Raw genomic sequence first — 72,089 nt, forward strand, 5'->3', positions numbered from 1 at the left:
AAAGGAGAAGCTGAAGTTCGATCGCATGTTAGAGGATCACAAAAAAGGGTTATACCCCAATTGCGAAGATGGCAACACAAAGCTCGGTACCGTACTGGAATTGCTGCAGTGGAAGGCAGAGAATGCTGTGGCTGACAAAGGATTTGAGAAGCTACTGAAAATATTGAAGAAGAAGCTTCCAAAGATAACGAATTGCCCGACAGTACATACGCAGCAAAGAAGGTCGTATGCCCTCTAGGATTGGAGGTGGAGAAGATACATGCATGCCCTAATGACTGCATCCTCTACCGCGGTGCATACAAGGATCTGAACGCATGCCCGGTATGCGGTGCGTTGCGGTATAAGATCAGACGAGATGACCCTGGTGATGTTGACGGCGAGCCCCTCAGGAAGAGGGTTCCTGCGAAGGTGATGTGGTATGCTCCTATAATACCACGGTTGAAACGTCTGTTCAGAAACGAAGAGCATGCCAAGTTGATGCGATGGCACAGTGAGAACCGAAAGAAAGATGGGAAGTTGAGAGCACCCGCTGACGGGTCGCAGTGGAGAAAAATCGAGAGAAAGTACTGGGATGAGTTTGCAAAGGACCCAAGGAATGTATGGTTTGCTTTAAGCGCGGATGGCATTAATCCTTTCGGGGAGCAGAGCAGCAATCACAGCACCTGGCCCGTGACTCTATGTATGTATAACCTTCCTCCTTGGATGTGCATGAAGCGGAAGTTCATTATGATGCCAGTTCTCATCCAAGGCCCTAAGCAACCCGGCAACGAAATTGATGTGTACCTAAGGCCATTAGTTGAAGAACTTTTACAGCTGTGGAATGGAAACGGTGTACGTACGTGGGATGAGCACAGACAGGAGGAATTTAACCTTAAGGCGTTGCTGTTCGTGACCATCAACGATTGGCCCGCTCTCAGTAACCTTTCAGGACAGACAAACAAAGGATACCACGCATGCACGCACTGTTTAGATGACACTGAAAGTATATACCTGGACAAATGCAGGAAGAATGTGTACCTGGGCCATCGTCGATTTCTTCCGACCAACCATCAATGTCGAAAGAAAGGCAAGCATTTCAAAGGCGAGGCAGATCACCGGAAGAAGCCCGCCATGCGCACCGGTGATCACGTGCTTGCTATGGTCAATGATTTACACTACGTAATCTTTGGAAAGGGTCCCGGTGGACTAGCTGTTCCGAATGACGCTGAGGGACACGCACCCATGTGGAAGAAGAAATCTATATTTTGGGACCTACCCTACTGGAAAGACCTAGAGGTCCGCTCCTCAATCGACGTGATGCACGTGACGAAGAACCTTTGCGTGAACCTGCTAGGCTTCTTGGGCATGTATGGGAAGACAAAAGATACACTTGAGGCACGGGAGGACCTGCAACGTTTGCACGAAAAAAACGACATGCCTTCGAAGCAGTATAAAGGTCCTGCCAGCTACACTCTTACGAAAGAAGAGAAAGAAAATCTTCTTTGAATGCCTGCTCAGTATGAAGGTCATGACTGGCTTCTCGTCGAATATAAAGGGAATAATAAATATGCCAGAGAAAAAGTTTCAGAACCTAAAGTCTCATGACTGCCACGTGATTATGAACAACTGCTTCCGGTTGCATTGAGGGGGCTTCTACCGGAAAACGTCCGATTAGCCATTGTGAAGCTATGTGCATTCCTCAATGCAATCTCTCAGAAGGTGATCGATCCAGAAATCGTACAAGGCTAAGGAGTGATGTGGCGCAATGTCTTGTCAGTTTCGAGCTGGTGTTCCCACCATCCTTCTTCAATATCATGACGCACGTCCTAGTTCATCTAGTCGACGAGATTGTCATCCTGGGGCCCGTATTTCTACACAATATGTTCCCCTTTGAGAGGTTCATGGGAGTCCTAAAGAAATATGTCCGTAACCGCGCTAGGCCAGAAGGAAGCATCTCCATGGGCCATCAAACAGAGGATGTTATCGGGTTTTGTGTTGACTTCATTCCTGGCCTTAACAAGATAGGTCTCCCTAAATCGCGGTATGAGGGGAGACTGACTGGAAAAGGCACTCTTTGGAAAGAGACTCAATAATATGCAGGGACGGATATTCTTGGTCTCAAGCACACTACACAGTTCTACAGAACTCTACCTTGGTGACCCCGTATGTCGATGAACACAAGAACAGTCTGCGCTCCAAACACCCGGAGCAGTGCGACGACTGGATTACATGTGAACACATCAGGACTTTCAGCAGTTGGTTGGAAACACGTCTCAGAGGTGACAACACTGTTTGTGATGAGTTGTACTTGTTGTCCAGGGGACCATCTTTGACTGTATTGACTTACAAAGGATACGAGATAAATGGGAATACATTTTACACGATCGCCCAAGATCAAAAGAGCACCAACCAAAACAGCGGTGTCCGCTTTGATGCAGCAACCGAGAGCGGAAAGGACACATATTATGGTTACATAGTGGACATATGGGAACTTGACTACGGACCTGATTTTAAGGTCCCTTTGTTTAAGTGCAAATGGGTCAATCTGTTAGGCGGCGGGGTACAGGTAGACCCACAGTATGGAATGACAACAGTGGATCTGAAAAATCTTGGGTACACTGACGAACCGTTCGTCCTAGCCAATGATGTGGCACAGGTTATCTATGTGAAGGACATGTCTACCAAACCGAGAAAAAGAAAAGATAAGGAAGCGAATACATCATACGATGAGCCAAAGCGCCACATAGTTCTTTCAGGAAAAAGGGACATCCTGGGAGTGGACGGCAAGACAGACATGTCTGAAGATTATGAAAAGTTTCATGAAATTCCTCCCTTCAATGTCAAGGCTGACCCAAGCATCCTGATAAACAATGAAGATTATCCATGGTTACGGCGCAATAAGCAAATGACACAAGCGAAGAAAAAGTGAAGACTTTCTCCCGCAATAAGCAAATGCTATGTGGGTGAAATTATGATACCATCCCAACTTTCAACTTTTTCAGAGTTCATTTGAAATGCTTTCATGTCTTATGGTTCGAAACTTTGATACTTCGAAAGTGATTGTCCATTTTGTACACGAAGTGCATCAAGTTTTTGTCGTAACCCTCTCTACTTTTTGGAACATGCTATGTGGGTGAAATGATGAGACCATGCCAACTTTCAACCTTTTCAGAGTTCATTTTGAAATGCTTTCCAATTTCAGAGTCATTTAGCTCAAAGAATGAATTAATAGCAAACAGAATGAACTACAAAACTTTTATGAAAATAAAAACAATCAATTAAAATATTATGTTATGATCAACTAAAATAAAACTATAATATTCTTCAATAGCAAAAAGAATATAATTTGTGTGACCTAAAATCAAACTATAATTTGTGTATAAATAAAAAATAAATAGCAAAGAAGAAAAAAATTCTAATTTTATAGTAAAGTTATTCATAAACTAGTGATTCACACAAATTTTTAAAAATTCAAATTTAAACTATTTAAAATTTAAAACTAATGGCACTAACAGAAAAGTTTATAATTTTTGTGACCTAAAAGCAAAAAGAAATCACTAAAAAACTGTAAGTATTTAGTTTTAAGTAGAAATAAAAAATAAATAACAAAAAATTTAAAACTAATGGCACTAACAGAAAGTTTATAATTTTTGTGACCTAAAAGCAAAAAGAATCATTAAAACTTAATATAAAAAACCAAAAAAATGTAGAAATAAAAAAGAAAAAACCAAAAAAATGCCACCTACTGGGCCTCCACGGCCTGAATACGACTAGAAACCCTACATGGGCCAGGATTCAGGCCCGCAGAAGGCCCAATAGGCCCACAGGCAAAGCAGTGTCAAATTAGGCCCATAGGCCTGAAGTTCAGAGGAGTTCGAGAGGGAGGAGGCAGCAGAGCTTATCAACTGGTGTTGGGCGCTGTCAACTAGCGATGTGGGACAAAACTTTTGGGCGCGGGGCGCACAAGGGCATTGGTCCCGGTTGGTGGCACCAACCGTGACCATTGCCCTTTAGTCCCGGTTGGTGCCACCAACCGGGACCAATGGGCTTCGCTTCCCGCCCTTTGGGCTGCCGAAAAGAGGCCATTGGTCTCGGTTCGTGGCACCAACCGGGACTAATGCCCACCTTTAGTCCCGGTTGCTGCCACGAACCGAGACTAAAGCCTCTTCTATATAAGGCCACACTTTGGAATTTTTCATTCTCATCTTGCAGTTGCCGCCCCTGACGCCGCCAGGCTGCCCCGACGCCGCCCGCCCCCATCGTCGCCGTCGCCCGCGCCCATCGTCGCCGTCGCCCGCGACGCGCGCCGCCCCGGCCCGCCCCCGTCGCCGTCGCCCTCGTCCCTGCCCCGACGCGCACCGCCCCGTCCCGCCCTCGCCGTCGCCCGCGCCGGCCCCTTGCCCGACGCCCGCCGCCCCGGCTACCGTCCCCGTCACCGCGTCCCCGAGCCCGCCGTCCTCGTCGCCGACTCCAGCCGTCGCCGCCCCCCTCAAAGTGAGCCCCCCTCTCGAGTGCCACTCTTGCGCCCGAGCACCCTTGCTCCGCCCCTGCTCCATGGTCGCCGCCGCCCGAGCACCCCGGCTCCACCCCTGCGCCCTTGCTCCGCCCCTGCTCCGCCGGCCCCGAGCGCCTGAGGAGAAGTAGAGGAGAGGAGAAGTGGAGCAGCAGCAATGCGCTGTCCACTTTTCTGAATTTTTTGGAACAGGAGGAATTTTTTTGTCCATATAGAAGGTGTTTGATGAAATACTAGATGGCTTTGGGCATTTTTGGAATTTTTAAAAAAAATTGTGGTGAGGTACTGATGCAAGACAAAGGCGATGGCAAAATTTCAGAATTTTTGGAGAGGTTTAGAATAGGTTTTCAACAAGTTATTTGAATCCGATTCAAATTTCATTTGAATGAAATTTGAAAATTTTGAACTATGGATCAGAATATGCTAAATATGTCAAAAATGTTTTTTTATATGATGTTTTTTTTCATATATGTATTCATTTTTTTTATTTAGGTTGTTAATTAGTAGATATCGATTTTAGGTTAGTGTAGAGGAAAAAGTAAAATAAGGAAAAGGAAGAAAAGAGGAAGAAGGAAGAAGAAGAAGAAGAAAAGGAAGGAGTGGAAAAAGGAAAATAAGAAGAGGAAGGCTTCTTTTTTTTCTTCGATCTTCTCCTCTATTTTGTTCATGGATATATGCTAAAGAAAACGAGGGGGTGATAGATGATGATGAGGGGTCGAGAGTGGGACGGGAGGTCGAGAGGTGTCGAGGGGAGAAAAAAATATGTTATCAGGGAGAGGGATGAGGGGTCGAGAGAACTAAATAAGAAGAAGAAGAGGAGAGGAAGAAGAGGAGAAATAAATAAGAAGAAGAAAAAAGAAGGGGAAGAAGAGGAGAAGAAGAGGAGAGGAAGAAGAGGAAGTCTTCTCCTCTATTACTTTCTTTTCTTCTTTTTTCTTCTTCTTCTTCTCTTATTTTATCGGGAACGAGGGTCGTCGAGAGGTCGAGGAGCGGTAGAGGAGAAACCCTAAATAGAAAGTATCGTCGGTGTGAGATACATGTACCGTCGGTGTCGGACACTACCCACATCCCACAAGTGGCGGCGGGCTTCGACGCCACGTCACTTGTGGGACGTGGATGTAGTGTCCGACACCGAAGGCCACATGTATCTCACACCCACGATACTTGCTAGCTATTTAGGGTTTCCTCTACCGAAAAGAAGAGGAGAAATAAATAAGAAGAAGAAAAAAGAAGAAAAAGAAGAGGAGAAGAAGAAAGGAATAGTGGGAAAGAAGAGAAAATAGAATATATTCTATTTTCTCTTTTCTCCACTATTCCTTTCTTCTTCTCCTATTTTTTTCTTCTTTTCTTCTTCTTCTTCTTCTTCTTCTTCTTCTTCTTCTTCTTATTCTTCTTCTTATTAGCCAGAAGTAGAGAGATGTTCCTAGTGTCAAAGTATTGAAGAAATCCATGCCTTCATCATTAGCCGGAAGTAACCAGGGCATGTTGGTACGAAGTTCTGCAAAGTTGTTTTGGAATGGAGTCCCGGATAGAATAATCCGCCTTTTGGTACGAATTCAGCAAAGGCCTTCCAAATAGCGATATCCGGAAGGCTCTTGCTGAACTTTGTACCAAAAGCGGATTATCCTATCTGGGAGTCCGTTCCAGAACAACTTTGAAGAGCTTCGTACCATCATGCACATGTTACTTTCGCCTAATGATGAAGACATGGTTTTGTTGAATCCTTTGACACTAGGCAACCTCCCGACCCCTCGGCGATCCTATCGAACATGAGAGAAGAAGAGGATCGTCGAGGGGTCGAGGGTTCCAGGGTCGTCGAGGGTCGAGGATCGCCGAGGGGTCGAGAGAGGTTTCCTAGTGTCAAAGTATTGAAGAAATCCATGCCTTCATCATTAGCCGGAAGTAACCAGGGCATGTTGGTACGAAGTTCTGCAAAGTTGTTTTGGAATGGAGTCCCGGATAGAATAATCCGCCTTTTGGTACCAATTCAGCAAAGGCCTTCCAAATAGCGATATTCGGAAGGCTCTTGCTAAACTATGCAGACATGACTCAAATACTCGAGAAGTAAGTTAAATCGATCATTATCCACCATATCAGCAACTTTGTTCATTTTCTGATATATCAAGTAATTGTTTTCTTTGTCCGGCAGGGTTTGGAGAAAATTCACCAGAAAAACTCTGGGACTGCCGAAGGAGCTGCAATTTAGACACCTGAAAGTAAGTACTAGCTATAGTAGCATTTTAAGCGCATCTACTAGTCATTCAAGCGCTAGTTTCATCAATACCATTTGGCATTCTTGCTTATCAGTTTGATTAACCTCTATTTCTTGTAAAGTGGTTGTGGCAGGAACAAGGGAATGATTCCTGTGGATACTATGTTTGCGAGTCCATCCGCCACACGACCTGTGAGCGGGGCTACACTGACGAACAATATGAAGTACGTAAATAACAACATTCACAATTTTATTTTATTACCATCATTTGTGTTGAGTTTCATTCATTCATATATATATATGTATTGACCCCCTTCTTTAAATTAGATGTTTCGGAAGCGGGATGAACTCCTAGCACCAGCTCGCATGCGAGGAATTCAAGAGGAATTGGTGGCATTCTTTCTTGACCACGTGATCCCTGAAGACGGAGAATTCTATGTGGACCCTGAGTCCGTATGATTATATTTGTAAGAGATAATTATTGTATATATGTAGCCGGTAGTGTCAGATAGATATACGAGAACTTGTTGTTCGACCAATCTCTCGGAGAAGGAGAGGTGGTCGATATCACTTCTCTCTGTATATATGCATATATGTTCATGACGATCTTTCTGTTTCCTTCATTTGCTTAATTACTAGCTAGCTAGCGTGTCTAGTCCTCTCTATATACGTATGTATAGTACGTAGCGTTGACCAAGCACGGACATAACAGAGGACACTTCTCTCTATTAATTATAACTAGCTAACACAATATATGAAACACCTAAATTAAGCCCCCAAAACCCCCAACCCCCCCCTTTCAAAAAAAAAACAAAAACCCCAGTCACAGAAGTGCTGACGCGTGGATGCCTATTGGTCCCGGTTGGTGCCACCAACCGGGACCAAAGGGTCTCCTGGCTGGGCTCTGCGCACTGCCCACGTGGAGGGCCTTTAGTCCCGGTTCTGGATTGAACCGGGACTAAAGGGGGGAGGTATTAGTACCGACACTTAAGTCCCGGTTCCTGAACCGGGACTAAAGGCCCTTACGAACCGGGACTATAGGCCCTTTTTCTACCAGTGAAGGTAAGTTCTTGATGACGTCTGTTCTGAGCATGTGTTTGTTTCATCACTATATGGAATGCAGCAAAACTGGGGCCTAAATTTTGATGGTGAATACAGGTTTTCTGGCCCAAAGATGATGATTGGTACAAGGGTTCCATCACGGCCTACACGGAACTAACCAAGAATTCTGTATGCTTTCTATATACCTGGTTCTTATTATTCTTATTCATGAAAAATTGGTGTGGCTGAGAGGATTGTCCTCAGTTAGATTTTAAATGTTTTTTCTGCATTTTCCTTACTAAAAGGCATGTTATCTACCACTCTGTTTTCCATGTAATGTCTGCACTATGAAGAGTGGCATGTAAAATGTCGTGTAGTTGATATCTAAAGCTAAATGAACTACAGGTGAAGTATGAAGACCTTACCCTAGATAATGAAATGATAAATTTTTCATTTCATCTGAGGAAATGAAGTGCCTGAACCTGAAATTTGGATCATCTAACCTGGATATAAGAAGGGATACGATGAGCTACTTGCACTTGCTGTCAGCTTTCATGACTACCAAGGTCTTGATCTAGATAATATAGCGTGGGCTAAAATAACAGGTACTCCTATGTCTTTTCCTTATGAGTGCCGATGCTTCTAGCTGTTAACTGCGATTAGATGCCAATGGTCCTTTCCATTTATTCTTTCTGCCATCACAAGTTTTATTGCATTGTTTGTAGTCATTGTCCATATTACTTTGAACTTTTACAGTGTGATACTTTATTTATTCTAGTGTTTATGGTAGTTTTGCATCAACTTACAACTTTATTAGATTTCTCATGCACATCACATGTGTTAGATGGTTAACTGCCTCTTTTTACAGAAAATGCTTTCCAATGTTAAGCCCAGTATTGATTTATTATTTGAAATTTTCGTATTCATCTCCTCAATTACCCGACATTAACTTGTTATTTTATCATTTAGTCCTATTTTCCTCCACATTCCTACATTCCTAAAGTAAACAAGTGACATGGATTTCCCTTTCTGTTAAATTGTTTCATTTAGTTATGTGGTTGATTTGCCATATTTCAATGCACCCTTTTACCCGTAGGCTTCTCACTTTTCTCAGTGACTTGGAATTTGCTCTCATATAAAGAGCCTTGTGTGCCTCAACAGGTCATGCAATGTGGCCAGTTGTTATAGTGGACGAGGCTTCTCACTTTTCTCAGTGACTTGGAATTTGTTCTCATATAAAGAGCCTTGTGTGCCTCAACAGGTCATGCAATGTGGCCAGTTGTTATAGTGGACGAGTCAAATGTTCATGCTAGCCGGGCCCTGAAGTCAATTCGGTTTGATCAATCAATACTTGTTCAATTCTTTGGCACCCATGATTTTGCAAGGTTTGGTTTTGTGAAAAGATAATAGCGTATATTTTTCTTTTTCTTTCGAAGCAGTACACTAAAGTTGTGTTTATACCTCAGGATTAAGTAGAAGCAGGCGGTGCCCTTTCTGAATGGCCTTCTTTCTTCCTTGCATCTCAAATGCAAGCAAACACGCTTCTCCCGAGGCTTAGAAAAAGCCAAGGAGTATGAGTTGAGAACCTCTTATATATTTTTAAGCAATAATTGTTTTTCTCCTGAATACACATCAGACTTGAGAGATTTTCTGTTATCTTGCATGATGCCCTATTGGTATGATACTAAAAAAATATCGATTGTATAGGTTTCTCCTCACACAAAAGCTTCCAGAAAATATGTTGCAACTTCGGAAATCCATTGAAAATGATGGTTCTGATGATAATGGCCAAGATGACGCGATAGGCTCTTGTGATAATTTATCAGAAGAAAATGGAGAGGATGCTAAAATGACTCAGATAGAACTAGGAAATCTTCGTGTGAGCAACCTAGGTATGTTTGAGCAAATAGCACAGTAGCTCCCCCCTCTAAATAGAGTAACCAGCGTTTAAAGATGCAAAAAATGCTCTGGAAGCATGTCGACCCTACCCATTTCAAGGATGCCCTGTTTCTCACTTGAATCTTGGACTTCCCTTTTGAGCTACAATGCTGCCGCTTTATGCAAGTTTTCCTTGTGGGAGACACAAGCAGACTTGGCACTTCTGGATAGTGGAGTTATATCTGTTCTAGAGGTATGGACATATGTTATATGTTCAATTATGATGCAGTTCATATTGCACTAGCGCCAATAATCCAAAGAAATGATCTGTTTTAGTTTGTTCTTCCTACCCATAACCCTTTACAAGAAATAATTGATTTCCATTTACTCCCTCCATTCCAATTTATGTTGTGTCTTCATATTTTGTCATTTAACTTTATGTGCTATAAAATTATACCATTGAAACTCCATTTTGATTGTGTTTAATCTAGGCATAGAAGGTTTCCATCAGAGAAATCATTCTGAACATTACTTAAGATGACAGTCTATGCCTTAGAGCATATATGGAGCTCTTATTTGGAACATACATCTTCTGTTCATGTTGTTGTATATCTTCTGCTGACCCCTTTTCTTGGTGCTGGCTGAGCGTTGCATGTTTATGTTTATATATGCATCTGCATTTCCTCCTTTGTTCGTTCTTCTTAGTGTATAACAAACCTGATTGTGTGAGTTTCTTTCCTGGCAGGATGGTATCTGATTTAGACAATTTCCATAACAAAATGCACATACGGCCTGAAGGGTATACTGTTGGAAATATGCCCTAGAGGCAATAATAAAATGGTTATTATTGTATTTCCTTGTTCATGATAATTGTCTATTATTCATGCTATAATTTTATTAACCGGAAACCGTAATACATGTGTGAATACATAGACCACAACATGTCCCTAGTAAGCCTCTTGTTGACTAGCTCGTTGATCAATAGATGGTCATGGTTTCCTGACCATGGACATTGGATGTCATTGATAACGGGATCACATCATTAGGAGAATGATGTGATGGACAAGACCCAATCCTAAGCCTAGCACAAGATCGTATAGTTCGTCTGCTAAAGCTTTTCTAATGTATCATTTCCTTAGACCATGAGATTGTGCAACTCCCGGATACCGTAGGAATGCTTTGGGTGTACCAAACGCCACAACGTAACTGGGTGGCTATAAAGGTGCACTACGGGTATCTCCGAAAGTTTCTGTCGGGTTGGCACGAATCGAGACTGGGATTTGTCACTCCGTGTAAACAGAGAGGTATCTCTGGGCCCACTCGGTAGGACATCATCATAATGTGCACAATGTGACCAAGGAGTTGATCACGGGATGATGTGTTACGGAACGAGTAAAGAGACTTGCCGGTAACGAGATTGAACAAGGTATCGGGATACCGACGATCGAATCTCAGGCGAGTACTATACCGGTAGACAAAGGGAATTGTATACGGGATTGACTGAATCCTTGCCATCGTGGTTCATCCGATGAGATCATCGTGGAACATGTGGGAGCCAACATGGGTATCCAGATCCCGCTGTTGGTTATTGACCAGAGAGATGTCTCCGTCATGTCTGCATTATTCCCGAGCCCGTAGGGTCTACACACTTAAGGTTCGATGACGCTAGGGTTATAGGGAAAGTATGTACGCGGTTACCGTATGTTGTCCGAAGTCCCGGATGATATCCCAGACGTCACGAGGAGTTCCGGAATGGTCCGGAGGTGAAGATTGATATATTGGACGAAGGGTTTTGGAGTCCGGAAGTGTTCCGGAGGTACCGGGTGTGACCAGCATGACCGAAAGGTGTTTTGGGAGCCCCGACAAGTGTTGGGGGGCTTCATGGGCCAAGGGAAGGGGGAAGACCAGCCCACTAAGGGGCTGTGCGCCCCCCTCACCTATTCCCACGTGACCAGGGGGTTTGGGGCGCCCCATCGAGGGTTCCCACCTCCTGGCTTGGGGGTCAAGTCACCCAAGGGGGAGATCCCATCTGCCCTGGCCGCCCCCCCTCCTAGGGGAAACCCTAGGGCGCCTCCCCTTTCCCTTGCCCCTATATATGGTGGAGGTTTTGAGGCTGCAAAACACACGAGTCTCTCTCCCAAGGCACAACCCTACCTCTCTCCCTCCTCGTCTCTCGTAGTGCTTGGCGAAGCCCTACAGGAGTACCGCGCTCCTCCACCACCACCACGCCGTCGTGCTGCTGCTGGACGGTGTCTTCCCCAACCTCTTCCACTCTCCTTGCTGGATCAAGGCATGGGAGACGTCACCGGGCTGCACGTGTGTTGAACGCGGAGGCGCCGTTGTTCGGCGCTTAGATCAGAATTGACCGCGATCTGAATCGCTACGAGTACGACTACCTCATCCGCGTTCTAGTAACGCTTCCGCTTAGCGATCTACAAGGGTATGTATATGCACTCCCCTTCCCCTCGTTGCTAGATTACTCCATAGATTGATCTTGGTGATGCGTAGAAAATTTTAAATTTCTGCTATGATCCCCTGAAGTGGCATCATGAGCTAGGTCTATGCGTAGATTCTATACACGAGTAGAACACAAAGTAGTTGTGGGCGATGATTTGTTCAATTTGCTTGCCGTTACTAGTCTTATCTTGATTCGGTGGCATTGTGGGATGAAGCGGCCCGGACCGACCTTACACGTACACTTACGTGAGACAGGTTCCACCGACTGACATGCACTTGATGCATAAGGTGGCTGGCGGGTGTCTGTCTCTCCCACTTTAGTCGGATCGGATTCGATGAAAAGGGTCCTTATGAAGGGTAAATAGCAATTGGCATATCACCGTTGTGGTTTTGCGTAGGTAAGAAACGTTCTTGCTAGAAACCCATAGCAGCCACGTAAAACATGCAACAACAATTAGAGGACGTCTAACTTGTTTTTGCAGGCTATGCTATGTGATGTGATATGGCCAAAAGGATGTGATGAATGATATATGTGATGTATGAGATTGATCATGTTCTTGTAATAGGAATCACGACTTTCATGTCGATGAGTATGACAACCGGGAGGAGCCATAGGAGTTGTCTTAATTTATTTATGACCTACGTGTCAATGAAAACGCCATGTAATTACTTTACTTTATTGCTAACCATTAGGCATAGTAGTAGAAGTAATAGTTGGCGAGGCAACTTCATGAAGACACGATGATGGAGATCATGGTGTCATGGCTCGGTGACGATGGTGTTCATGCCGCGCCTCGAAGATGGAGATCAAAGGCGCAAGATGATATTGGCCATATCATGTCACTTTATGATTTGCATGTGATGTTTGTCATGTTTACATCTTATTTGCTTAGAACGACGGTAGCATAAATAAGATGATCCCTCGCAATAATTTCAAGAAAGTGTTCCCCCTAATTGTGCACCGTTGCTAAGGTCCGTTGTTCCGAAGCACCACATGATCATCGGGTGTGATAGGTTCTAACGTTCGCATACAACGGGTGTAAGCCAGATTTACACACGCAATACACTTAGGTTAACTTGACAAGCCTAGCATGTACAGATATGGCCTCGGAACACGGAAGACCGAAAGGTCAAACATGAGTCGTATAGTGGATACGATCAACATGAAGATGTTCACCGATGATGACTAGTCCGTCTCACGTGATGATCGGACACGGCCTAGTTGACTCAGATCATGTATCACTTAGATGACTAGAGGGATGTCTATCTAAGTGGGAGTTCATTGAATAAGTTGATTAGATGAACTTAATTATCATGAACATAGTCAAAAGGTCTTTGCAAATTATGTCGTAGCTCACGCTTTGGTTCTACTGTTTTAGATATGTTCCTAGAGAAAATTTAGCTGAGAGTTGACAGTAGCAATTATGCGGACTGGGTCCGCGAACTGAGGATTGTCCTCATTGCTGCACAGAAGGGTTATGTCCTTAATGCACCGCTCAGTGTCTTGAACCTCGAGCATCGTCTGTAGATGTTGGGAAACATCTAACATACACGTTTTGATGACTACGTAATAGTCCAGTAAGTAATACTAACGGTTTAGAATTGTGGCACCAAAGACGTTTTTGAAACGTCGCAGAACATATGAGATGTTCCAAAGACTGAAATTGGAATTTCAGACTAGTGCCCACGTCAAGAGGTATGAGACCTCTGACAAGTTTCTTAAGCCTGCAAACTAAGGGAGAAAAACTCAATCGTTGAGCATGTGCTCAGATTGTCCGAGTACTGCAATCGCTTGAATCGAGTGGGAGTTAATCTTCCAGATGAGATAGTGATGGTTCTCCATAGTCACTGTCACCAAGCTATTGGAGCTTCGTGATGAACTATAACATATCAGGGATAGACATGATGATCCTTGAGCAACTCGCAATGTTTGACACCGCAAAAGTAGAAATCAAGTAGGAGCATCAATTGTTGATGGTTAAACCACTAGTTTCAAGAAGGGCAAGGGAAAGAAGGGATACTTCATGAAACGACAAATCAGTTGCTGCTCTAGTGAAGAAACCCAAGGTTGAACCAAACCCGAGACTAAGTGCTTCTATAATGAGGGGAACGGTCACTGAAGCAGAACTACCCTAGATACTTGGTAGATGAGAAGGCTGGCAAGGTCGACAGAAGTATTTTGGATATACGTCATATTATTGTGTACTTTACTAGTACTCCTAGTAGCACCAGGGTAATAAATACCAGTTCGGTTGCTAAGCGTTAGTAACTCGAAATAAAAGGCTGCGGAGACTAGCTAAAGGTGAGATGACGATATGTGTTGGAAGTGTTTCCAAGGTTGATGTGATCAAACATCGCACGCTCCCTCTACCATCGGGATTGATGTTAAACCGAAATAATTGTTATTTGGTGTTTGCGTTGAGCATAGACATGATTGGATTATGTTTATCGCCACACGGTTATTCATTTAAGGAGAATAATGGTTACTCTATTTATTTGAATAATACCTTCAATGGTCTTGCACCTAAAATGAATGGTTTATTGAATCTCGATCGTAGTGATACACATGTTCATGCCAAAAGATATAAGATAGTAATGATAGTACCACATACTTGTGGCACTGCCATTTGAGTCATGTTGGTATAAAACGCATGAAGAAGCTCCATGTTGATGGATCTTTGGACTCACTAGTTTTTGAAAAGATTGAGACATGCGAACCATGTCTATTGGTAGATATGCATGAAGAAACTCCATGCAGATGGATCGTTTGGACTCACTTGATTTTGAATCACTTGAGACATGCAAATCATACCACATGGGCAAGATGACTAAAAGGCCTCGTTTTGAGTAAGATGAAACAAGAAAGCAACTTGTTGGAAGTAATACATTTTGATGTGTGTAGTACAATGAGTGCTGAGGCACGCTGTGGATATCGTTATGTTCTTACTTCATAGATGATTTGAGTAGAATGCTGAGTATATTTACTTGATGAAACACAAGTCTGAATTATTGAAAGGTTTAAGTAATTTCAGAGTGAAGTTGAAGATCGTCGTGACAAGATGATAAAATGTCTATGATATGATCATAGAGATGAATATCTGAGTTACGAGTTTGGCACACAATTAAGACATTGTGGAAATTGTTTCACAACTAATACCGCCTGGACCACCATAGTGTGATGGTGTGTCCGAACATCACAACTGCACCCTATTGGATATGGTGCATACCATGATGTCTCTTATCGAATTACCACTATCGTTTATGGGTTAGGCATTAGAGACAACCGCACTCACTTTAAATAGGGCACCACACAATTCCGTTGAGACGACACCGTATGAACTATGGTTTAGAAAACCTAAGCTGTCGTTTCTTAAAAGTTTGGGGCTGCGATGCTTATGTGAAAAAGTTTCAGGCTGATAAGCTCGAACCAAAGCGGATAAATGCATCTTCATAGAATACCCAAAAATAGTTGGGTATACCTCCTATTTCAGATCCGGAAGCAAAAGTGATTGTTTCTAGAAACGGGTCCTTTCTCGAGGAAAAGTTTCTCTCGAAAGAATTGAGTGGGAGGATGGTGGAGACTTGATGAGGTTATTGAACCGTCACTTCAACTAGTGTGTAGCAGGGCACAGGAAGTTGTTCCTGTGGCACCTACACCAATTGAAGTGGAAGCTTATGATAGTGATCATGAAACTTCGATCAAGTCACTACCAAACCTCATAGGTCGACAAGGATGCATACTACTTCAGAGTGGTACGTAATCCTGTCTTGGAAGTCATGTTGCTAGACAACAATGAACCTACGAGCTATGGAGAAGTGATGGTGGGCCCAGATTCCGAAGAATGGCTCGAGGCCATAAAATCCGAGAGAGGATCCATGTATAAAACAAAGTATAGACTTTGGAAAGAACTACTTGATGGTCGTAAGGCTGTTGGGTGCAGATGGATTTTAAAAGGAAGACGGACAATGATGGTAAGTGTCACCATTAAGAAAGCTCGACTTGTCGTTAAGATGTTTTCCGACAAGTTCAAGGAGTTGACTACGATGAGACTTTCTCACTCGTAGCGATGCTAAGAGTCTGTTGGAATTATGTTAGCAGTTACTGCATTATTTATGAAATCTTGCAGATAGGATGTCAAAAAACATTGTTTCCTCGACATTTTTCTTGAGGAAAGGTTGTATGTGATACAACCAGAAGGTTTTGTCAATCCTGAAAGATGCTGACAAGTATGCAAAGCTCCAGCAATCCTTCTAAGGACTGGAGTAAGCATCTCGGAAGTTGGAATGTACGCTTTGATGAGATGATCAAAGATTTTGGGTTTATACAAAGTTTATGAGAAACTTGTATTTCCAAAGAAGTGAGTGGGAGCACTATAGAATTTTTGATGAGTATATGTTGTTAACATATTGTTGATCAGAAATGATGTAGAATTTCTGGAAAGCATGCAGGGTTATTTGAAAAGTGTTTTTCAATGGAAAACCTGGATTAAGCTACTTGAACATTGAGCATCAAGATCTATAAGGATAGATCAAAAATGCTTAATAGTACTTTTGAATGAATACATACCGTGACAAGATTTTGAAGGAGTTCAAAATGGTCAGCAAAGAAGGAGTTCTTAGCTGTGGTACAAGGTGTGAATATTGAGTAATACTCAAGACCCGATCACGGCAGAAGAGAGAGAAAGGACGAAGGTCGTCCCCTATGCTTTAGACGTAGGCTCTACAGTATGCTATGTTGTGTACCGCACCGAAGTGTGCCTAACCATGAGTCAGTCAAGGGGTACAAGTGATCCAGGAATGGATCACATGACAGCGTCAACTTATCCTTAGTAACTAGTGGACTAAGAATTTTCTCGATTATGGAGGTGGTAAAAGAGTTCTCGTAAAGGGTTACGTGATGCAAACTTTGACACTAATCCGAATGACTCTGAGTAGTAAACCGGATTCGTATAGTAGAGCAGTTATTTGGAATAGCTCCAATAGCGCGTGGTAGCTGCATCTACAAGATGACATAGAGATTTGTAAAGCACACATGGATCTGAAAGGTTCAGACCCATTGACTAATAAACCTCTCTCACAAGCATATATGAACAAACCCCATGGGTGTTGGATTCATTGCAATCACATAGTGATGTGAACTAGATTATTGACTCTAGGCAAGTGGGGAGATGGAAATATGCCCTAGAGGCAATAATAAAAGTTATTATTGATTTCCTTGTTCATGATAATTGTTCTATTGTTCATGCTATAATTGTATTAACGGAAACCATAATACATGTGTGGATACATAGACAACACCATGTCCCTAGTAAGCCTCTAGTTGACTAGCTCGTTGATCAATAGATGGTTACAGTTTCCTGACCATGGACATTGGATGTCGTTGATGACGGGATCATATCGTTAGGAGAATGATGTGATGGAAAAGACCCAATCCTAAGCCTAGCACAAGATCATGTAGTTCGTATGCTAAAGCTTTTCTAATCTCAAGTATCATTTCCTTAGACCATGAGATTCTGCAACTCCCGGATGCCATAGGAATGCTTTGGGTGTACCAAATGTCACAACGTAACTGGGTGGCTATAAAGGTTCACTGCGGGTATCTCCGAAAGTGTCTGTTGGGTTGGCACGAATCGAGACTGGGATTTGTCACTCCGTGTAACGAAGAGGTATCTCTGGGCCCACTCGGTAGGACATCATCATAATGTGCACAATGTGACCAAGGAGTTGATCACGGGATGATGTGTTACGGAACGAGTAAAGAGACTTGCCGGTAACGAGATTGAACAAGGTATCGGGATACCGACGATCGAATTTCGGGCAAGTACTATACCGGTAGACAAAGGGAATTGTATACGGGATTGATTGAATCCTTGACATCGTGGTTCATCCGATGAGATCATCGTGGAGCATGTGGGAGCCAACACTGGTATCCAGATCCCGTTGTTGGTTATTGACCGGAGAGTTGTCTCGGTCATGTCTGCATGATTCCCGAACCCGTAGGGTCTACACACTTAAGGTTCGATGACGCTAGGGTTATTAGGAAGACTTGTATGTGATTACCGAATGTTGTTCGGAGTCCCGGATGAGATCCTGGACGTCACGAGGAGTTCCGGAATGGTCCGGAGGTAAAGATTTATATACGAAGGGTTTTGGAGTCGGAAGTGTTCCGGAGGTACCGGGTGATGACCAGCATGACCGAAAGGTGTTTCGGGAGCCCCGGCAAGTGTTGGGGGGCTTCATGGGCCAAGGGAAGGGGGCAAACCAGCCCACTAAGGGGCTGTGCGCCCCCCTCACCTATTCCCACGTGACCAGGGGGTTTGGGGCGCCCCATCTAGGGTTCCCACCTCCTGGCTTGGGGGCCAAGTCACCCAAGGGGGAGATCCCATCTGCCCTGGCCGCCGCCCCCCTAGGGGAAACCCTAGGGCGCCTCCCCTCCCTTGCCCCTATATATAGTGGAGGTTTTGGGGCTGCACAACACACGAGTCTCTCTCTCCCAAGGCGCAGCCCTACCTCTCTCCCTCCTCGTCTCTCGTAGTGCTTGGCGAAGCCCTGCAGGAGTACCGCGCTCCTCCACCACCACCACGCCTCGTGCTGCTGCTGGACGGAGTCTTCCCCAACCTCTCCCTATCTCCTTGCTGGATCAAGGCATGGGAGACGTCACCGGGCTGCACGTGTGTTGAACGCGGAGGCGCCGTTGTTCGGCGCTTAGATCAAATCGACCGCGATCTGAATCGCTATGAGTACGACTACCTCATCCGTTCTAGTAACGCTTCCGCTAGCGATCTACAAGGGTATGTAGATGCACTCCCCTTCCCCTCGTTGCTAGATTACTCCATAGATTGATCTTGGTGATGCGTAGAAAATTTTAAATTTCTGCTACGATCCCCAACATATACTGCTTTCAGGAAGTTCGCATCGGTAAAAGGTATTTATTCAGCTCCAAACTGTCATCAAGCCTGCATGAAATTTTGTGTTCCATTTTGGAACAGTTTACTCTCTATGAGTGGGTTTGTGCTGCTGTTACTGCAGTCCCTTGTCCCGATGGAAGACTTGGCTTCTTCAGTGAGCATGCTCCAATACTACACTACCATTCAACCTAGTGTGAGGTAATCTCATTCTTCCTTGACGTGGGTAGTAATATTCTTTTTGGTGCTTCCATGTTAGCTGATCGTCTGCCCGTGTAGTTGTTTTTGCCTTATGTCTTTATGTGTTGTGATTGTCCACATTGGCAGAGAGTTATGTCATTTGTGATTTGGACTATGAGAGGTTAACGTTGCATTGTTTTACTAGCTGAAGCTGGGGCATTTCGGGCTTTGTTTGATGGTGTTGCTCCTCTTCCGAGGAAGATACATTTAGAGGAGACTCGAGAAGACATGAAAGCTGCGGCAAATTGCAATGGTAATTGATTAACATTAAATGCCCAAAAGCGCAATATCATCAGTAGTCAATAAGAGTAATTTGCTATCAGCATTAATTCATCCATGACTATGAGATATATTAACTCTTGAAAATGTGAACTGGGTAGCATTTTTTGTGACTTATCAGTTTTGAAGGATAGCTAGAGACTATGATTTTAAATCGTCGACACATGATTTGCTTTATACAAACGATGTTTGGGTGCATTTCACTTTGAGAGTTGTTGCCAGTTTTTGAATATGAATATTCTCACTTGTAGCACATGTTATACATGTCAAGTTGATTCCATCAGTCAAATATAATCTTGTAGAAAGTATGATAATATTCTAGAGCAATCTGGGTGCATGAACTAATACATGTTCCTGCGAAATGTTTACTTGTTTCTGTCTGGGAAAGAAAAAATTAATACATTATATATTCAGATGATTTTAGAAGAAGTACCACCTTGGTGAAATATCATATAACATTCTCTAGAAACATTTTCCTAATCCTACAATCAAAGCATGCTAATGGTTTATATTTTGTGTTGCTGCATGCTTAGTATCCTTTACTTTTGACCACATATTGCTCAATGATGGTACCCGAACAAAATCACATGTTATGAAAATGATCGAGGGATACAAAACTGTACCGTTCAAATCAAAATTTATGAGTGGCCACCAACTCCTATTAAATGTCGTCTGAGATGAAGAAGAGCAAAGTTGCAGGTTGCTATCTACAAATTATAATGCTTGTACTATGGATTGCTAGAAGGTTCACCCTCCTCACATAACATTGTACATTTTCTACACTGCAGTTCTTAGTCACGTATAGGATGAATGAATTCCATTCCACAAAAGAAAATAGACAAATGAACTTGAGCTTCAGATCAGTTTTCATTGCACTTATCAAAGTTATACTGTAAAATCAGTCGCTTGATGATATGTGTTTCTGTAGTCTCTCTAATGCTTATGGTTTTGAAGTACATATCTAGTATTTTGAACATACATGAATGACAATAAGGTACTCCACTCCATTCTAATATAAGTCTTTGTAGAGATTTCACCATGAACACATACTATGTATATAGATGCATTTTAGAGTCTTTGTAGATTTCACTCATTTTACGACTCGCGTATCGTGGTACCATAGTGAAATCTCTACAAAGACTTATACTTAGGAACGGAGGGAGTATATAGCTTTCCTTGGTCATCATGGAGCATAACCGTTGTACAATTATCAATGTATGAAAAAGGGTCAGCCCGGTGCATGTAGCTCCCGCTTCTGCAGGGTCCGGGGAAGAGTCCGACCACTTTGGGTCTATATCGCAGCCTTTCCCTACATTCTGTAAAGCTGTTCTTGAGGAACTTAACTCGTACCTCATGGTCACTAGGCAGCAGCTTTACCACTGCGCCAAGCTCCCCTTCATAGTATCAATGTAGAATTATATAAAATTTGGTGAATGCTAGAGTTGGTTTCATGCTTTCATAATACTGAAATTATACCTTCAGCTATATATTTGGTGCGCAGACACTTTTATGAAAATCGACAGCTGAAGGCTATAAATCCTTGTCCACGGTTGTATTTTCTTCAAGCTCAGTACAGAAGTTATCTTATGTGTTTTTGCACCTTCGCCCGTCCTGACATTCATCACAATAAAATATTTACTTACATTGTATACATTGTTAGTCTGTTTCTTTTTCATTTCAGAAGCTTCAAATATTATGTTAGCGGTGATTGGTGTAGAATCCTCGAAGTTTTCAAGTATTTTAGTCTCCCTTTTTTGCAGTACTAGAATGTCTTATGGTGCATTTCTTCTTGCAATCTAATATATGGAACTGTTCTATTGCTCTTTTGGACTGACTTCTTAACCTGAAGTAAGAATCTTATCATACATAGACGTTTTCTTTATTTAAGTTAAGGATACACTCTTGCATGTAAAATCTGAATAGATTCCCTGCCCTGAGTATGTTGTTTCGTATCCTTTAATTAAGACTTTCACTCTTAATAAATATATGATGCTTAACTATGATCTCTTGTCATCAGGCAATTTTTTTGTGCACAATAATAATCATATCAGTAAATGGTACTCCCTCTGATCCAATAAAAGCATTGTGGCTTTAGTTCAAATTTGAACTAATGCTGAACTAAAGCCATGACACTTTCATTGGATCGGAGGTAGAATGTTATTTTATTCTTACTCTCACCTTCCATGTGCATGCTAGGTATCTTGCCATTCAGGTCCAATGAATCACTAGGTAATTATACGTTGTTCTGGGTTAGATCAACTTCTTCCTGGGTGTCTGAAAGGGAAAGGGCAGAATTGGTGGGGAGTACAGCCGACTAAAATCCATGAAGCATTTGTGTTGGGTACATCAAGATGAAGATCAAGAGAATTCCGGTGAAAGGCATCATGCTGATTTTGATGTGGAAATGGATGATGCCAAGCCTCTAGAGGACTCTGAAAGTTTTCTTTTTTTTATTCCTTATTTGTGGCCTCATGAGGCCCCTTTCTTCAGCTAAACTGAATCACTTCATGTTAGCTTGTCTTCACTTTTGGATTAACTATAATGCATCGTCTCACTCGTTTATGCTCCATGGGTGAGTGGTACATATCATCCTCTAGGTGTACTCAAACTTAAATAACAGGTGTACCCCCGAACTCAAATAATATTGTACCTGTAAGTTTGATCAATGTAGTACTAATAGATCCTAATGTTATAGAATACACTCATATTGATGCACATGAATGAAACTGAGGACCAAACATGACAGCTGAATGTGTTGAGACAAGATAAGTGCGCACAGGCCCGTAATAAGTGGTGCCACCAGGTGGCGCCCCAACCACTAGTACATACATTATGTACGGAAAACCATGGCTTGCGCCGCGGATTTGCATGTGTACACGCATGCATGCACGTGAGTATCCATTAATCGTCCACATGTGTTGTATTTTTCAACTTTATATAATGAATATGAATATGTGGTTTCTTTCACAAAAAATATCCATTAAAGGTTATGATATATCATGTGATACCTTAAAATTCCCTTCCTTTCCCTAGATATGAGCACTTGTTTTTTGTCAGCTATAAAAGGCATTATATGTAAAACAACCCAATTTTTCTTCCAAATTTTGAAATCTTAACAATAAGATAAACTAGTAGAACGATAAAATAGTAGAACACTCGCGTGTTGCTATGGTCTACAATGCATGAATATAAATAAATCAAATGAAGGATTAAAATTGTTTTCAAGGTTGAAGCTCATTTCTCCTACTACGGGCGGGTTAGGACATCAAACAGGCTCCTATCGGCTCCCCAAAATGCAACCGTCTAAATGGGGGGAATGTGGTTGTCTGAACTATCCATCATGTTATCTCCAACACGCATTTCCATCATAAAATCCTCACCCTAGGACGCACCCTACCATTTTCCTGCCGGACCCTCCCTTCATACTTGGTTTCCCACTATAACGGGACATTTCTCGCTAGAGCCCTCTCCTTTAAAACCATGACGCACACCTCACCCTTTTCATGGAGCCCTCTCTCCCCACGTACCACCAAGGAGGAGTCTCCCGTCAACTGCTCCGCTCCCTGCTCTGATCCCCTCCCCCCCATGTTCATGCTAATCCGCCCCCGCCATCAATGGGGGAGGAGCTGTGCTTTGCTCGTGACGCCCCCCCTCCCCCAAGCCAATAGGTAGATCCAATGTCTCCAAAGCCATTGCCTTGTTGTAAAATACATATGAATCTCGTGCATTACCACAAAAATAATAATATGATGTTCGTTGTTGGGCATGCAACTAAGAGCATCTCTAGCAGACCTCGTATAAGTGGTCAAACCTACAAAATAACCTTTTTCACAGTTCCAGTTAAAAAAGGGCCAAACAGACCCCTTAACATCGTCCGACCCTTAAAAAATTTAAGGGGCCCCTGAACGCAAATCCGAAACCCTCATATATACAGTTTTGAAGGCAATTTTGTCAGGGCCCTGCATACCAGTCAACGTTGGCGGTTGAGGAATCTCTGTTCCCGCCAACGCCATGAAGCTCGCCCGGCCGCCGTTCCCGTCCGCCACCCAGCCGCCCATTCGCCCGGCCGCCGCGCCAGGTCGCCCGCGTGGATGCGAGCAAGCTAGCTAGCTGAATCGATGCGAGCTAGCTAGCTAGCTACGGCCGCACTAGCTAGCTAGGTAGCTACGTCCGTGCTAGCTAGCTAGCTGAGTCCGGCCGCGCACGCCCGGCCTCCGCCCACGCGTCGTGGCCGTCCCATGTCTCTCTCCTCCACTTTGGCCGTGTCTTCCTCGTCCGTACGTCGGTCGCCGGTTGATTTCAAATTGGCGTGAGAAGAGGAAGAGAAAGAGGTATATTCGGAGAATATTCTCTTTTACGGGTTGATTATATGGGGTCTGAGTCTGACCTCGTCCGCACCGGCCTCCATATGCACTTTTCCACGAACTGCAAAACACTTGTGCGGGTTGGGATTTTGCGGGGTCTGCTAGAGATGCTCTAATACATCACCCTGTCTGTTATTAACTCTTGAAGCACCCAACCAATACATTTGCCCTTCTATCCTAACCAAAAAATTGTACGACTTGATGAAAAAAATATTCTCAGGAGGAAGAACTGACATACACAAAAATGCATAAGAGACGAAAGTAAATACTTTAGAAGAAAGTGTGGAAGGTCAAGATAATAGTTGAAGAAGGAAACTAAAATAGAAGAAAGAAACGAATAGGGCCCAACCGGGTTCAAACCAGTGACCTATTGATCTGCAGTCAATTGCTCAACCACTGAGCTATGGACCCATTTCTGTTTGACCCTAAATAAATAATTTCACAAGCAAATAGATAGATGGTGCATTCATATCCTTGTGTTCAAATATTAATTGGTTCACTCTTTATTGTCAATGCAAAATGAATATCAATTTGTATCCTTGCAGATATAGATATGGGTTAGAGCGCTAGTTAAGAACTTACACATACTCATATCAGCTGTATATGCCATCATAAATTAGGTACACATACTTCAACCTGCCCTCATGGATTGCCAGTTCCAGCTTTTATGTAAGATGCTATTTTTGGGTTATGCCATTCTTAGATTCTGTTGAAGGGGCCTAATTGGAGAAATGTCCTACGTGTCTAAAACTGCGTATATCAGTCTATCACGCTACACAGAATATACAATGCATAATTGCCTTAATTTTGAAGTAATTGAGAACTATTTCAATAGCAGTAACCATCTAATGTAAGCATAACAGTTCACACAAAGAAGAATCAACATGACAAAAAAATGCATAACGGATGAAAAGGGAACTATTTGAATAGCGGTGTCCATCTAATGTAAGCATAACCGTTCTCACAAAGAAGAATCGACATGACAAAAAAATGCAAAACGGATGAAAAGGGAAGTAATTGAGAACTATTTGAATAGCGGTGACCATGCAATGTAAGCATAACAGTTCTCACAAAGAGGAATCGACATGACAAAAAATGCATAACGGATGAAAAGGGAATAAATCTAGATATGGTTAAAACTTCAAAGTGACTACTTGTGACGCAAGTGTGGAAGGCCAAGACAGTAGTTGACAAAGAAATAAAATTAGAAAAATAAAACAATAGGGCCCAACCGGGTTCGAACCAGTGACCTATTGATCTGCAACAAAAACGGTTGGCCCATAGCGTAGTGGTAGCTCTACCACTTCGCCATGGATCTATCGTTGTCGTTGTTGTTGTCGTTGGTCATACATATATGTGAAACCATCTATGAGCTGTGTGTATCAATATTGGGTGCTAACGGCCTCTAGTCATATTCGAATCCCTTGTTGTGTATTTTTCACTCATATGCCTTATAATGTATTCTGTTGCGTATTTCTCTATAAACATGAAGTAAAGGAGTTCAGGGTGCGCAGTCTGGCCCTGTGCTATGCAGAGAGTCAAAATTGCCATCGAGGTGGCAAAAGGTATAGATACCTACATGAGAAAGTTCAGCCTTCAATCATCCATCGGGACATCAGATCAAGCAATGTGCTTCTGTTTGAGGACTTCAAGGCGAAAATTGCAGAATTCAACCTCTTAAATCAAGCTCCCGATATGGCAAGCACGTCTCCATTTGAATCATGTATTAAGGACATTTCGATATCATGCGCCAGAGTAATTTCTAATTCATACTAATACATTTTTGCATGTTGGTCAATACCTTGCATTAACATAAGTCAACTACAGTTGTTCCAGATCACAAGTCTCGAAAAAAGTTAGATATAATAAATTTTTATTGCAAAAGTAAGTATTGCTATGATTTTAGTTCATGATGATGTCAATGTGGTAGGGCCCATCTTTAAATGACAGCTGCTTCGAAATGTTTAATATGCTGTTTGGATGAACTAACTTTTAGATTCTCCTCGTCACCACGTGGCTGGCTATCATACACGTTTTATGTTCAGCTGGTTGATTCCTATTGACTTCAACCCACTTTTTGTCGATGTCTATAAATGTTCGACTACTGGTTCTCGTAAGTTGTAACTGCTTAAGTAGCAATAGATTCAAGGGGTTCATATTCAATAGACAACACCGGAACAAGCTTAAGTGACATGACCTGCATACTATCATAGCCAAAGAAAGCCTGTCGTGGATGTGGTGGCCCATCATGGCAGGGAAGCATTCTTGTTTCATGCACCCAACAAATAAACACTGCAGCATAGTTCTGGGAACCTGCTGATCAAATAAGAATGGACCAAATGTAGTGAATTAAAGAACTTTCTGATTTGAACCCCACGATGTACACCTGTATCAATAGAGTGGATGCCCAAACCGACGCACCAATATGGTGCACAGCTTGACACGTATCATCTACAATATATCTTAAAACCGTTATTGTGCTGCAAGAAGCACCATTTTTCAGATTCGCAACAAAAAAACACACCATTTTTCCTGTTATATGATAAGTCGACGAGTGCGAACCGACCTGTGGTTGGATGGTTGAGGGACCGTGGTATCCCCAACCCACTAGGGTTCAAATCCTGGTGCTCGCATTTATTCCTTGATTTATTTCACGATTTCCGGTGATGCGCATTCAGTGGGAGGAGACGTTCTCGTCGATGACGAGGTGCCTACGGTGACTTCGTAAATTTCAAGATGATATGCTGGCTCAGTTTTTCGAAGGTGCTCAAAGGGATAGGGTGTGTCTGTGCGTTCATTAGGGTGAGTGTTTGCGCGTGTATATGAGCGCTTCGTCTTTACTGTGTTAAAAAAATGATGAGTCGACAAGAATGGAAACACGTCACGCCTCGACCATTTCCCACCAATGTATCATTACTCTGATTCTTTCACAAACGACTCGATTTTGTCCCACTCGTCGCATTAAAATCCACTCATCAAGTTGCAACGACTCTATCAAAGTATTCCATGCCATTGATGCAGACCATACTCGTACTCGACACCATGGCTGAAACCACGAATAGATTCAGAGTTCCCTTGCGATGCTACTTAACAAGTTCGACTTCTTGGTGCTTAAAGTTTAAAATATGTAATAAAACCAATAAAGAAACACATACATGCCCTTTTTTATTCGTTAAATTTTGGTGCCACATCAGCCCTCAAAGTGAGCCTGTCTATCATATTTGGCATTAGACATATTCGGCATCAAACGACTCTCATTTGACCAGTTAGTGCTTTCGGGAACGCGATTACTGAAAATCAATGTTTTCCACAAACTTTTATGAAAATGGTAGATTTCTGCACCGAGCAACGCAATTGTGGTGGTTTTTGATAATTTACTTTTTTTGTAGATATGTATATGCTATGACGCGCCTTAAAGCAAACAGGAACTGATCATACTACAACAACTAGATTAGCACCGTCAAGTTTTCTTGCATGGGACAATGCATGCAACTGGCAACTTTTCCCATAGGGTATGAGATGCTCATCATGACCAATGTAAACAACTGGCAACTACTTGCCCCTTATATCACAGAAGAAAGCTTTATTCGATATTGGGGACTTAAAAGCTTGAGGGCCAGATTTCTAAAAAGGTTCTGGCCCATGCTGGGGAGGACCTAATTGAGGAGGTTCTGAAAGAAATCAACACATGTACTATCCCGAACGGTTGGAATGATACGGCGATCGTAATGATTTCTAAGATTAATACACCAGAAAAGGTAACACAATTTAGACCGATTAATTTATGTAATGTGGTATACAAAATAATTGCAAAAATGATGGCTACTCGATTGAAGGTTTTTTTACCAAAAATTATTAGTCCAACACAAAGTGCATTTGTACCAGAAAGATTGATAACGGATAATATTTTAGTGGCATATGAATGTTTTTCCACAATCAAGAACAAAAGAGAAGGTAGAGAGGGCTTGGGTGCTATAAAACTTGACATGCACAAAGCATATGATAGAGTCGAGTGGCCTTTTTTGAGGGAGATTATGTTGAGATTGGGTTTTCGTCGAAAATGGCAGAATTCGATTATGCAATGTGTCTCAACTGTCAAATACATAGTAAGGATCAATGCAGTGGAAAGTGAGAGCTTCACGCCTACTAGAAGGTTGAGGCAGGGTGATCCACTATCACCATACCTCTTTCTGCTGTGCACAGAGGGGTTGAATGCCTTGCTGACGCATGCTGAGGAAAACGGAAACATATCTGGAGTTAAAGTCTGTACAGACGCCCCGCCAGTCACAAATCTTCTCTTTGCAGATGATTCATTGATCTTGATGAAAGACAACCAACATAATGCGACAGCCCTGAAATCAGCATTAGATTTATATTGTGCGGCATCGGGATAGCTGGTAAAAGTTGAAAATTCAAATATTTTCTTTAGTCCTAATACAACGGTAGAGATCAGAGAACAACGGTAGAGATCAGAGAACAAATGTGTACAACACTGAATATAATGACGGAGGCAATGAATGACAAATACTTGGGCTTGCCAGCAAATGTGGGTGTTGATAAAACAGACTGCTTTAAATTTATGATTGAACGAATTGTTAAGAAAATTAGTGGTTGGAAGGAAAAATTATTGTCTGTCGGGGAAAGGAGATCCCGCTCAAGGCTGTGATCCAAGCCATACTACCTATGCAATGTCGGTCTTTAAAATTCCTAAAAAAATTGTAAAGAAATCATTGACGCGATTGCATTTCTGGTGGGGAGACGAGGAGAACCAGAGGAGGATGCACTGGATGGCCTGGTGGAAAATGTGCGTACCAGAAAACCAAGGAGGAATGAGATTCCGTGATATCCACTGCTTCAACCTGGTTTTGCTCGCCAAATAGGCATGGCGTCTCATTGATAATCCTGATTCCTTGTGTGCTATTCTAAGGGCCAAGTACTATCTTGATGGCGATTTGATGAAGTCCAAGCGAAAGCATGACACTTCCTTCACCTGGCAAAGCATTATGGCAGGCACAACTACTCTGAAATGTGACTATATTTGGCGAGTGGGGAATGGACGTAACATCAATATTTGGGAAGATTCTTGGATCCCAAACTGTGTCACTACACTACTAGGAAAAAGCTTATAGGCAGATACTTACTAGTAGCGCGGGTTTATACCCCTAGCTACTGCTACTTACTACTAGCGTAGGTTTTTTACCCCTCGCTACTACTAAGTTGATAGTAGTAGCACGGGTTTTTACCCCTCGCTACTACTAAGCGGTCTCTACCGTGCCCTTCCGGGACATGCCATAGTAGTAGCGAGGGGTATAAACTCGCGCTACTACTAAGTTGGTAGTAGTAGCGCGGGTTTATACCCCTCGCCACTACTAAGTACGAGGTAGGTGAAGTCCCCATATCCTCGGCCGATTCCCTCCTCTCTCCCTCACTCTCCCCCCTCTCTCCATAGGTTCTCTGGTGGTGAGGTGCTCCTGCCCAAGTACATCTCCTCCTCCATGGAGCCCAACGAGTCCGCCTGCTCGCGTCGCCGGCGTCCAGGAGCTCGCCCGTCTTCCCCCTCGCCTCCATGCCACCACGAGAGAGCACCTCATCACCGGTACCAGCCCCAATGCGCCCTCCATCTCCTTCCTTTCTCCTTTGTTTCTCTTTTTTCCTCTCCATCTTCCTCCGATTGTACTCACCTCCCATGCCCATGCCTGTGCAGGTGGTCGACATGGCCAACCAGGAGCTCTCTGCCTTGGCTGCGAAGAGGATCCTCACACCGTCGTCTTGCTCTACACTAGATATGGTCCCTCTCCAATAGTCGTCGTTGGATCTGGTCTGCCGCTACCCATCCGCACCTCCGGTGACCCCTGTCATCGCTGGATCGAACCATTGACACCATTGACAACATGCACGGGGTCGAGATTATTTTTTTGTTTTTGAAATTAATAGTAGTAGCGCGGGTCACAAACACGCACTACTACTAGCACACGTACTAGTAGCGGGGATGCACCGCGCTACTACTACCAGTTAGCTGTAGCGCCGTAGTAGTAGCGCGGGCACCCGCGCTACTACTAGATGTTTAACATGCGCTACTTCTAGGATTTTTCCTACTAGTGCTAGGAAGATAGTGACCAGGGGGGACAATTGTTATCAAAAGTGGGTGACCTGATTAGATAAACTATGTGGCCCATTGACGCACAACGGATTCTTTCAATCCCACTTTTGCAACATGATATGACATATTTCATTGCCTGAAGTTATATGAAAAATGGTATGTTCTCGGTATGGTCTGCTTACTCTGTGGAGTCGAATTATCAGTATGGGAGTAAACTAAAATATTTTAATGGGATGGGGAGAATCTCTCCTAATCCTATATGGTGTCAAATATGGAAGTTATCTTGTCCGGCAAAAGTAAAAAAAATTATATGGCACACATTACATGGCAGTCTCCCATGCCGGGTAACACTCGCTAACAGACACATGAAGGTCTCACCCTCTTGCCCTAATTGCTCTCAAGGTTTAGAAGATACGAAACACATGCTTTTACTCTGTAGTAAAGCAAAGGAGGTTTGGAAGAAACTAGGGATGGATGAGATTATTGATAAAGCTTGTGAGGTTGATCGTGCTGGGGAGGCGATATTGGAATACCTTCTACTTCCTCCAGACCAAGATTTGAGTATTATGGGGTACCAAAATGTACGAGAAATGATATCTATTTCAACTTGGTACCTATGGTGGGAAAGAAGAAAATTAGTGCACAAGGAATTAACTCATAATGCAAATCAGATATCAATGGGGATCATAGCCCTCACATCCAACTTTGTAAATGCATCATCTCCAAAGGCGTCCATGAAAAAGGGGGGATGGTACTGTCCTCCTAGGTTTTTTTGGAACTTAATGTTGACGCCTCCTTTGATCATGACATGCTGAAGGGTACGATGGGGGCAGTATTGAGAGATGACAAAGGTAGGTTTATTGCAGGAGGAAATGGATAGATTGACTATTGTGCGGATGTTCTGATGGCTGGAGCTTTAGCACTCAAATTTGGCCTAACACTGGCGCAAAGGGCGCGGTGTAATTGCATAATCATCAACTCAGATAACCTAGAGCTGATAGAGACCATGCGGGATGGAGGACAATCAGCGGGTGCGGTGGCCGCGATTTTTCGAGGACTGCTTTCACTATGCGTGTGATTTTGTCATGACTAGATTCGAACATTGTAATAGAGAGGCAAATAAAGTAGCTCATGAACTTGCTAGATTAGCTAGATTTTCTTTGACTTCAGACGGGTTTGAGGAGCCTCTAAATGAAATTGTAATGATCTTCACAAATGATGTAATGGTTATCTCTAATGAATAAAGTTTAGTTTTAAATCAAAATAATAACGCTGATCGGACAAGATTAAGCCCTGAACCTTGAACTATATACTGGGGATCATACATAACTTACACTCAAATCCATTAGTGTCTCCGCTTCATATATAAATTCTGTAACATTTTCAAAAAATGGATTGAATGTCTAGCAACAATTTTACATATGTATTGCTTATAATGTGACACAGATACGATAATCACACAACGACCATACACTTGGATTTTTTTGAACAATGACGGGGGGTGGGGGTGGAGCATCCTCACCTGAATATATATTACTCAAAATGGCCCGAAAGCCTAGGTTACATCAGAGATTACAATGAGAAGAGAGGAACAGGCGCCAAGACAAGGCGGCGTCTCTACTGACCGGGTCTTTAAAATGGAAGACCCAAAGCGTGAAGTCTGAAATTACATTTCACACGGTATCGAAAGTGGAATGAGTTTCAGAGAGAAACACCAGGGGTGTTACGAGAGTCCCGGAGTTTCCAAAGAATGGCAAGGGTGACGGTGGGCCATAGGTTGATGTCGAGGCCAGCCGGTGTGACGGTATCCCAAAGATGATCGATGTCGGGTGGTGGGTGAAGCCCCAACATCTACCACACCTGGACTGCCCTAGGGCAGGAGATGGGCAGGTGCAAGGCGTCATCGAAGGGGTGGTCACATCTCAGGCAGGAAGAGTTGGAGGCGATGGTCTTGTGGTGAAGATTGGCCTTAGTATTGAGCCTATCTCTGAATAGAAGCCAGCCAAAGATATTGACTTTAATCGTTGCCTTTGAGCTCCAAATGCAATCGGCCTGGATGTCTGGCTCGTCGGTGGAGGAGAGCAGTGAGTAAGCGCACCTAGCGGAGAACGGGGCGCCATGGGTGAGGAACCTATCATTGGGCGCATCCGTGGAAGCAACATCCTACACAAAGATAGAACAACAACAAGCTCGGTAGATGCAACATGGGTTATAGGCGGTTCTGCTGGGTAGCGAGCAACCCATCATGCTAAACCTTGGAGACCAGAGCATAATGGTAGGTGGAGTGTGAGAATAGGTTGGGGTACTTTTGGGCAAGCGGAATATCAGTGAGCCAAGTGTCAAACCAGAAGAAAGTAGAGGATCCACTGTATGTTGAAACAAAGGAAACTGAGAAAAGGATTTGAAGCTGGTTTTTAAGAATCTTCCAAAGAAAAGAAGGGGGTGGATGCAAAACAGAAAATTTAGCGAGTAGTGATGAAGAAACCACTTGGCCCAGGGTAAATCTGGTTTTCCTAGGAGCTTGAAGGCAAATTTTAGGAGAAGGCAATTGTTTTGAAGCTACAATTTTTTATGCCTAGACCACCATATGTTTTTTCCTTGAGCACATTTTTCCAAGCGATGATACACCTAGCGCCCAAACATGTTCCCTCGGCAGCCCCAAATAAGGAGCGGCGAATCGCGTCTAAACCTTTAATAATTTTCTTAGGGAGTTTGAACACCGACATGAAGGGAGTGGAGAGGGCGTCGAAAGTAGAGGATATCAGAGTTAGGCGACCACCCTTAGAAAGAGGTCGAGTGGCCAACCGGCAAGGTATTTCAGAAAGCAGTGGACTAAGGGTTTGAAGGTAGAAGAAGGGAGATGAGTGTGAGACAGTGGCAGATCTAGATAAATCCGCGGGAAGGAAGATAGATCACAGGAAAAGGTGAGCATGGTGTTTTGAGCCAGCACTACTAGGGAAAAGCCTAGCAGTAGCGCGGGTCAAATGCTTAGTAGTAGCGCGGGTAGCCGCGCTACTGATAGGGTGCTACAGCTAACGCTTGGCAATAGCGCGGTTTGACCCGCGCTACTGCTATCTAGGGTTAGCAATAGCGTTCATCACCAAAATGCACCCCTGCTAATATCTGTAGCGCCTTAGTGCAATGAGCGCTACTACTAAGACCTCGCTGCTGCTAAATACATATCCAACGCTACTGTTATTAGTTTCTGATTTTTTTCTGCTCCATATTTTGTGCTTCTGAATTTTTTTTAGGGCTTTATACAATAATCTCTAGCATATCATACACATACAAATGTAATCATAGCATATACATACAAATAGTCTCATCAAATCATGTCATCATCATAATCATCATCCAACACAAAGTGGTCTCTCGTCATCATCTCGAAAATAGTGATACAAGTCTCGAATACTTGCAACTACATCGCCATCCATCTAAACAATGATATACGCGAGAAGAGCTATCACTATGAGTGATAGCGGAACTATGCAGTACATGAGGCGGCGCTTATGAGTCCTCTCTCGTGCTAGCGTGAACCTCAAGTAACTAGCATTTGCTTCTTGTCTGCTTTTAAAGCCTTTATGGCTGGCGCCCGAGACCCCCTCCACTTGCGCCAGACACTCAGGCAACTCGTCGTACACTCCCGGAACCTTCCCTTTGTACACGACATAGCGCTGCTCTTCGCCATCAAGAATCTAGGTACCTGTTAGAGATGCATCTTCATCAAGAGAATGTATAATCATATATGCAACAAAATATACTTGAGCAACATGAAAAAGAAAGGGTTAGCAACTAGATGCAACAAATAGTATGCAAACTAATTAACTAGAGGTACGCAGGTCATCGTACCAAAACTAACAAAGTAGTGTTACGCAAGTTTGACAGGGACCATGGACATCACAAAGTTTAATCGCTACAGAAACTATACAAATTCAACCGACACATATCATCATCATCGGCATCATAAATCACTAGAAGTTCCATCCTTCCATATCATCGAGGATGGACCCTAGCTTCTTGAGCGGTGTGAGGTCCTAATGTTGCATGCCTATGCGAGTTCGGACGTCAACTTGCAATATAGGGTCATGGTGGAACATCTGAGGGAGTCCTGGACTAAGGGGTCCTCGAGCGTCCGGCCTGTTAGCCATGGGCCGGATTGATGGGCTGTGAAGATACGAAGACCGAAGACTGTACCCGTGTCCGGATGCGACTCTCCTTGGCGTGGAAGGCAAGCTTGGCGACCGAATATGTAGATTCCTTTCTTTGTAACCGACCTTGTGTAACCCTATATCCTCCCGGTGCTTATATAAACCGGATGACTTAGTCCGGGAGGGGAATTATTCATTACCACAACCATACCAGCTAAACCTCTAGGGTTTAGCCATTACGATCTCGAGGTAGATCAACTCTTGTAATACTCGTACTCATCAATATCAATCAAGCATGACGTAGGGTATTACCTCCATACAGAGGGCTCGAACCTGGGTAAACATCGTGTCCCTTGTCTCCTGTTACCATCGACCTTAGACGCACAGTTAGGGACCCCCTACCCGAGATCCACCGGTTATAACACCAACATTGGTGCTTTCATTGAGAGTTCCACTGTGCTGTCGACGAAAGGTTCGATGCCCCCTTCAATCATCAATAGTGACGCTGTCCAAGGAGAAACTTTCCTTCCCGGACAGATCTTTGTGTTCGGTGGCTTCGCACTGCGGGCCAACTCGTTTGGCCACCTGGAGCAGATCGATATCTATGCCCCTGGCCATCAGTTCAGATTTGGGAGTTTGAACTACGTTGCGGACATCCATGGAGATTTAATCTTTGTCGGATTCGAGACCGCGGCGACCGCTCCCGTCACCCCGATGATCATGACCTAAATCTGTCATCAGACCACATCCAGGATATCGCTCATGTAACCGCTCTGGCCTTAGAGCCGGAGCAGACTGCGCCATCCGAGGACGGGAGGATCAACCCCACCACGGAGGCCACAGATTCCACGGCGTTAGAGCCGTACATAGACTTAACCTCTCACGACGTCTGTGTCACCGGAACTCCAGACTCTTCTCTGGCCGTAAGTTCCGAACCACGTGAGCCCGCGGACGCCGAACTTGATCGCTTATCGATCTTCGAGTTCAGCGCCGCAGACATCTTCCAGCACTCACCTTTGGGCGATGTGCTAAACTTGTTAAAGAACCTGTCCTTGGCGGAGGATTCACAGGCGAACTGTATCCGGTTCGAACTGGGGGCTGATGGGTGGAGAATTTTGCTTCCCACCTGCCACCCACTTCATAACCACGGGCGAGGATTTGACCGACACACTTGATTACGACTCGGAGGACAGCGACGGTATGGACGACGATGCCGGAGAAGAAGAGGCCCAGAACCCGCCGTTCACCGGACGCTGGACGGCCACTTCCTCGTATGATGTATACATGGTGGATGCACCAAAGGAGAACAACGGCGATGACAAGGAAGATCTAGCTAAGGATAAACCTTCCAAAATACAATCCAAGCGCCGGCGTCAGCGGCGCGGCTCTAAGTCACGCCACAGCAAAGACAGCAACACCGGCACAGGAGAAGATAACACTCTAGAAGGTGCCGAATACAATGAAGACCCAGTTGAAACAGCTAATGAACAAGATGGGCGGGAAGATGGGCAGGCTAGCCCTGGTAAGCAGGCCATGCATGATGACTCAGAGGACAGAAGTTATCTTCCGCTCTCCGAGGATGAAGTGAGCCTCGGCACCGATGATTTCATCGTGCCTGAGGAACCTCTTGAGCAGGAGCGCTTCAAGCGCCAGCTAATCGCCACTGCAAGGAGCCTGAAAAAGAAGCAGCAACAGCTTCAAGCTGACCAAGATCTGCTCAATGATAAATGGATGGATGTCCTACCAGCCGAAGAATACGGCCTCAAGCGCCCAACCTAAAGTTACCCAAAGCGCAAATTGCTACCTCAGTTTGACGAGGAGGAGCCAGAATACATACCTCCATCGTACAATGCGGCTGACCGACCACCACGTGGTCGAGACAAAACGACAACTCACGCCGAACACCAGCCAGCCCCGCCTCATCGCACAGGTAGAGGTAAATTAGCCTACGGTCATACATATGACCTCAGGCAAAACCTGAACAATAAAGCAGGACATACCAGACCAATCTACGGATCGCGAGAACGTGCCTCGACACGCGACGACGACACCCATTTGGACGTGACAAACTTAGTCATGCGCGGGCTGAAAACCGTAGACAGACTCCATCAGAGCTACATCGCGATACGGCCCGATATAGAGGCGCCGCACACCCTCATTGCTTCACTGATGAGGTCCTGGATCACGAATTCCCAGAAGGGTTCAAACCCGTGAATATAGAATCATACAATGGAACCACGGACCCCGCGGTGTGGATCGAGGACTGCATTCTCCACATTCATATGGCCCGCGGCGATGACCTCCACGCCATCAAATACCTCTCTTTAAAACTCAAGGGGCCAGCTCGACACCAGCTCAACAGTCTGCCTGCAAATTCTATTCGCAGCTGGGAGGACTTGGACGAGGCCTTCCTCGATAACTTCCAAGGTACATATATTCGACCTCCGGATGCTGATGACTTAAGCCTTATAGTTCAACAACCCGGAGAGTCTGCCAGGAAATTCTGGACTAGGTTCTTAACTAAAAAGAACCAAATCGTCGATTGTCCAGATGTCGAAGCCCTAGTAGCCTTCAAACACAGCATCCGCGACGAATGGCTCGCTCGCCATCTCGGTCAAGAAAAGCCAAAATCCATGGCATCCCTCACGGCACTCATGACCCGCTTTTGTGCGGGCAAGGACAGTTTGTTGGCCCGTAGCAAAAACAATGTAAGCGACGCCGGCACCCCTGAAGCTAAAACTAGCAAAGAAAAGTCTCGACGCAACAAATACAAGCGTCGAAATAACAGTGATAACACCGAAGACACGACCGTCAATGCCGGATTCAGGGGCTCTAATTCCGGTCAGCAGAAGAAGCCGTTTCAAAAGAACAATTCAGGCCCATCCAGCTTGGACCGCATACTTGATCGTCCGTGCCAGATTCATGGCACCCCAGACAAACCACCCAATCATACAAATAGAGATTGCTGGGTTTTTAAACAGGCTGGCAAATTAAACGCCGAGAACAGGGAAAAGGGATCGCAAAGCGAGGACGATGACGAAGAGCCCCAGCAACCGAACACAGGGGGACAGAAGAAGTTTCCCCCTCAGGTCAAAACGGTGAACATGATATACACTACCCACATCCCCGAGAGGGAGCGCAAGCGTGCGCTCAGGGACGTCTATGCGATAGAGCCAGTCGCCCCAAAATTTAATCCATGGTCGTCATGCCCGATCACCTTTGATCGCTGGGATCATCCGACCAGTATCCGTCACGGTGGCTCAGCCGCGTTGATCCTAGACCCAATAATTGATGGGTTCCACCTGAATCGCGTCCTTATGGACGGCGGTAGCAGCCTCAATCTGCTCTATCAGGATACAACGGGAAAAATGGGCATTAACCCATCACGGATCAAACCCACCAGGACTACCTTCAAAGGAGTCATACCAGGCGTAGAGGCTCGCTGTACGGGCTCAATCACACTAGAGGTTGTCTTCGGATCTCCGGACAACTTCCGAAGCGAGGAGTTAATCTTCGATATCGTCCCCTTCCGCAGCGGCTATCACGCACTGCTCGGACGAACTGCATTTGCTCGATTCAACGTAGTACCACACTATGCTTATCTCAAGATCAAGATGCCCGGCCCACGTGGCATCATAACGGTCAACGGAAATACGAAACACTCCCTTCGTACAGAAGAGCACACAGCTGCCTTAGCAGCAGAAGTACAGAGCGGCCTTCTCAAGCAGAACCTTAATTCAACTGTTGAGCCCACAGACACCGTTAAGAGGGTCCGAACTACTCTTCAGCAGGAGAGCTCGGCTCATCAGGAGCTTGACTAGCAATCCGGCCTCCATCTCAGTCCCGATCAAGTGGTGGCATTCATGCCGCGCGTACATAACTACGCACTCAAAATCCCATGGGCATCGACGGAGGCATAGCTAGCTTGTGGTCCATAGTATGGCTCAACCGACATCGGATACACATATAATTTCACTTTTACTTGTTTCCTTTTCAGGTCTCAATCCAACAGGCACCATCTGGTGGTCTGGTCATCGGTCCTCTTGAAGGATAAACACACCAAGACGGCGAGAAATGCAGACATATGGGGGACTTTTTAGGTGATTCCGTTAACGATAACTCTACTTGTTTTTCAGGACCCACATGCAGCTCTCCCTTGGTTTCGGCATGTCAAATAGCCTGTTGCTTATCACACTACGTGTATCAATGCGCCTTGACGTACTAATTAAATTACAATGAGAACAGTTTACGGCTGGAGCTGTACGACCCCAGCTTTTTACCTTTGTACCTTTTCTATTTTTTTCTCTTTTTCAGCTCCCCTATGGATAACCCTATCAGGTAGCACCCGTACACTTTGGTACGTTTGATGTTTGCCAGGGGCTTCATTTCTCCCCACTTTACGGCAACAAAAGTCCGAACACTTTTTATAAGTATAGTTCGGCACCCCAAATTTAGCATTATATGCATTGGCTCCGAATCATGTCTCTGGTCATTAGTTGGGTTGCCCAGCTCCTGTGCTTGCTACCTTACGTTCCGCTATATCGGCTAAGGTAGTAAAGGGAGAACTACTGCGACTGTGCCTTGGTTTATCCAACGGAGCACCTCAGTAGAGAAAGCCGAAAACTGACTGTCATGATGCGGTGAGAGCCGGTCAGCTGTTCGGAGGTTGCAAATCGTTGGAGATTTCTTCCGCATTACGCGAAGGATTGGTACTTCCCGATCAGATGCTTATATCACTCTAGTTCGGATACTAGGGGCTGCGACCATGTTTTTATTGTCACACTCCTATGGCTAAGTGAGGGCGTTACAGCCGCATAGTCTGATTGCCTGGTTCGTTGCACTAAACAACTCCTTCAAGGACCATCTAATTGGATCAAGATTGTTTATATTCCATCCCGAACATACCCGTACTACCTACGTGGGGGCAGAAGCCGACAAATGGTTAACCCTCAGATTTCATACAACAGGGCCGCACAGGAAGTAATTTTTTTAAAACATAACAAGCATTATATTGCATAAACACTTTGTTTCATCATACAAGGAAGAGGGAGCTCGAATACATTCATTCAAATATAGTGTCTTTTGCACAATGATCCGCAACAATACGGGACCCTTCCAAGACATCGCCAAAGTATCGCTCGGGTGTGCGGTGCTCCTTGCCCTCCGGTGGCCCCTCGGCCGCCAACTTGATGGTGTCCATCTTCGCCCACCAGACCTTGACATAGGAGAAGGTCAGGCGCGCGCCCTCAATGCAGACGGACCGCTTAATGACGTCCAGCCAAGGACAGGCATCAACCAGCCTCTTCACGAGGCCGAAGTAACTGCTGGGTATAGCTTCGGCTGGCCACAGCCGTATTATTAAATCCTTCATGGCCAGTTCGGCCACCCTGTGTAGTTCGACCAGCTGTTTTAGCTGACCGCTCAAGGGCACCGGATGTTCCGGCGCAAGATATTGCGACCAGAACAGCTTCTCCGAGGAGCCCCCTTCTCCGGCTCGGAAGAACTCTGCGGCGTCGGTCACACTGCGTGGCAGATCAACAAAAGCCCCTGGAAAACTTCGAATCCGGGTCAGTAAAAGATATTTCCTCTTCACATTCTTGCTTTGCATATTGAATTCCTTACCCATCGCGATCTTCCTGGCCTCCTGGATCTCTTGGAGGGCGCCCTGGGCTTCACTCTGGGCTGTCTCCGCAATCTTACGAGCCTTGGCGAGTTCGGCCTCTTGAGCCAACGCATTGTGCTCCAAGGTCTCGCACTTCCTCACCGCGTCCTGGAGCTCCTGTTGGACTTCGTTAACCCGGGCCTTGAGCCTCTTACGGGCGGCCTGCTCCTTGACAGCCTTCCCCTCGGCCTCGACCAGGGCCGTTTTCAGGGCCTCGACCTTGGTCGTCGCCTTTGTACGCATCATGGCATTTCGGTCAGTGCATATCATTTTCCCTTTTTCGAATACATAACATGTTATCACTTACCTTGTTTTTCCTTGAGCTGCCTCTTCACCTGGCCCAGCTCCTCCTCGGCCTCCGCCAGTTTTTGCTTCAGTCCTGTAAGTGCATCTAGTGCCACCCCTAGTTGGTTTTGGAGTATTGACGACAAACCTAGTTGAGGGACTGATGTGTTTGTGAGAATTGCAGGAAAACACAGGTAGAAGTCCCTCATTGATTCGGTTTCACTACCAGAGATGACCCCTAAAAATGTACGAAGACATTGAAGACAATGGTGGTTTATGAAGATATTCATATTGAAGACAATGACATGAGAAGACTCCCTATGAAGCTTTTGGAACTCGAAGACCTAGATCCTTCGTAGTTTTATTTCATTCATGTTGTGTCATAGGAACCACCGTACTGTTAAGTGGGGTCGAAGAGAACCAGTCAGAATGACTGAAGTGATGCCAAATTCAAATCCTATGTCTTCGAGCGAAGACTTTGAGAGAAAATCTTGTCCAGAGTCAGACAAGTCAGCTTTACTTGTAGCCCAAGTAAAGTTGCCGTGTAAATTCAAAATTCGACCGTTGGTACACGTGTCAGTTCCTTAGTGACCCAGGGTCATTTCGGACAGATCAGGTCGGGTTGCCAAGTGGCTATAAATAGTCCACCCCCCCACAACCATAAACGGTTGGCTGCTCAGATTTCAGTGCACGGCTTTTGTCGTTTGAGAGCAACCCACCTCGAAGCCTTTGAAAGAAAAATTCCCAGTGAGGAGAAAAGCCCTAACCACCCAGAGCCAGAGTAAATTGGGCATCACTTAAGTCTTCGTGTCTGTGTGATCTGAAGACTTATTACACTTGAGGAATGTGCATCCTCCAGACGGTTAGGCGTCGCGTTCTGAGCATCCAAGAGAAATTGTGGATTGCCAGTGAACGAAGTCTGTGAAGGTTTGGGAGTCTACCTTGAAGACTTACCAGAGTGATTGGGCGAGGTCTGTGTGACCTTAGCTCAAGGAGAAAACGGTGAGGACTGGGTGTCTTGGACTAAGTGTCCTTGACTGGGTGTCCGGGACTGTGTGTCCTTTGGTTTAAATACCTAGCCGCTCCAACCAGACGTACAGTTGTCACAGCAACTGGAACTGGTCCATCAAATCATTGTCTTCAACGTGTCACTGGTTTCATCTTCACTTCCCCTCACTTACAGTTATTCATTGTGAAGCCATTGCATGCTCGCTTTATCTCTTGTCTTCACAACATGCATGTATGATCTGTTCGGCTTCATAACTTCTTCCTACCTGATCCTTATTACACTGAAGCTGTTTGTCATTGCGCTTTCACTCTATTGAATACATGACCATGGCTGGCCTAGTGTAATCTAACTTCCGCTGCATAGTAATAGGCATAATCTTCACTGTTTGTCTTCATAACTCTCACGTATTGAGGACTTTCATAAAAATCGCCTATTCACCCCCCCTCTAGTCGATATAACGCACTTTCAAGTCCGGAGACTTCGGCAGTATGCGAGGCCGCGGCCAACAGCGACGCTTGTGCATATATTTCAGAAAAATTTAATTAGTTTCCTGCAATAGGAGATTTATCCTCTGTCCGGTTTTTTCTTTCCGAACACCGGACAGTGTCTCAGGGGCTACTGTCTATATTGGGGTTTTCTCCTTTTTGCGCCGCTTACCTCAAAACCTGTCAACAGACTATTGCAGGCTTCGATTAGTCCGATCTTGGCGGACTGAACCCTTTCAATTATCGTGCCCATAAGGACACGGTGCTCATCCACAATGGAAGCGCCTCCCGGCGCTTCCAGCAGATTATCCGGTACCCCTGGTTGGACAAGGGTCACCGAGGGAACAGGCATCCCCCCTTCTTTCAAAGGAGGTTGCGTGCCGGATTCCGGAGCCGCATCAGACTCCGGAATCGAGTCCGGCTGAGGGCCGAACTGAATACGACCCTCCTTGCTAGTCTCCATGGGGATTGACCCCCCTGGTGTCCAGTGATGGGGGTTTCGCCCTCTGGCGCCTCCTGAGCCTCTCCCCCGCCTGGAACGGTCCTTCGGGACAGCACCTCCGCATCGTCCTTGGCCTTGGGGGAGTGAGCGGCCGGCGGTGAATCGCTGGCCATCGCCTTTGAGTCTAGCGAACCTCGTGATGAGGATCGCTGGGAACTGTCGTGGGCTGGACTGCAATAGCATAACTAATTATATCAATACAACAAAGAGGATAGACTTGGTTTATGGGCGGATATGGGTTTTAGCACTTACGATGCGGCCCTAGGCTTAGCGCGGGGGCGTCTCTCTGGACTGATGTCGACGTCCCATGCAATGTTATCCACAAGGGAGCTCTTCCCTTTTTGGACGTCTCCGCCTCTAGATTCGCCGAAGCCGCCCTCTTCTTCCTCCCCTCATCAGGGGGAGGGTTGTCTCCTCCTCCTCCTCTTCATCATCGTCGTCTTCGGCGGCAGAGGAGCGGGTCTTATCTTCGGACGTCGCGTCCGAAGCACCCCTGCGGCGGGGGCCACTTCGGACCCCCTTGGCTTTCCCGATGGTATTCTTCTCCGGCACCTTATAGGGCACCGTCACCAGCATCTTCGCTAAATGCGGTATGACTAGTTCTTCAGGCAGCAGAGCCGAACATTGGATCAGGTTCGCCTTCTCCGTCCACTCCCGAAGAAGCCATGATAATAAAGGCTTAGACCTCATCCTTGAAACAAGCAAAGTAAGGGATGCAGTAAAAATAATATACCTCGTTGGCGAGGTGGTTTATGTCATGCCCGCGGTCCGAATCTGTGGCCAGCGGTGTTTCGTTGCCCTTAAAAAGCAACCTCCAGGCATCTTCGTGAGTGGTTTCGAAGAGCCTCTTCAGGGTATAGTGCTTCTTCGGATTGAACTCCCAGAGAGTGCGGCTTCGGCTTTGGCATGGAAGAATCCGGCGAACTAGCATCACCTAGATTATATCGACGAGTTTGATATCTCTATCCACCATGCTTTGAATGCGCGTCTGCAGCGCTGTCAGCTCGTCTGACGAACACCAGTTCGGGCCCTTCTCGACCCAGGAGGTGAGTCGCATGGGAGCGCTAGAGTTGAATTCGGCAGTTGCGGCCCAGGTGGTGCTGCGGGGTTCTGTGATATAGAACCAATGTTTCTGCCATTCTTTTACAGTCTCCACGAAAGTGCCTTTCGGCCAGGAGACATAAGCCAGCTTGCTAACCATGGTGCCTCCGCACTCCGTGTGCTGGCCATCCACCACCTTCGGCTTCACGTTGAAGACCTTGAGCCACAACCCGAAGTGGGGTTGGATGCGAAGGAAGGACTCACACACGACGATGAATGCCGAGATGTTGAGGAGGGAGTTCAGGGATAAATCATGGAAATCTATCTGTAGTAGAACATCAGCCCGCAGACGAAGGGGTGGAGCGGAACTCCTAACCCGTGGAGCAAATGAGCGATGAATACTACCCTCTCATTGGGCTTCGGCGCGGGAACGATTTATCCCTGGGTAGGAAGGCGGTGGGCAATTCCCTTCGTCAGGTACCCGGCCGCCCGAAGCTCGGCGATGTCCTCCTCCTGGATGGAGGAGGCCATCCACTTGCCTTGACCTCTGGATACGAACATGGTTGAGTGCTTGCTCGAGACGGATAAGATGAGAACTTGGGCGCTGGAGCTCAAGAGTGGAAGTGCAGAGGAAGCGAGAAGGCGTGGGTGAAGAAAATGGATTCTTATCTCCTTATAAAGGCAGTAAATATTGAACGCCTCCCCACTCGCCTTAAAATTCACCTGCTCCCAAGGGCTGTGTAAACGACATGGTTGGGTTACCCACACCCGTATTGATGATAATCCCACAATAAGGGGACACAATCTCTGCTTTGACAAGACGTGCCAATGGAAATCGCATCTTGAAACACGGGATGGCAGACAAAACGGTTCGATATAGTGACCGGGCAGACGTGATGTCATGTTGTAAAAAAGTTGTCAGCAGATTGGATTTGTGAAATATTATATTCTCTCTACGGTTGTGTATGATGTGAGTTACAGGTCCGGACACATCGGTACGTCCGAAGACTGTTTTGGAGTTCGTAAGGAGGAACCCACCTTGCAATGCCGAAGACAGATAAACATGCCGGATACCTTGTCATTGAAGCCAGGTTCAGGGGCTACTGAGGGAGTCCTGGACTAAGGGGTCCTCGGGCGTCCGGCCTGTTAGCCATGGGCCGGACTGATGGGCTGTGAAGATACGAAGACCAAAGACTGTACCCGTGTCCGGATGGGACTCTCCTTGGCGCGGAAGGCAAGCTTGGCGACCGGATATGTAGATTTCTTTCTTTGTAACCGACCTTGTGTAACCCTAGATCCTCCAAGTGCTTATATAAACCGGAGGACTTAGTCCGGGAGGGGAATTATTCATTACCATAGCCATACCAGCTAAACCTCTAGGGTTTAGCCATTACGATCTCGAGGTAGATCAACTCTTGTAATACTCATACTCATCAATATCAATCAAGCAGGACGTAGGGTATTACCTCCATAGAGAGGGCCCAAACCTGGGTAAACATCGTGTCCCTTGTCTCTTGTTACCATCGACCTTAGACGCACAGTTCGGGACCCCCTACCCGAGATCCGTCGGTTTTGACACCGACAACATCCCCTTCTCATCCATGAATTCTTTCATGATGATCGTTGCAATGTCCCTCTGGATGCGAAAGAAGTCATCTCTAAGTTTATAATCCACTTCTCCATGAGATTCTACCCACTTGAGGATATGATCATCGTTTCTACTTGTCATGCGAAGCTTTTGGTGATCCATTCTGAACTCCAATATGAGATGGAGGAGGTAGAATCCATCGTTCTTGCTTGGTTTTGGGACATGGATGCGGCAGAAGTTAGTTTTATGCGAGAAACCCGGCTTCTTGTTCCTTTGTTTCTTGATCTGCTGATAACCCACAAGTATAGGGGATCGCAACAGTTTTTGAGGGTAGAGTATTCAACCCAAATTTATTGATTCGACACAAGGGGAGCCAAAGAATATTCTCAAGTATTAGCAGCTGAGTTGTCAATTCAACCACACCTGGAAACTTAATATCTGCAGCAAAGTGTTTAGTAGCAAAGTAATATGATATTAGTGGTAACAGTAGCAAAAGTAATATTTTTGGGTTCTGTAGTGATTGTAACAGTAGCAGCTGAAAAGTAAATAAGCGAAGAACAATATATGTAAAGCTCGTAGGCATTGGATCAGTGATGGATAATTATGTCGGATGCGATCGATCATGCAACAATTATAACATAGGGTGACACAGAACTAGCTCCAGTTCATCAATGTAATGTAGGCATGTATTCCGAATATAGTCATACATGCTTATGGAAAAGAACTTGCATGACATCTTTTGTCCTACCCTCCCGTGGCAGTGGGGTCCTATTGGAAACTAAGGGATATTAAGGCCTCCTTTTAATAGAGTACCGGACCAAAGCATTAACACATAGTGAATACATGAACTCCTCAAACTACGGTCATCACCGGTAATGGTCCCGATTATTGTCTCTTAGGGGTTAACGGATCATAACACATAATAGGTGACTATATACTTGCAAGATAGGATCAAGAACTCTCATATATTCATGCAAACATAATAGGTTCAGATCTGAAATCATGGCACTCGGGCCCTAGTGACAAGCATTAAGCATAGCAAAGTCATAGCAACATCAATCTCAGAACATAGTGGATACTAGGGATCAAACCCTAACAAAACTAACTCGATTACATGATAAATTTCATCCAACCCATCACCGTCCAGCAAGCCTACGATGGAATTACTCACGCACGGCGGTGAGCATCATGAAATTGGTGATGGAGGATGGTTGATGATGACGATGGCGACGGATTCCCCTCTCCGGAGCCCCGAACGGACTCCAGATCAGGCCTCCCGACAGAGTTTAGGGCTTGGCGGCGGATTCGTATCGTAAAACGAGATGAATCCTTCTCCTTGGTTTTTTTCTCCTCAAAAGTGAATATATGGAGTCAGGTTTGAAGTTGGTGGAGTGTCAGGGGGGCCACGAGGCAGGGGGCGCGCACAGGGGGGTAGGTGCGCCCCCACCCTCGTGGACAGGGTGTGGGCCCCTGATACGTCTCCAACGTATCTATAATTTTTGATTGCTCCATGCTATATTATCTACTGTTTTGGACTATATTGGGCTTCATTTTCCAATTCTATATTATTTTTTGGGACGAACCTATTAACCGGAGGCCCAGCCCAGAATTGCTGTTTTTTTTCCTATTTCAGTGTTTTGAACAACAGAATATCAAACGGAGTCCAAACAGAAAAATCGTTTTTGGACCGTGATTTTCTTCTCGGATAAGACCCAGGAGACTTGGACCCTACTCCAAGAAGTACCGGAGGCGGTCACGAGGGTAGGGGGTGCGCCCCCCCTAAAGGGTGCGCCCCCTGCCTTGTGGGCCCCTCGGTGCTCCACCGACGTACTCCTTCCTCCTATATATACCCACGTACCCCCAAACGATCAGAACAGGCGCCAAAAACCTAATTCCACCGCCGCAACTTTCTATATCCACGAGATCCCATCTTGGGGCCTGTTCCGAAGCTCCGCCGGAGAGGGCCGTCATCACGAGGGCTTCTACATCATCATAGCCCCTCCGATTAAGTGTGAATAGTTTACCTCAGACCTTCGGGTCCATAGTTATTAGCTAGATGGCTTCTTCTCTCTTTTTGGATCTCAATACAATGTTCTCCCCCTCTCTTGTGGAGATCTATTCGATGTAATCTTCTTCTTTTACAGTGTGTTTGTTGAGACCGATGAATTGTGGGTTTATGATCAAGTCTATCTATGAACAATATTTGAATCTTCTCTGAATTCTTTTATGTATGATTGGTTATCTTTGCAAGTCTCTTCGAATTATCTGTTTGGTTTGGCCAACTAGATTGGTAGTTCTTGCCATGGGAGAAGTGCTTAGCTTTGGGTTCAATCTTGCGGTGTTCTTTCCCAGTGACAGAACGGGCAGCAAGACACGTATTGCATCGTTGCCATCGAGGATAACAAGATGGGGTTTATTTCATATTGCATGAATTTATCTCTCTACATCATGTCATCTTGCTTAAAGCGTTACTCTGTTTTTAACTTAATACTCTAGATGCATGCTAGATAGCGGTCGATGAGTGGAGTAATAGTAGTAGATGCAGAATCGTTTCGATCTACTTGTCACGGACGTGATGCCTATATACATGATCATGCCTAGATATTCTCATTACTATGCTCAATTCTGTCAATTGCTCAACAATAATTTGTTCACCCACCGTAGAGAACTTATGCTCTTGAGAGAAGCCACGAGTGAAACCTATGGCCCCCGGGTCTATTCTCATCATATCAATCTCCATCACTTTAATCTTGTTTTGTTTTTACTTTGCCTTTTACTTTTCACTTTGCATCTTTATATCAAAAATACCAAAAATATTATCTATCGGATCTCACTTCCGTAAGTGACAGTGAAGGGATTGACAACCCCTAATCGCGTTGGTTGTGTTGAGCTCTTTGTGTTGTGTAGGTACAAGGGACTTGCGCGTGGCCTCCTACTGGATTGATACCTTGGTTCTCAAAAACTGAGGGAAATACTTACACTACTCTGTTGCATCATCCTTTCCTCTTCGAGGAAAACCAACACAAGCTCAAGAGGTAGCAAGAAGAATTTCTGGCGCCGTTGCCGGGGAGTGTACGCAAAAAGTCAACATACCAAGTACCCATCACAATCCCTATCTCCCGCATTACATTAGTTGCCATTTGCCTCTTGTTTTCCTCTCCCCCACTTCACCCTTGCCGTTTTATTCGCCCTCTCTTTCTCCTTCCCCTTCCCCTTCTCCATTTGCCTTTTTCTCGCTTGCCTTTTGTTTGCTCGTGTGTTGGATTGCTTGTTTGTCGCGATGGCTCAAGATACTACCAAATTGTGTGACTTCACCAATACCAACAATAATGATTTTCTTAGCACTCCGATTGCTCCTCTTGCCAATACTGAATCTTGTGAAATCAATACTGCTTTGTTGAATCTTGTTATGAAAGATCAATTCGCTGGCCTTCCTAGTGAAGATGTCGCTACTCATCTGAATAGCTTCGTTGATTTATGTGATATGCAAAATAAAAAAGATGTCGATAATGATGTCGTTAAATTGAAGCTATTTCCTTTTTCGCTTAGAGATCATGCTAAAGCTTGGTTTTTGTCTTTGCCTAAAAATAGTATTGATTCTTGGAACAAGTGCAAAGATTCTTTTATCTCTAAGTATTTTCCTCCCACTAAGATCATCTCTCTTAGAAACGATATTATGAATTTTAACCAACTTGATCATGAACATGTTGTACAAGCTTGGGAGAGAATGAAATTAATGATACGTAATTGCCCTACTCATGGTTTAAATTTGTGGATGATTATACAAAACATTTATGCCGGATTGAATTTTGCTTCTAGAAATCTTTTAGATTCGGCCGCGGGAGGCACTTTTATGGAAATCACTTTAGGAGATGCTACTAAACTCCTAGATAATATTATGGTTAATTATTCTCAATGGCATACTGAAAGACCTTCTAATAAAAAAGTGCATGCGATAGAAGAAATCAATGTTTTGAGTGGAAAGATGGATGAACTTATGAAATTATTTGCTACTAAGAGTGTTTCTTCTGATCCTAATGATATGCATTTGTCTACCTTGACTGAGAATAACTATGATCTATGGATGTGAATTTTGTTGGTAGGAATAATTTTGGTAACAACGCTTATAGAGGTAATTTTAATCCTAGGCCATATCCTAGTAATCCTTCTAATAATTATGGAAATTCCTACAACAACTCTTATGGAAATTATAATAAGATGCCCTCTGAATTTGAGAATAGTGTTAAAGAGTTTATGAATTCATAAAAGAATTTTAATGCTTTGCTTAAAGAGAAAGTGCTTAAAGTTGATGATTTGGCTAGGAACGTTGATAGAATTGCTCTTGAGATTGATTCTTTAAAGCTTAGATCTATTCCTCCTAAGCATGATATCAATGAGTCTCTCAAATCTATGAGAATTTCCATTGATGAGTGCAAGGAAAGAACCGCTAGGATGCGTGCTTCAAAAGATGCCTTTATTAAAGCATGTTCTTCCAATACCTATGAAAATCAAGATGAAGATCTAAAAGTTATTGATGTGTCCCCTATCAAATCTTTGTTTTGCAATATGAATCTTGATGAAACTGAATATGATCTTCCTTTACCTAGAAGGCGTTCCAAAAATTCGGAGTATTTAGGTCTTTATGATGAAATTGATGAAAGTGGGATTGGAAGAAATAAAAATTTAGATGTTGCTAAACCCACTATATTGGATTTCAAGGAATTTAATTATGAAAGTTGCTCTTTGATTGATTGTATTTCCTTGTTGCAATCTGTGCTAAATTCCCCGCATGCTTATAGTCAAAAGAAAGCCTTCACCGAACATATTGTTGATGCCTTGATGCAATCTTATGAAGAAAAACTTGAGTTGAAAGTCTCTATCCCTAGAAAACTCTATGATGAGTGGGAACCAACTATAAAAATTAAAATTAAAGATCATGAGTTTTATGCTTTGTGTGATTTGGGTGCTAGTGTCTCCACTATCCCCAAAACTTTGTGTGATTTGCTAGATTTCCGCGATCTTGATGATTGCTCTTTAAACTTACATCTCGCGGATTCTACTATTAAGAAACCTATGGGAAGGATTAACGATGTTCTTATTGTTGCAAATAGGAATTATGTGCCTGCAATTTTCATTGTTCTTGATATAGATTGCAATCCTTCTTGCCTATTATTCTTGGTAGACCTTTCCTTAGAACGGTTGGTGCGATTATTGATATGAAGGAAGGGAATATTAGATTCCAATTTCCATTAAAAAAGGGCATGGAACACTTTCCAAGAAAGAAAATAAAATTGCCATATGAAACCATCATGAGAGCCACTTATGGATTGCCTTCCAAAGATGGCAATACCTAGATCTATCCTCGCTTTTATGCCTAGCTAGGGGCGTTAAACGATAGCGCTTATTGGGAGGCAACCCAATTTTGTTTTTTTTGTTTTTTGTGTTTTTCTTCTGTTAGGGAATAAATAACCCATCTACCCTCTGTTTGGATGTGGTTTTGTGTTTTAATTAGTGTTTGTGCCAAGCTAGACCTATTGGATCTTCTTGGATGATAGTTATTTGATCTTGCTGTAATTTCCAGAAACTTTGCGTTCAGTGCCCAAATTACTAAAAATCATCAGAACGTGATAAAATACTAATTCCAATTGCTGCTGATCAATAAACAAATTATCTAGGTCGTCTAATTTTGGTAGAATTTTTGGAGTTCCAGAAGTTTGCGTTAGTTACAGATTACTACAGACTGTTCTGTTTTTGACAGATTCTGTTTTTCGTGTGTTGTTTGCTTATTTTGATGAATCTATGGTTAGTAAAATAGTTTATAATCCATAGAGAAGTTGGAATAAAGTAGGTTTAACACCAAAATAAATAAATAATGAGTTCATTACAGTACCTTGAAGTGGTTTTATGTTTTCTTTCTCTAATGGAGCTCACGAGATTTCTATTGAGTTTTGTGTTGTGAAGTTTTCAAGTTTTGGGTGAGTTCTTTTGATGGATTATGGAACAAGGAGTGGCAAGAGCCTAAGCTTGGGGGTGCCCATGGCACCCCCAAGATAATCTAAGGACATCAAAAAGTCAAAGCTTGGGGATGCCCCGGAAGGCATCCCCTCTTTCGTCCACTTCCATCGGTAATTTACTCGGAGCTATATTTTTATTCACCAACATGATATGTGTTTTGCTTGGAGCATCTTGTATTTATTTGTGTCTTTGTTTTTTAGTGTGCCACAATCATCCTTGCTGTACACACCTTTTGAGAGAGTCATCTATGAATTAAAAATTGATAGAATACTCTATGTGCTTCACTTATCTCTTTTGAGCTATGTAGTTTTGCTCTATGTGCTTCACTGATATCTTTTGAGCGTTGAAATTTTGCTCTATGTGCTTCACTTAGATATTTTAGAGCACGGTGGTGGTTTTTTTTAAAGAAACTATGATCTCTCATGCTTCACTTAAATTATTTTGAGAGTCGTAATAGCATGGTAATTTGCTTAATAATAACTTGCTTGGTATTCAAGATTTGTGAAACTTTCTTTTGAGTGCGTTGAATACTAAGAAAAGTTGGATGATTGATAATTGTTTTGAGATATGGAGGTAGTAATATCAAAGTCATACTAGTAGAGTAATTGTGAATTTGAGAGGTGCTTGAGTTAAAGTTTGCAAGTCTCGTAGCATGCACGTATGGTTAACATTATGCAACAAATTTGAAACATGAGGTGTTATTTGATTGTCCTCCTTATGAGTGGCGGTCGGGGATGAGCGATGGTCTTTTCCTACCAATCTATCCCCCTAGGAGCATGCACGTAATACTTTGGTTTTTGATGGCTTGTAGATTTTTGCAATAAGTATATGAGTTCTTTATGACTAATGTTGAGTCCATGGATTATACGCACTCTCACCCTTCCATCATTGCTAGCCTCTACGGTACCATGCATTTCCCTTTCTCACATTGAGAGTTGGTGCAAACTTCGCCGGTGCATCCAAACCCCATGATATGATACACTCTTTCACACATAAACCTCCTTATATCATCCTCAAAACAGCCACCATACCTACCTATTATGGCATTTTCCGAGATATATTGCCATGCAACTTTCCACCATCCAGTTTATCATGACACATTCATCATTGTCATATTGCTTAGCATGAGCATGTAGTTGACATAGTATTTGTGGCAAAGCCACCGTTCATAATTTTTCATACTTTTCACTCTTGATTCATTGCATATCCCGGTACACTACCGGAGGCATTCATATAGAGTCATACTTTGTTCTAGTATCGAGTTGTAATGATTGAGTTGTAAATAAATAGAAGTGTGATGATCATCATTCAATAGAGCATTGTCCCAAAAAGCGAGAAAGGCCAAAGAAAAAAGAAGGCCCAAAAAACAAAAGGGGCAATGCTACTATCCTTTTTTCCACACTTGTGCTTCAAAGTAGCACCATGATATAGCGAGTCTCATATATTGTGCTTCAAAGTAGCACCATGTTCTTCATATAGAGAGTCTCTTGAGTTATCACTTTCATATACTAGTGGGAATTTTTCATACCACAATTAAGAAATTTTGCATTGAAATTATGCCAAGTAGCACTCCGCATCAAAAATTCTCTTTTTATCATTTACCTACTCGAGGACGAGCAGGAATTAAGCTTGGGGATGCCTGATACGTCTCCAACGTATCTATAATTTTTGATTGCTCCATGCTATATTATCTACTATTTTGGACTATATTGGGCTTTATTTTCCACTTTTATATTATTTTTTGGGACTAACCTATTAACCGGAGGCCTAGCCCAGAATTGTTGTTTTTTTGCCTATTTCAGTGTTTTGAAGAAACAAAATATCAAACGGAGTCCAAACAGAAAAATCCTTTCTGGAACGTGATTTTCTTCTCGGATAAGACCCAGGAGATTTGGACCCTACTCCAAGAAGTACCAGAGGCGGTCACGAGGGTAGGGGGCGCCCCCCCCCTACAGGGCGCCCCCTGCCTCATGGGCCCCTCGGTGCTCCACCAAGGTACTCCTTCCTCCTATATATACCCACGTACCCCCAAACGATCAGAACAGGAGCCAAAAACCCAATCCACCACCAGAACTTTCTGTATCCACGAGATCCCATCTTGGGGCCTATTCCGGAGCTCCGCCGGAGAGGGCCGTCATCACGGAGGGCTTCTACATCATCATAGCCCCTCCGATGAAGTGTGAATAGTTTACCTCAGACCTTCGGGTCCATAGTTATTAGCTAGATGGCTTCTTCTCTCTTTTTGGATCTCAATACAATGTTCTCCCCCTCTCTTGTGGAGATCTATTCGATGTTATCTTATTCTTTTGCGGTGTGCTTGTTGAGACCGATGAATTGTGAGTTTATGATCAAGTCTATCTATGAACAATATTTGAATCTTCTCTGAATTCTTTTATGTATGATTGGTTATCTTTGCAAGTTTCTTCGAATTATCCGTCTGGTTTGGACAACTAGATTGGTAGTTCTTGCCATGGGAGAAGTGCTTAGCTTTGGGTTCGATCTTGCGACGTTCTTTCCCAGTGATAGAAGGGGCAGCAAGACACGTATTGTATCGTTGCCATCGAGGATAACAAGATGGGTTTATTTCATATTGCATGAATTTATCTCTCTACATCATGTCATCTTGCTTAAAGCATTACTCTGTTTTTAACTTAATACTCTAGATGCATGCTAGATAGCGGTCGATGAGTGGAGTAATAGTAGTAGATGCAGAATCGTTTCGATCTACTTGTCACGGACGTGATGCCTATATACATGATCATGCCTAGATATTCTCATAACTATGCTCAATTCTGTCAATTGCTCAACAGTAATTTGTTCACCCACCGTAGAAAACTTATGCTCTTGAGAGAAGCCACAAGTGAAACCTATGGCCCTCGGGTCTATTCTCATCATATCAATCTCCATCACTTTAATCTTGTTTTGTTTTTTACTTTGCCTTTTACTTTTCACTTTGCATCTGTATATCAAAAATACCAAAAATATTATCTATCGGATCTCACTTCCGTAAGTGACCGTGAAGGGATTGACAACCCCTAATCGCGTTGGTTGCGTTGAGCTCTTTGTGTTGCGTAGGTACGAGGGAGTTGCGCGTGGCCTCCTACTGGATTGATACCTTGGTTCTCAAAAACTGAGGGAAATACTTACGCTACTCTGCTGCATCATCCTTTCCTCTTCGGGGAAAACCATCACAAGCTCAAGCGGTAGCAGCCCTTGACGTGGCTTCTTCTTCCAGTATTTTTTATATATTCCAAAAATAATCTCCGTTGATTTTCAGGTCATTCTGAGAACTTTTATTTCTGCACAAAAATAACACCATGGCAATTCTGCTGAAAACAGCGTCAGTCCGGGTTAGTTCCATTCAAATCATACAAGTTAGAGTCCAAAACAAGGGCAAAAGTGTTTGTAAAAGTAGATACGACGGAGACATATCAATTCCCCCAATCTTAAACCTTTGCTTGTCCTCAAGCAATTCAGTTGATAAACTGAAAGTGATAAAGAAAAACTTTTACAAACTCTGTTTGGTCTTGTTGTTGTAAATACGTAAAGCCAGCATTCAGGTTTTCAGCAAAGTATATGAACTAACCATATTCACGATAACATTTAGGTCTCATGTTTACTCATGTCAATGGAATAATCAACTAACGAGCAATAATAACAAATCTCGGATGACAACACTTTCTCAAAACAATCATAATATGATATAACAAGATGGTATCTCGCTAGCCCTTTCTGAGACCGCAAAACATAAATGCAGAGCACCTTTAAAGATCAAGGACTGACTAGACATTGTAATTCATGGTGAAAGAGATCCAGTCAAGTCATACTCAATATAAACTAACAGTAATGGATGCAAATGACAGCGGTGCTCTCCAACTGGTGCTTTTTAATAAGAGGATGATGACTCAGCATAAAAGTAAATAGATAAGCCCTTCGTAGAGGGAAGCAGGGATTTGTAGAGGTGCCAGAGCTCGGTTTTGAAATAGAGGTGAATAATATTTTGAGCGATATACTTTCATTGTCAACATAAAAACCGAGAGATCTCGATATCTTCCATGCTACACACATTATAGGTGGTTCCCAAGCAGAATGGAAGATATCGAGATATAATGCACCATGGATCTGGCAGATATCGAGATATAAACTTTACCATTATGTTTGGAAACCGCCTATAATGTGTGTAGCATGGAAGATATCGCCATCTCTCGGTTGTTATGTTGACAATGAAAGTATACCGCTCAAAATATTATTCATATCTATTTCAAAACCGAGCTCTGGCACCTCTACAAATCACTGCTTCCCTCTGCGAATGGCCTATCTATTTACTTTTATGCTGAGTCATCATCCTCTTATTAAAAAGCACCAGTTGGAGAGCACCGCTGTCATTTGCATCCATTACTGTTAGTTTACATTGAATATGACTTGACTGGATCTCTTTTACCATGAATTACAATGTCTAGTCGGTCCTTGATCTTTAAAGGTGATCTACATTTATGTTTTGCGGTCTCAGAAAGGACTAGCGAGATACCATCTTGTAATATCATATCATGATTGTTTTGAGAAAATGTTGTCATCCGAGATTTATTATTATTGCTCGCTAGTTGATTATGTCATTGATATGAGTAAACATGAGACCTAAATGTTATTGTGAATATGGTTAGTTCATCATAATCTTTGCTGAAAACCTGAATGCTGGCTTTACGTATTTACAACAACAAGACCAAACAGAGTTTGTAAAAGTTTTTCTTTATCACTTTCAGTTTATTAACTGAATTGCTTGAGGACAAGCAAAGGTTTAAGCTTAGGGGAGTTGATATATCTCCGTCGTATCTACTTTTCCAAACACTTTTGCCCTTATTTTGGACTCTAACTTGCATGATTTGAATGGAACTAACCCGGACTGACGCTGTTTTCAGCAAAATTGCCATGGTGTTATTTTTGTGCAGAAATAAAAGTTCTCGGAATGACCTAAAAATCAACGGAGAATTATTTTGGAATATATAAAAAATATTGTAAGGAAGATCCACGCCAGGGGGCCCACACCCTGTCCACGAGGGTGGGGGGCGCGCCTACCCCCCTGGGCGCGCCCCCTGCCTCGTGGCCCCCCTGACGCTCCACCGACTTCAACCCTGACTCCATATATTCACTTTCGAGGAGAAAAAAACCAAGGAGAAGGATTCATCGCGTTTTACGATACGGAGCCGCCGCCAAGCCCTAAACTCTCTCGGGAGGCCTGATCTGGAGTCCGTTCGGGGCTCTGGAGAGGGGAATCCGTCGCCATCGTCATCATCAACCATCCTCCATCACCAATTTCATGATGCTCACTGCCGTGCGTGAGTAATTCCATTGTAGGCTTGCTGGACGGTGATGGGTTGGATGAGATTTATCATGTAATCGAGTTAGTTTTGTTAGGGTTTGATCCATAGTATCCACTATGTTCTGAGATAGATGTTTCTATGACTTTGATATGCTTAATGCTTGTCACTAGGGACAGAGTGCCATGATTTCAGATCTGAACCTATTATGTTTTCATCAATATATAAGAGTTCTTGATCCTATCTTGCAAGTCTATAGTCACCTATTATGTGTTATGATCCGTTAACCCCGAAGTGACAATAATCGGGATACTTACCAGTGATGACCATAGTTTGAGGAGTTCATGTATTCACTGTGTGTTAATGCTTTGGTCTGGTACTCTATTAAAAGGATGCCTTAATATCCCTTAGTTTCCAATAGGACCCCGCTGCCACGGGAGGGTAGGACAAAAGATGTCATGCAAGTTCTTTTCCATAAGCACGTATGACTATATTCGGAATACATGCCTACATTACGTTGATGAACTGGAGCTAGTTTTGTGTCACCCTAGGTTATGACTGTTACACGATGAACAGCATCCGGCATAATTCTCCATCACCGATCCATCGCCTACGAGCTTTCCATATATTGTTCTTCGCTTATTTAATTTTCCGTTGCTATTGTTATCATCACTATAAAACACCAAAAATATTACTTTTACTACCGTTACCTTTTACCACCGTTACCACTACTATCATATTACTTCGCTACTAAATATTTTGCTGCAGATATTAAATTTCCAGGTGTGGTTGAATTGACAACTCAGGTGCTAATACTTGAGAATATTATTTGGCTCCCCTTGTGTCGAATCAATAAATTTGGGTTGAATACTCTACCCTCGAAAACTGTTGCGATCCCCTATACTTGTGGGTTATCAGTGGAAAACCCCTAGCCATAAGGATTTGCCGAAGGGATTCCCAGCAGACCGAGTCGAAAGCTTTCCGAAACTCAATCTTGAGGATCATTGCGGGAGCCTTTCTTAGGTGGCAGTTACTCAAGAGGTCAACGGCGAAAATACAACTTTTAGTGATATTCCTGCTAGAGATAAAACCGGTCTGGTTGTCGTGAACAAGCAAGGGTATTATAGGTTTGAGCCTATTGGTGATAACTTTCGCGAGAGCTCTCGGGCGGCAACCTTGAAACGAGATAGGTCAGAAAGCATCATGAGATCTAGCAGAGTCATTCTTGGGAAGCAGGATCATGTGGGCCCTGTTGAAGTGGTCAACCGAGATCCCAAGGGACGTAAAATCGTTAAAAAATGGGAGGACGATGTGCTTGAACGAGTGCCAGAAACAATGATAGAAACTTGATCCCAGGCCATCAGGGCCCAGGCTAGCGTTTAGGTTCATGTGAAAAAAAGCATCCTAGATCTCCTGCATGGAGAAGGGTGTATCCAAGTGGGATAGTTGCGGGACGTGCTCAGAGATGTGGTCTGGGAGAGTTGCGGGTAGTGGTCTGGGACCAGCACACCCAAGGTTGCTGGATGCGTGAAGCTAGGGTGCCATGCAACAACCGATCTGGGTGGAGGACGCAATATATGTCAAAGTAGAGGCGAGGTGTGTAGACGATGAATGGTGGTGGTCGACATAAACCAATCTTAGATCAAGAAATCCAAATTAAGATAACACCGATCAATCGATCGGCAAGAGAGGAAAATCTCAATCGACTGATCAGGAAAAAGAATATCTAGGGCAACCGATCAACACGATCAATGGACAAACCCTAGGTATGGACTGCCCCCCCCCCCCGGTGGACATCATGGAGGACGACCTCCCCGAGGGCAGCGGTGCGTAGAAGCGACGACGGCTAGGGTTTAGGATCGGGGTTAGGTTGATACCATGAAGAGGAATAGAGAGGGGATTAGTAGAATTGATTATGTATTGATTGAGTCTCGTGGGTATATATATAGGAGTACATGACCATCTTGAAGTACAAGACAAGTTAGAAGAAAATCCTAGTCTAAATAATCACGATACTCAAAAATCTAGATAGTGATCGTCAGGCCCTCGTGGCAGACTAGCAGTCTTCCTGTGAGGGGAGCCGTCGAAACAGAGGCCTCGAGCGAAAGCTCTGGCACAGGCCCAACTTAGACGACCAGATTGTGCCGGTGTACGCATGTGTTGTTAGCTGGTACTTCCTCTGTAAAGAAATATAAATGATCTAAACGCTCTTATATTTCTTTACGGAGGGAGTACATGCTAGCTTCCCGTAGGTGCCCGTTCAGTTAAAAGGAATCCATCTAGGAGGTAGCTAAGAGCATCTCTATCAGATTTCGTAAAAAGCGTCAAAACTTCGTATCTACAAGATAGGTAAAAAATGCACTGAATAAATCTTGTAAAATAGCATATCCCATAAAAAAATTATGGGCTTCCGAATATTAGAGCTCCCATTCGTCCTATATAGAGGATTTCAGCCCTTTTTTGAGGATCCAGTAAAACTGGACAACGCCGGAGCAGGGGGCCTTGCGACCCTGACAACTCGCAGCAAGCAGGTGGAGGAGCTCCCCTGTGGCCGGCCGGAGCATCGCCGGAGCACACGGCGGGCCGGAGCATCACCAGTGCATCGTCGGAGAAAGCAGTGGGCCAGAGCGTCACTGGAGTGTCGCCGGAGCATCACATGAAGCATTATGTCTGGCCGGAGTTCGAGTTCGTTAATGCGTGTGTCCGGGAAAGAAGAAGTGTGAGGAGAAAAAGAAGAAGAAAACTTTCACAGTACGGGTTTTATGTATCGCCATACCAGAAATTCGATTTAGGGGGCCTATAGTTTTTTACGGGTGGTGCACTACTGGATCAGATAGAGATTTTCTAACCTGAACAGATCTGCCACTGCTTGCTTTGGGGTCGTGTGTGTCCTCCGACGCAAAATATGTAGGAGGAGGAAGGAACATAATACAATAGCGAGAAGATGGACCAAGGAGCAAACTATACCAACCACGTCGGACGGTTGGTTTGAACCGTGCGCCCGCTGTAATGACCAAACCTGCATAATAAATTCGCTTAGTCTTGGTTCGGACAAGGCAACATGGTAAGAGAATCTCTAATAAATAAAAGTTTTGCTAAATCACTTTTAGATGTGCCATAAATATTGCACATCTAAGTTCTATGTCATTGATCTTATGTCGAGATTCATGTGGATATTTTCTTTTTTTCTTTTCCAATAAGTGCTTGGTTCACTCAGTTAGATGTGCAATAACTAGTGCACATCTACATGTTCCCTAGAACACTAGTAGAAAGCAAGTCTTTAGTCCCGGTTCCAGAGGGCCTTTAGTACCGATTCGCCAACCGGGACAAAACGATCGGGACTAATGCCCATTACTTTTAGTCCCGGTTGGCTTACGAACCGGGACTAAAGGAGCTCAATGTGGCCGTTGTCTGGAGCGGGGCTGGTTGGTGTTACCAACCGGGATAAAATGCTCCACCTTTAGTCCCGGTTGGTGAACCGGGACTAAAGGAATTTTTTGATTTTTTTGATTTTCAAATTTCTGAATTATTTGACAATTTAATCTCTAGTCACCCCTCATCACCGCTCCAGTGTGGAGCACTCATTTCAAACCGTCTAACTTCTCGGCCGGTCACCCATTCTCTCACTACTCCAGCCTAAGCACCCTTAACTTCTGAGTTCTATTTCCCCTAGTTTCCAAGTCTACACTTGTTGTTTTCCTAACAATAGTAAGCTATCAATCCTATTAACCCTTAGGTCTTGATGTCACATGATTTAATTTTTTGAATTCCAAACAATTATTAAAATAAAATAAGTAATAATAATATTGAATTTCAATTAAAATAAAACAAGTAATAATATTATTTTATTGTTTTTTGCCATTTATTCATTTAATATGGCATAATTAATATCTTTAGATCTGTAAATCGAAGTTCGACAAATAATATATCCATTATTATCAAAAAATGCGAGGAATCCAAATATGACATCATTAATTTTTTAAATTATTTCTCATATGCTGAAATCAATTGCTTCTTGGTGATGTGAACTAGATGAAAACTAATTAGCATTCTATGTTTGGCTAAGCACAAGTGCCAGATCTAGATTCAGTGATAAAATAGTTATAACTAGCATAGCCCGCGCGGGGGCACGCCGCGCCCGTCCATACGATGTATCCATATGGAATGTGTTTACTATTTACAGCAAATGTTGCTAAACAGAGAAATACACGTTGATACATCTTTAGTAAGTTTCATTTATTCACATCATGCCATTCTATAAAACAAAGGGTATGCTACGATGATAACTTCCTTTTATTAGCACCATTAGCCGAGGGAGTGTCATATCAGTAGTTAACATGATAGAGTTCATACTTGGGGCAAACAGTTTGCATGAACCTACGACTGAATTGGTAATTTATGAGCATATAGACTTCAGTTATACATCAAAGATATTGTTTGTGTATTAAATTGGAAGTGCCATTTTTTTATGTGTAGGAAAAAATCAATAGGTATACCCATCTATTGCAGTTTTTTTGTCTGGCTGTTGACTAACTTGCATTGACATAGCAATTGAAAAATATTTTCTTAGCTAGAAGCCAGGCAAAAATATTTTCACTGAGCTTTTAGGCTGGTCATTATGTTACAACATTCAGAGGGAAAACAAATATACAACACCGAGAAAGATAGCTGGTGGTGTTTTTTTTCACCCTTAAGAATCTTATTATATATGTTAATAGTGTGTTATCCAAATTCACCACAACTTGATGCCTGCATTATACAAATATGAGAAGAGGGTAAAATATCCTCTGTATTGATGCATGCATACAAGAAATATTAGAAGGGGTAAACCCATTTTGTTTAGTCCTGATGCCCGCATACAACAAATTAATATGAGAAGGGGGTTAAACCATATTGTTTAGTAAGTATACATAATTGATGAAAAATGAGTTACAATATAAATCTTGAAAATAATGAGTTTTTTCACCCTTATTTTCATTTCATGTTATATGTAAAAGATCATATTGGTATGGATGCTAAAATATTTCATAGAGAAAAGCATTATCGACTGGAAAGAAAAGAGTCGGTATATTGTAGATAAAGGAAATCATATTGATATTGCATGACAACTTTTCAATTCTTCGGTAATTCATAGCATCCATGTTTGACCACCCGCTGCATGTGTGCCGGTGATGAAATGATACAGTGCTATGTAGATACTTTATGTTGAAATTACATAAAGGAAAACTCGTGTGTTAGTTTTTTACTGTTTGATTGGTTGCTAATTTGGATATCATTTCTTTGCTTGAGCGTTTGAGAATCGTTGATGTATAATTAGGTTGGTCGGTCAATGGAAAACATAGCTTTGTGTTTTGGTAACTTTTAAGTTCGACGTATTAGTGTTGCTTGCTCTTCTTCAAGAAAACATCAGAAAACACTATTGGACGAAAGTATGTATCTGTTGTCCCCGCTTGCCCTTCTTGCATATGGGGGAAATAATTAAACTAATTCAAAGTGCACCCAAGTAGTTACATATATGTAACATGATCGATGGATAACTTGGTTGGAGTATCTTATATTGCAATTAAGTTAGGATAGCCAAATACGGCACTTTGAAAAGTGAGATTTTATTACATAAGGCAACTATTTATTCTGGCCAAATTAAAGTGAAGTCTTCAGTTTGATTACCTAACCAGCTATGGATTATAAGCATATAGAGGCTTCAGTTTATTAAAGAAAAATGATTCTGACACCAAAGAAACATCAAAATTAACTGAGCTAGAATGCATGGACCATCATATTATCAATGAATGTCACAAAAATGGCAGCCCTGTGTTGATACCTCTATATAGGTTTCCAATCGTTTCTTTTACTATGATGATTTGATTCGGCCTAATCTTCTCTTCTTTCTTGGTGGACACACAATTATTGTTCTAGGGAGCAAACGTTTATATTTTTACTTCCTTAGCAATCGATGGTTATTTTATGTACATGTAACAAATTAAAAGTTGCTTCTTCTACTGAGCCTAGAGCCTTGAACATTATACAAGGGCGTGAATAAATCCAACCACATAATCACGACCATCTAGAATATCAGCACCCATGACCACGAGAACCTACGATCTACGCGGCATCGGACTTTAAACAAAGGAAAACCAACACGGCACAGCCATGCAAAACAACACTATAGCCGCTAACAGCGAGGAGAAAAGATCTTTCGACCACTACGCACAAAACTCATCACAACCTACGCATGCAAACTGAAAAAGTACTCCCTCCGGTCCTTTTTACTCCGCACATTAGCTTTGAGTGAAGTCAAAGTTTGCTAAATTTGACCAAATTTATATTAGAAAATATTAACATCTATAACATCTAATAAATATAATATGAAAATATATTCCGAGACGGATCTATTAATAAATGTGTTGTTATGTGAATGTTAATAACTTTTTGTATAAACTTGGTCAAAGTTGGATGATGTTGACTTTAGACAAACCTAATGTGTAGAGTAAAAAGGACCGGAGGGAGTATATTAGAACTGCCTATACAAATGTACGTAGTCACATCAACTCCTGCTATTATGCATGCACGTAGCAAGTCATCCTCGAAAACCATGCCTAACCAGGACATGCACCAACCAGCAACAAAATCGAAAACCACCACCCTGATGTCATCCGACCTACTACCTTGCTACGCGCACCCAGGCACTGCAGCCCACCATATACTCCCCAATAATATACAACATGTCTATACCAGTTATTCCATTTAGGCTGCAAAAAAGTGAGAAAAACATAAGCAACATATGTTACAATCATATCTACAAACATATGCAGGAGTCATGAAAGCAGAGTTCCAAGAGCGACTGAATTCTGTCAGAATCCATATATGAACACAAAATAAGGAAAAGTAAATGAAATGCAAGACGCTCAACACGTCAAAATACAGATCCATACGAACTGTAAGATAGGCCTTCCATGCTACAATGATGGCCTGTATGGGTGGGACTGAAGTGGATGATGCCATGGGTTAGTTGGGACGACATGGACATACGCGGGTGCGATGAGAAACATAGCTCGGCGGCCATGGAGGGAGGCGGTCAATGGCCACAGGCAGCAGTTGCAATGGTGGCGACCTCCACGGGGTCAACCGCATACCATATATCAATGAGCTCGAGCCGCTAACGGATTGGGCTAGTTCTCCATGACGTCCTTGGGCAGGTTGATGGACACCACAATGCCCTCCTCGCTCTTGCTGTTCTTGGACCTGAAGAAATAATTGGTCATGCGGGGGATTGATTCCTCGCCACCATTGGCAATCCCGCTGTGCACGGCCTAATCCATGATATCGAACCCGCGTGGCCGACATTGGAAACTATGTACATCCGTGATAGCACGAATAGGGCCCATCTCTATAGCAGCATGGGGTAGTCGTACATCACGCGCGAGTTGCACTACTGGAAAAGGGTCCTACCCCAACGGCCAAAACAATGCCGACGGCCGCCGTCGGCCTACTTGGAGCTATGCCTACAGCCACGTCCGGGCCATCGGTGTATCCTGGTCGTCGGCAGCCGTAGGCATAGGTCTATGCCGACGGGAAATGACCTATGCCGACGGCCCTGGGCCGGCGGCGTAGGCGGCGAGTCCGGTAGTGTTGCCTTCTTCGCAAGCTCCAGCGCGTTCCCCGGCCTGCCTGCACAGAGCTCCCAAGCTGTTGTCGCGCCGGGAGTAGCCAAACGCTTCCCATTAGAAACTCTCCGGGAGCGGCACGCTGCGGCCGCAGCACGATTTCACAATGAAGGACAGACTCACCTTCTTAGTGGATGTCGTACCCGAGAGCCGCCGTGGAGCGCCCTAGCCATGTGCTCTCCTCCAGCAGCTCGAATCACGAGATCCTGCTCATGCGCGGTGGCGTGCGCTGCATCTACCCCACGACCAAAAGAAGAACGCCATGCTTCAGTGCAGGTACGACAGCTGCCTCGTCTGCCTCGCCATGAACGGTCGCCGTGCGTTGCCATTAGAATAGGTCGAATCTAGGCGTCGAGGCGCTGCACGAGGCAGGGCCGCCCAATGCTGCGGTACGCAAGTCCGGCGGCGCGCTGGCCAGCGATACGAAGCCCGACCTCTTATTTATAGGAACCCAGCCACCAGAAGCATCGAACGATGACCAGAAACACGGAAAGAAGTGGCATCCAGAACCTACGATGGAGTTGGCATCGTGCACGCAGGCAGGAGAAGCCACATCACATATCAACGTTTGAATTGGGCAACACGTAGCAAAAATTGTCCAGCGGTGAGATATCTAGATTTTACGTCCAAAGCGGCACCGATTAACAAGAGCGGCGTCTCTAGATCATGCGATCAATGCGGCACCGTCATTAACGCGAAACGGCACCGAGCACACGTGGACCACAGGGAAACAAACACAAGAACGAAAAGCCCAACTCATACCAGCCCATACACGCACATAATCAGGAAGAGAAACACAACCAGCCTGGTCAACGTGTGAAAGTGGCCCACACATAGCAGAATTTGCTAAGCACACATAGGAACGTATAAGCCACGTTAAGAAAATTTTCACCGGCAAACTAAGTTCACAGTGAAACTGTACACCTCCCCATCCCAAAATAATACACGTGCCACCCAGCCAAACATTCAGAAGTTGCTTTCACCCAAGTGGGTAAACCTGGAGGCAAAATCTTTGGCCGGAATAGATGCTTGGGTATTTGTTGATCTGGTACTAGCTCAGGTATAAAATGGTGAATCCCTGAATCACTATATACAATGTGTGTCCAGTTGCAGCAACTGCTGTTTTTTGATTTTAGGAGTTGAACTTGAGTATGAAGTCACACGTTTCACCGTTTGAGTTTGAAATTATTATTCTAAAAACAATAATTATAGAGTAGTTTGACCATAGTTTGACAATAAAAATCAAAAAAACTTAAATTTGAGGATAACTTTTTTCATTTCATAATCTGAGGATTCTAAAAGTTTGCAAAACGGCCTACGGCGGTCGAAATCGAAACCGGCTTCTCATGGTGAACATTTTGATATATTATACCTTTTTTCGACATCGTATGCAAAACTTATAGCGATTTTACTTTTTCATAACACTTTTTTGCAAAACATGTCGAAATTGATGTATTTTAATTTTCCTAACTAGTAGAAGTAGGAACATAACTACATCTCAAAGGATTTTATTTTTTGAAGATTTTATCATTTTTTTTGTTTTTCCGATTAGGGGGGGGGGGGTAGAGTTCGAAAATTGCAGAACCCCTTTAGTCCGGTTGGTGTCCATCCAATCCTACCTCGACTACATCTGCTAGCACCGTCCTAGTCAAAGTCACAACTAAGGTTAGTACAACATGTTAAAATCTACAGAAAGAGCTAACTAAAAATAATTAAAAACAACAATTAAATGACTAAAACAACTATATAAGCAAAATAATATTGTTTTAATTAAAATCCTAATTCAAATTATTATAAAAATAACCAAATAAATCTTACCGTGACAACAATCTAACATGTGACTAGGGAGCAAAAAGAATTAAATTATAACTATTTTTAAACTCAAGTATTCATAATCTAGGGTTTGAAGAAAATTTGAACAAATTTAAATCTAAATCATTCAAATTTGAAAACTAATGCACAAACAGAAACTAGACAAAATTTTGAATGTAATGCAAAAAGAATCATTCAAAAACATCAAATATCCTAAAAGATATAAGGAATTTAAAACAGAAACTAAAAAAATATATGGAAAAACTGAAAAGAAATTTTCAAAACCCCTTTAGTCCCGGTTGGTGTCTCCAAACGGGACTAAAGGTCTCCGACCGGGACTAAAGGTCTAACTGGTTTGTGGCTAGAACCGAGACAGTAGCCCGCTATTTGGTCCCGGTTCCAGCCACCAACCAGGACTAAAGGGGCTGCGCCAGGAGCGGGGCCCTTTGGTCCTGGTTCATGTCTAGAACCGGGACCAAAGTGGTCAGAAAAACCGGGACCTATGGTCCCCGAGGCCCGGCCGACGCCCTGGCCTCACGAACCGAGACTGATGCACCCATTCACTACGAGAATCAGCTTATTTGCCGTCAGCCATGATGGATGGCAAAGGCACCAAAAGCGGACAACAAAGACCTTTGTTGTCCGCCATCGATGGCAAACCTGCCCGGCAAAGAGAGCCACGGTAAAGAGGTTCTTTGTCATCTGCTTCATCAAAGCGGACGCCAAAGGATCGTTGCCGTCCGTGGCGGACAACAAAGAACATGGACGGTAACTAATAGGCGTTAGCCATGTTAGGTGGTAACGACAGCCTTTGCCGTCTGCCAGCGGACGGCAAGCATGCCCTCCCCTTTGCCGTCCGCTGGCGGACGGCAAAGTAACCAAATGGTCAGCTCCCAGGTTGCACAGGTTGCTTCCACGTGTCGTCTTTGCCGTCGGTGGCAGACGGCAAAGAACCGTTTGCCGTCGGTGGCAGACAGCAAAGAGGATGCATTGCCTCTTTTTTTCTATTTTTTCTTATATCCAATTATTTTCAAAGCAAATATATGATATATATTTCACAGGGCAATGACAGAGCAAACATATAAGATATCCAACACATATAACTTCATCATACATGCATAGTTCCATCCAACCATAATAAGTTCCATTCATAGTTCCATCATACATAGCAAGTTCCACATAGAAGCATCCAACCATATATATTACAATAGTTTCATCCAACGATACATGCATAGTTCAACGATACAAAAGAAACAGAGAAAGGGATAAGAAGCACTCCATCAATGCAAGCTTTCGTCAAGCGAATGAAATCTGCAAAATGGGAAATAAGAAAGTTAGAAGAAGAAGATTAGAAGAAGAAGAAGACATTTTTGACATAAGTAAGCTAAGTATAGGTCTTTATTGAGCTAACCTAGGTAACTATGCATATTAGAGCTAACTTAGCATATTAGAGCTAACTTAGGTCATTTTGGAGCTAACTTCAGTAAAATTGATCATTTTGGAGCTAATTAGGCTTATTATGTCATTTTTGAGGAAAATAAGCTAACTATATGACACATATGAGGTTACCAAGGTTGTTATGCCATTTCAAACCTAAGTAAGCTAATTATGCCATTTTTTACATAAGTAAGCTAAGTGTATGTCATTATTGAGCAAACCTAGGTAACTAAGCATATTAGAGATAACTTAGCATATTAGAGCTTAGAGCTAACTTAGGTCATTTCGGAGGAAACAAAGCTAAGTATAGATCATTTTGGAGCTAAGTAAGCTAATTATGTCATTTTGGAGGAAGATAAGCTAAGTCTAGGTCATTATGGTAAGCATGTTGGAGGAAATAAAGCTAAGTCTAGGTCTTTATGCATTTGGTAAGCAAAACACTAGAGAAATCTTACCGTCATCACGGAGGTGAAGCACTGCCGTGGCTCGTGCCGGTACCACCACCTGGAGAAGGATCATGTGATGCTTGTGTGGAGGCACGCTGCACCAAAGATCATTTGCAATATCTTATTAGCATGACGACACTCAAATGTTAATACTAGTAACTAATGACCATTCAAATTAAACTCATCATGGTCCCCGGAGAAATCTCTGGCATCGACGGAGGGGTCTGACCGGCCCTCTAGCACACAGACTGCACATTTGGTTTTCACGGGTCAGTCATACTAGTTAGTAATGAAACGAACATTACGTGCATGATTTGGCTAATATGCAGAAGAAACTTACCACGAGGAGCTCGTACATGGCCCGGTTCCGCATGTCATTCCGTGCCCTCTCCTCCTCCATCAACCCTGTCGTCTTCTCCTCCAACTCCAGCTCCCTCTCTACCAGAAGCGCCTGGGTTCTATCTCTCTCAGTCTGAAGAGAAGCCTCCAACACCACTCTACGTTAGCATTGTAATCATCAATGGTAGCACACACAATGTAATGCTTGAAAGAAATCCGAGTCTGTATAACTAACCTGGAAGGCGAGCTCGATTGGCTGTGGACAAGGCCTTATCTCAGGATCTGAGCTCGTTTGGCGCGCCTTGATCTCCGGCAGACTGCAAGGACAACGGATAAGTCCATCTCCAATGGCTATCGAGCCATGGGACCTCCCGCCACCAGATATCATCACCAGCTCCGGATCAAACGGTCCGCTCGAGTTAAAGTCCTCTGATGTCTACTACACAACCTTCTTCTTGTAGACGTTGTTGGTCCTCCAAGTGCAGAGGTTTGTAGGACAGTAGCAAATTTCCCTCAAGTGGATGACCTAAGGTTTATCAATCCGTGGGAGGCGTAGGATGAAGATGGTCTATCTCAAACAACCCTGCAACCAAATAACAAAGAGTCTGTGTCCCCAACACACCCAATACAATGGTAAATTGTATAGGTGCACCAGTTCGGCGAAGAGATGGTGATACAAGTGCAATATGGATGGTAGATATAAGTTTTTGTAATCTGAAAATATGAAAACAGCAAGGTAACAAGTGGTAAAAGTGAGAGTAAACGGTATTGCAATGCGTTGAAACAAGGCCTAGCGTTCATACTTTCACTAGTGCAGGTTCTCTCAACAATAATAACATAATTGGATCATATAACTATCCCTCAACATGCTACAAATAGTCACTCCAAAGTCACTAATAGCGAAGAACAAACGAAGAGATTATTGTAGGGTACGAAACCACCTCAAAGTTATTCTTTCTGATCGATCTATTCAAGAGTCTGTAGTAAAATAACACGAAGCTATTCTTTCCTTCAATCTATCATAGAGTTCGTACTAGAATAACACTTTAAGACACAAATCAACCAAAACCCTAATGTCACCTAGATACTCCAATGTCACCTCAAGTATCCGTGGGTATGATTATACGATATGCATCACACAATCTTAGGTTCATCTATTCAACCAACACAAAGAACTTCAAAGAGTGCCCCAAAGTTTCTACCGGGGAGTCAAGACAAAAACGTGTGCCAACCCCTATGCATAAGTTCACAAGGTCACGGAACTCGCAAGTTGATCACCAAAACATACATCAAGTGGACCACGTGATATCCCATTGTCACCACAGATAAGCACATGCAAGACATACATCAAGTGTTCTAAAATCCTTAAATACTCAATCCGAATAAGATAACTTCAAAGGGAAAACTCAATCCATTACAAGGGAGTAGAGGGGGAGAAACATCATAAGATCCAACTATAATAGCAAAGCTCGCGATACTTCAAGATCGTGCCGAATCAAGAACACGAGAGAGAGAGAGATTAAACACATAGCTACTGGTACATACCAGCCCCGAGGGTGAACTACTCCCTTCTCATCATGGAGAGCGTCGGGATGATTAAGATGACCACCGGAGAGGGATTCCCCCCTCCGGCAGGGTGCCGGAACGGGTCTAGATTGGTTTTCTGTGGCTACAGAGGCTTGCGGCGGTGGAACTCCCGATCTAGGTTTCTTTCTGGAAGTTTGGGTATATATAAGAGGTGTTGGAGTCGGGAACAAGTCAGGGGGGTCCCCGAGGCAGCCATGAGGTAGGGGGCGCGCCCCCACCGTCATGGTGGCCTCGGGACTCTTCTGGCCCATCTCCGGTACTCAGTGGGCTTCTTCTGTTCCAAAAATGATCTCCGCGAAATTTCAGGTCAATTGGACTCCGTTTGGTATTCCTTTTTTGTAAAACTCAAAAACAAGGAAAAAACAGAAACTGACACTGGGCTCTAGGTTAATAGGTTAGTCCCAAAAAATCATATAAAAATCATATAAATGCATATAAAACATCCTAGATGGATAATATAATAGCATGGAACAATAAAAAATTATAGATACGTTGGAGACGTATCATCCTCACCAGTGCCAGATATCTCTGTACTTCACGAGCTTGTTGGGAGAGCAGATGTTGGTGATGTTCTCTGGTTGATTGAGGTCAAGCGCGGAGAATGCCTTGGCCTTCTTGAACGGGGCAGTATGGGCCATGGCATAGAGGTCAAACACCTCTGGCACCGATGCCATATTGTATCCCGCCTAAAAGAGAGGAACATAGTATTAGTAATTAAAGGGCTGAAGCTAGCATGACAGAATGATTTGCATGAATCATGAAGCAAACCACATACCCAGTTCCGCCCGTATTGATATAAGTTGGCGCTGCCTTGATGGTGTGGCACACCTCTCATTTGGGCACGCTTGTCCTTGGCACCTTTGTGGACGGCCCGCCATGCGTCTGAGCACTACTCATCCACCAACGCCTCCCAACAATCCATTTTATCAGCACACCATATCGAGGGCACCTAAGTCAGTAAAGAGAAACTTGAGCGCTACGCCTATGAATCAAATCAACGAAACCAAGAACAATGCCTTAAGAATATAGGCAATTACCTTCATGTACTCCTCCTTCTGCAGAAACTTTCCATGGCACTTCTTCTTGGGCTTCCGAACACCACGCGAGGTGAAGTTGTCTCGAATAGCCTGCACCCGAGCCTCGTGTCGTAAGTTTTGTAGTAGGCGCCTACACTCGGCATCGATAACCCGTGCACAAGCCTCCTCATATCCCTCCTCACACCTATAGAAGGTATGCAATCAAATGAGACAACATTGCTTAGTACAATAACTAAGCTTATTCGAAGATTTTTAATTGTGTAAATGAGAAATTACCCAAAACGTTCTGATCACCATGTCGGCCCTCGTGTGGCACAAGACACCGTCGATGATCTAATCTGGCGGGGCCGGGGCAGCCAAGTAGTGCTCCTAGGTCAATCCTAGCTCTAGAAGCTGACCCTCACCGGGCAACGTGACCCACCCATGAAGTTTTGCCGGCAAATCACACCAAGGAGTTGGTTGGGCCTGCGGACATCCTAAGGGTGGTCCCAACCCCTACAGTATGACAAGGCCAACACATTAGATATTTTGAAAAGACGTGATGGGAAAAGGTAGAAAAAGAGTAAATGCACTTACCTTGTCCCATCAGGCCAAATCAACCACCTCTGCTCGCGGGTCGCCGGCACAGATGGGAGCCGCTTACTACCATGCTGGTGGATGGTGGCCCCCTCAACCACCTCGTCCTCACTGCTATCAGAAATCTGATGCCCGCCACCATCAGCATGGCCACTCGACCCCTTAGGAGGATCCTGCCAGGTACCCCACCCGGACGTCTCCTGGGACGTATCCTGGGGAGGAGTCACATGGGCCGAAGCGTCCTGGACCGAAGGCCCGTCGACCCAAGGCCCGTGGACCGGAGTCTCGTGGGACGAAGGCCCGTCGACCTGAGGCTCGCGAACCAGAGTCCGCGTAGCCTCCTCCTCAGACGTGCCCCCTAGCGGTCGTGTGCTCGGATGAATCAGCTGGGGGTGGCGGCAAGGAAGGCGTAGGAGCCTACCTACCTCTCCCGCGACCACATTCTCCCCGACCTCCTCTCTTCCTCCCCCCCCCCGGCCTCCTCTTTAGGTAGGCAATGACAACAACGAAGAAGCGCCCACCGGTGAAGCCATACCCTCGTACAACGCTCTCCGAAGAGGTATGGGTGGAATGGAAGTACCACTCCCACCACACCGAGGACCAGCGCCCACCATCTTTCAACACCTGTCATGACAGAAGAGTAAACTGAATTAGTACAACGTACAAAAATTGAATACCTACATGAATACCAAACTGACTCCTGACAAAAGATCCTCGACCATCGACCCTCGACCCCTGACCCCTCGGCGACCCTCGAACCCTGACCCCTCGTCAATCCTCGACCCCTCGGTGGTCCTGTCGAACACCTTCCCTGTGAGCATGGTGCCATTGTTGTCGTAGCTTAAGATGCAGATGTGCGTGAGCTGAAGGTCATCAGCGCAGGCGAACTGCTTCCATTCGTTCTTCATGCACGGATGGAAGCACTTCACCCAGTATCATGACCTTCAACTCGGGGACATCCTCTTCTTAAGCTACGACACCAGTCGGTCAGCACACGGACCGAAAGATCATCGACCATCGACCCCTAGACCCACGACCCCTCGCCACCTCGGTGGTCCTGTTGAACACCTTCACTGTGAGCATGGTGCGACTGTTATCGTATCTTATGATGTGGACGTGCTCGAGCTAAAGGTCATCATCGTGGGCGAACTGCTTCCATCCGTTATTAATGCA

General features: G+C 43.9%; 1 non-coding gene and 1 pseudogene across 1 annotated transcript; one reads left to right on the top strand and one right to left on the bottom strand.

Moving 5' to 3' along the window:
- Positions 1–10,447, top strand: part of LOC125554962 — a 13,337-nt pseudogene extending 2,890 nt beyond the window's left edge.
- A 13,760-nt stretch (positions 10,448–24,207) lies between these two features.
- Positions 24,208–24,279, bottom strand: TRNAC-GCA. Its single transcript has one exon. It is a non-coding gene; the product is annotated as a tRNA-Cys (tRNA).
- Positions 24,280–72,089: the final 47,810 nt, after the last annotated feature.

Source organism: Triticum urartu, chromosome 4, assembly GCF_003073215.2.
Source record: "Triticum urartu cultivar G1812 chromosome 4, Tu2.1, whole genome shotgun sequence".
In the NCBI taxonomy this organism is placed as follows: Eukaryota; Viridiplantae; Streptophyta; class Magnoliopsida; order Poales; family Poaceae; genus Triticum; species Triticum urartu.